This window comes from Theobroma cacao, chromosome 5 (assembly GCF_053813885.1).
Source record: "Theobroma cacao isolate CCN51 chromosome 5, ASM5381388v1, whole genome shotgun sequence".
NCBI lineage: Eukaryota > Viridiplantae > Streptophyta > Magnoliopsida > Malvales > Malvaceae > Theobroma > Theobroma cacao.
This window is the reverse complement of record NC_142643.1, coordinates 33,354,218-33,426,306: the sequence shown is the minus strand read 5'-3', so window position 1 is coordinate 33,426,306 and position 72,089 is coordinate 33,354,218. Positions and strand designations below refer to the sequence as shown.

At 32.7% G+C, this 72,089-nt stretch overlaps 4 protein-coding genes, 1 long non-coding RNA gene and 1 pseudogene across 7 annotated transcripts in view; 2 read left to right on the top strand and 4 right to left on the bottom strand.

Moving 5' to 3' along the window:
• The first annotated feature begins 9,617 nt into the window (after positions 1-9,617).
• On the top strand, positions 9,618-11,152 carry LOC18598848 (glucan endo-1,3-beta-glucosidase-like). The gene is made up of 2 exons (XM_018120844.2): positions 9,618-9,766; positions 9,979-11,152. Exons 1-2 carry the CDS (start codon positions 9,676-9,678, stop codon positions 10,920-10,922), a joined length of 1,035 nt encoding a protein of 344 aa, XP_017976333.1. The 5' UTR covers positions 9,618-9,675; the 3' UTR covers positions 10,923-11,152.
• A 5,516-nt stretch (positions 11,153-16,668) lies between these two features.
• On the bottom strand, positions 16,669-22,683 carry LOC108661877 (uncharacterized). The gene is made up of 4 exons (XM_088806172.1): positions 22,133-22,683; positions 21,402-21,481; positions 20,464-20,533; positions 16,669-19,699 (listed from the first exon to the last, which is right to left on the bottom strand). Exon 4 carries the CDS (start codon positions 19,691-19,693, stop codon positions 18,290-18,292), a length of 1,404 nt encoding a protein of 467 aa, XP_088662298.1. The 5' UTR covers positions 19,694-19,699; positions 20,464-20,533; positions 21,402-21,481; positions 22,133-22,683; the 3' UTR covers positions 16,669-18,289.
• A 19,623-nt stretch (positions 22,684-42,306) lies between these two features.
• On the top strand, positions 42,307-45,698 carry LOC18598847 (putative receptor-like protein kinase At3g47110; annotated as a pseudogene). The gene is made up of 2 exons (XR_016026386.1): positions 42,307-45,058; positions 45,239-45,698. The product of XR_016026386.1 is annotated as a putative receptor-like protein kinase At3g47110 (transcript).
• A 748-nt stretch (positions 45,699-46,446) lies between these two features.
• On the bottom strand, positions 46,447-50,234 carry IQD12 (IQ-domain 12). 2 transcript variants are annotated; one of them, XM_007028554.3, is made up of 6 exons: positions 49,951-50,234; positions 49,398-49,538; positions 48,998-49,285; positions 48,190-48,420; positions 47,664-47,795; positions 46,447-47,432 (listed from the first exon to the last, which is right to left on the bottom strand). In XM_007028554.3, the coding sequence occupies exons 2-6, from the start codon at positions 49,479-49,481 to the stop codon at positions 46,920-46,922; spliced, it is 1,248 nt and encodes a 415-aa protein (XP_007028616.3). In that variant the 5' UTR covers positions 49,482-49,538; positions 49,951-50,234; the 3' UTR covers positions 46,447-46,919. The 2 variants fall into 2 exon arrangements, with proteins under 2 accessions (XP_007028616.3, XP_007028615.3); XM_007028553.3 differs by having other exon boundaries at positions 49,398-49,535.
• A 4,446-nt stretch (positions 50,235-54,680) lies between these two features.
• PAP16 (purple acid phosphatase 16) lies at positions 54,681-60,788 on the bottom strand. The gene is made up of 5 exons (XM_007028550.3): positions 60,435-60,788; positions 57,716-57,940; positions 56,873-57,149; positions 56,361-56,529; positions 54,681-55,067 (listed from the first exon to the last, which is right to left on the bottom strand). Exons 1-5 carry the CDS (start codon positions 60,706-60,708, stop codon positions 54,855-54,857), a joined length of 1,158 nt encoding a protein of 385 aa, XP_007028612.3. The 5' UTR covers positions 60,709-60,788; the 3' UTR covers positions 54,681-54,854.
• Positions 60,789-71,678: 10,890 nt separating this feature from the next.
• Positions 71,679-72,089, bottom strand: part of LOC148762791 (uncharacterized) — a 1,893-nt gene continuing 1,482 nt past the window's right edge. The window contains exon 3 of the long non-coding RNA XR_016026530.1: positions 71,679-71,869. This is a non-coding gene — a long non-coding RNA (uncharacterized LOC148762791). The remainder of the gene's footprint in view (positions 71,870-72,089) is intronic.

Below are 72,089 nucleotides of genomic sequence, written 5' to 3'. Positions count from 1 at the left end.
CTAGGTGAGGAAATATCCCTAGATTCCATAGAAGTGCTGGGAGAGTTTATGTAATATTTTCGATACAAGGATTTTCATCCGCTATATTAATAAAATAAAAAAATTATATTATCCATTCCATGATTACATCATATGCATTAATAACACTAATCCGGGCATGAGTGAGAATCTTTGATTAAGGAACTTTCTTAAGAGAATTGTACAAATAAGTTTTTTGAGAATTCCCCAAGTGAGAAAATATGCCTAGATTCCCCCAAAGCATTAGGAGAGTTTACATAAGCTTTTTGATAAAAGGATTTCATTTATGTATCGACAATTACTAAAATAATAAAAAAATAGGATAATAAAATACTAAAAAATATATGTAGTTTAAACCGAGAGTCATCCTCATAAAACATCAAATAAGCCTGATGATGAAGATTTTTTGAGGAAGTCAACTTGTTTTCACAAATATTCTTTAGGTAAGGAAAATTTCTAAAGCCTCATCAGAATTTTGGGAAGGCTTAGAAAAAGTCTTTAATATTTACTAACAGATAGAAAATTATTAATAAATAGAAATTAAGGCAAATGCAAGTAAGTATAAAGTCATATATTCTTAATTACAGCTAAAATAGGATAACATAAATGATTAATTGGTACAATTCTTTGAATGGGCATCGTGAGGGTGTTAATACCTTATCCGAGCATAACCATACTCTCGAACCCTAAATTAACTATGTATACCAGACTTTGTTCATTTTAATGAGCCTAATATGAGTTTAGGATCTCATTAGAAAAGATAGATTTGATTAAGTGGTCACTTACACCTAAACAAAAAAAAATGGTGGCGACTCCTTAACCCACGTCGAGGCGGTTGGTTCCCAGACTCACACATTGCAACAATTACTGTAAAAAATCAGAAATGTGCTAAAATTAAGATGTGATTCTATTGAAGCAAACTACATGAGGTTTCCAATATCCATCATTAATTCATGTTAGGAGCAATTGACTTTACTAGTTTCATGTGTTTCACAAAATAATTGATGTATGTGGTTTCTATTAAAGGAATTAGTCTACCTACTCAAGAGATCAACATATTCTCTAATAAGATGAACATACGACAAAAAGATATTCCAACATCTCAAAAAATCAATATATATATTCTAATAGGATGAACACACAACAAGATGATATTTTAATCAGTCACTCAAAAGAAACACTCCAAAAAGTAAGAATGAAATGTCAGATAGAGTCAAACACACTTAGATTAGAAAAGTCTTATCCTTGCTTTAATCTTAGATACAATAACTTGATAAGATTTTATCTTTATAACAATCTATCCAATCATATGCTTGTACTATAAATACATTAAAATTTAATGCAAATAAGTAAGCCTTATTTTTATTATCAATATTACTTTTATTTATTTTCTTTATATGGTATCAAAGCCTTAAGCTCCATTGAGCATAACTAAACAACCCATGGCCTCTCCAAACTCCAACAGCATAACCTCATTTCTTATAATTCCTTCGAAGCCTACCTTTTTCTACTTAAATCAACAAATACAATTAATTGCCATTAATGCAGCAACTCATCTCTCTATTAAGCTCATTACCCTTAATTTCCCTTCATGAAAAACCCAATTTAAATCCCTCTTTATTAGCTACAAATTGTTAAGATATATGAATGAAACCTTCCTTTGTCCACTTGCCATGGTACTTTAAGAAGGCACTAATCTTCTTATATTGGTTTGCAATCTTGTCCTTGATCAGTGGACAAGACAAGATCAACTACTTCTTCCTACCATAATTTCTTCTATTATAAAAAGTGTTGCACCTTTTTTGGTTTCAACTGAAACCTTTTTTGATTCTTGGAATAAGATCACTAATCTTTATGTAATAAATCAAGGTCTAAGATGATGAACTTGAGGGAAAAACTCACTAAGCATAAAGGAACGAGGTTATTATCTAAGTATTGTCAAAATCTTAGAAATGTTGTGAATGAATTAGCTTTGCTAAATTTTTCTGTAAGTGAAGAGGAACTGGTTATCCATGAATGACATTGGTATTAACTTCAAGGAGATTGTTACTAGTGTAAGGGCTTAAGAGTCATACATTTCTTTGGAAGAGCTATTAGAAAATTTCTCAGATTATGAAGAACTACTAAAGAAACAAGATACTTCCTTATAATTAATCATACCTTTTACTCACATTGTCACTAAGTCAACTATTGTGTCCTTTCCTATCTAGTTCAAATAATTTTGCAATGTAAATTTAACCAGGTTCAATTCTGTATTTTTGCGTCAAAATACTGCTTCTAAGCATGTCTCACAAACCACTTTTAAAGTTGTATGTCAATTCTGTGTCAAAGCAAGTTATTCTACCAAGAACTATTTCAGACTTAGTCCTCTACAACCTACTCCTAAAGTCAATCATGTTAACATTGCAAACTCAACAAATTGGCTAGTGGATTCTAGTGCATCCCATCATGTCATCAACAAGTTACAAAATTAGGATTTCTCTATGGAATATGGTGGCCATAATGCACTATTCATTGGTGACGATACTAGATTGCCTATCTCCCATAATAGTTCAACCTTTATTACACCCTCATCTCACTCTTTTTCTCTAAATAATGTTCTTTATGTTTCACAAGCACAATCTAATCTCATATTATTATCAAAATTTACTCATTTTAATCTAATTTTTGTTGAATTTTTTCATTCTTTTTTCTTGGTTAAGGATCTTAACACCAACGAGCCACTTGCACAAGTCTTGAATAGGAATGGAGTTTATTCATTTGAAGATAAGGAACCACTCATAAAACCTTCTTCTCTTGCCTTCCTAGGACTCATAACTAACATATCTACTTGGCAGTGAAGGCTTGGACATATTTCTCCACAGGTCTTGAAGTTTCTGCTTAAGTTTTTTTTTAACCTTATACTACAAAATAGACAATTAGCACTTGCAATTCTAGTTGCTATAGTAAAATGCATAAACTACTTTTTTTTTTTTTTTTTGCTTCGAACATAGTAAGAAAATGTTTAGATATTTTATATATTGATGTTGGGGACCTGTATATATTCCTTCTATTGATGGCTATAGGAATTATGTTTCCCTTGTTGATATTTTTCAAGATACATAGGGCTTTATCCTTTAAAATTCAAATATGATGTTTACTCTTTATTCCCTAAATTCAAAGCCTTGCTTGAGAATTATTTCAAAACTTCAATTGTTACCATTTTACTTTGATTATGGAGGTGAATTCTTAAAGTTGGCATCTTTTTTAACTCTTTTGACATTCAACACCTTCAAACACCACCACACACACCCGAAAGCAATGCAATTGTTGTTAAAAGACACTGAAGCATTATTGAAATAGGTTTCACTCTTCTTCATCAAACATCTTTACCATTATCTATTGGTCCTATGCCTTTTCTAATTCTTTCTATTTATTAAACGTATTACCATCTTTTGCAATTCAAGGTAAATGTCCATATCAAGTATTGTTTAATTAGGATTTAAACTATTTTAAACTCAAAGTTTTCATCTATTTATGCTATCCACATCTTAAGCCATACAATGCACATAAATTACAAGCAAGTCTAAACCATGTGTATTTCTTGGCTAATCCAAAAATCAAAGTGCATAACTTTGTCTTGACCTTTCATTTAACAAGGTTTTTATATCAAGACATGTTCTGTTTAATGAATCCCAATTTCCATTTTCTTATATCTTCTCATCTAGTACACATAATTTTGATAGTTCAAAGACAACATGGAATCTTGCAATAGATTGTTCTAACTTTGATCTTGTTCTTATCTTCTCTCCTTCATCTTCTCATTCTAACAATTTGCAAGTAGATACCATGGGTGAAAGATTCTCAACTCAAGATCAGGTACAATCCTCATTTTCATTAATTCCTTTAAATTCCACATCTACTACCTTACCCTTTATAACAGATTCACCTTAACAAAAACATCCCATGGTTACAATGTCAAGACCCGGAACTCCCATCGGGCCCGTGACAATTGTCGCGACGTCCCGATAGGCACTCATTACCTTGAATGCCGATCGGAACCCTGCAAGGCTTAGCATCAACTTCCGCATCTTCTCGGTGAGCGACAGTTATTAAATCTTGCATTTCAAGAAATCATAAGTCGTTTCCAAATCAAAATAATAAAATATTATTTTCTGGCTCACAAGGGCATTTTCGTCATTTTTCTTCGATAATACCGAAACTCGCCAAAAACATGATGTAAAAGCTAAATATGTTCATACATATTTTAAATCAAATAACTAAAGTATAAAATTACTTTTACAATGACACGTGGGCCCCCAACTAACCAATAGGATGCGAGTCTGTGAACCTATAATTTTGACAATGCAAGGCTAACTGAAGTCCTTGATGCAATCGGCTATCTACCGGTTATCCCGAACTTGAAATGTGGGGAATTGAGGGTGGTGAGATTATAAAATCCCAGTGAGTAAACAAACATCATCCAAACTATCTAAAGGCGAGTAAATGAAGACATTTAAAAATAATTAACTTCAGCAAATTTTTCACATCACGAATATTCATTTCAACCAAATAATCAATATGGCTCGTGAATTACTCAAAACTTGGCTCATGCCTAATCCTGTACTCAAGGACACCTGGACCAGGGGTATCCAACCGAGTCCGCCAAGGCTATTAAAAATTCATATTTCGCATAAATCATATTTTTATTTTGAAACATAGCCGTTCCTTGGCGTTGGCTGAGTCTCACTTTCACACGGTGGTCCACGTGAAGTGCACTCAAAAAGCCTACCTCAGGAGATACCCTACGCGCCTTTACGACCGAGGTGAGAATATAAAGGAGTTTACCGTGCCCTTCTAATAGGTTGGCCCACGGAACCCCCCACCACTGCAGTAGCAAATCTTTTATCTACCACCTGATTTATAAAATCTTTTTCTGCATGACATGGCAATTTATCGCAACCTAGCTTCTCAAGGCTGAATACACAGAACAAATAATTCTAACACCAAAATCAGTTTAACCATTCATGCTTAGTTATTGTCATAAGCCATTCAATTTAAAACCATAAATTTAAAACACAAGCAAGCAGTCTCCAATTACTCTATTTTCAAAACCAGTATTCGATTTTCTAGAAAATTTATAAAATCATTTTATAAAATCACAATTTCTCTTAAAGCATAGCAATTTACCATTTAAACCCATTTTCCATAAAATCACACAATTGTATAAAATTACTCTAGATAATTAAGACGATAATAAGTTCACTCACAGTTTTCGAAAACTAAATTCGGGTACTTCAACTATTACTCCTCGAGTGCGATTTCTTTGCCCTTGCCAGAGGATTCGCCACCTTGACAAATTGCACAATTAAGAGGTTTACTACTTTGGTACTAAATCAAAATAAACTAATTTATACTACTAATGCATGATATGAAGTGCAAAATGTCTAAATTTTGCCTAAACGAGATGTTAGCCTATTTCGGTCTTTTATCCGATAAATCGATATACGCGTCCGTTTAAACTCCAAATTAATTTTTTTTCAATTTCTATACCTCAATTGCACCCAAATTAACTTAATGTCCCTCAGTGTGGTGCAAATTATCAGTCTCGACAATAAATTACGAAAATACCCCTAGTGGGTAAAAATTCGTATTTTTGCTTCGAAAATTCTCATTATTTTTTTAGGCTCATAATTCATCATTATTCATCATAATTCCTCAAATAAACATCAAGATCAGTAGCCAATATTCCCCTAGAAAATTCGGCATAATGGGTTTCAATGGGAGAAAATTATTTCTCTAGCTTATTTTTACTATATTTCAATATAACCTAACTAAAATCACTTAATTCAATTAAAATCAACCAAAACTCAAGTTCAAAACTCATCCATGGAGGTTTGGCCAGCATGGGTGTCCATACCCACTTTCTAATTTTGCATGAAAATGAGAAAAAAATGCATGGGTAGTGAAAATCACAAGGGAAATCAATGAAATTTACCTTTTTAATGCTTGATTTCTGATTTCTCTTGATTTTTCCCAAATTTTTCAGCTAGGGTTCTTATTTCTTTTCCCCCTTTTTTCTCCTGGTTTGGACAGCTTGAAGAAGATGAGAATTCTGAAAATTTTGACCTTTTTAAATGCTAAAATAATATAATATTATTTTATTCATTTTTTTGTTTTATTAATTTCTTAAATTCTAGCCATCCATTTGTTTCCAAATTTTCACCATACACTTGTCCCACATATCCATAGCTTAGATAAAAATTCTCAGACTTATCCAAAGTCTTGGTGGAGTAATTTTTAAAATTTACACTTTTGCCCCCGTAAAAGTCAAAAATTACATTTTTGCCTCAAAAACTGAAAAATTGCCCATTGACATATTTTTCATCCCTTATACTCATACCATTCTCTAATTTGTCAAATGTGATCTAAATTCTCTCAAAATCTCAAATTTTGTTCGTAGGTGGAAAAATTACGATTTTGCCCCTACACTCTAGAAATCACCGAAATTAAATTTTTTCACTGCCAAACCCTCAAATTATACTCCAATACTCAAATCATACTCCAATAAGTTAAATGGGGCAAAAAAAATCTTTTCTAAAAATTCTCATTTTATCCTCAGGTGGCAAATGACCATTTTGCCCCTAGATAGTGAAAATTTTGGTTTGACTCCGAATTGATCCTCGAACTCTGAATTACCATTTTGAGTCATCCCTGAACCGTGAAACTCTTAATTTCACCTCAAAATTTCTATTTGAACTAGCTCGAGACTTAATCGATTTAATGGTACCATTAGGGGCAATATCATCTTTTAACGATTCCTCGAACTTCTTAAACATGCAACCATTCTATTGAGCATGTAAATGACGTCGTAATTATTTTATAGAACAGGGTTTGACATACAAGGTCTCAAAATGGCAATTTCAAGCCTAAATGATTATATATTGTCACAACACATCTTTTTCTTACACCCACAAAACTTACTAATGCTACACAAGCCTTTAAGGACCCTATCTGGAAGCAAGCCATGTTTAAAGAATACAATGCCTTGGTTGAAAATAACACATAGGACATAGTATCATCTCTTTTCAATAGAACCATAGTTGGATGCATGCGGGTTTTTAGATTCAAACGTAATCCAGATGGCAGTATATTCATATATAAGGTTAGATTGGCAGCCAAAGGGTTCTCACAATGACCAGGCCTTGACTTCAATGAAGCATTTAGTCTTGTTGTGAAATTTACAAGTATCAAAATTGTTTTCTATCTTGCACTACATGACAGCTAGCCACTTTACCAAATGGATGTGAACAATGCATTTTTGCAAGGGGATTTGATAGAAAAAGTCTATAACAACCACCAGTATTCTATGATAAAACCAAACCTAATTTTATATGCAAACTCAAGAAAGTCATTTATGACCTAAAGCATGCACCTCAAGCATGGTTTCAAGCCCTCAGCAGCTTCCTTACCAGTTATGGCTTCTCCAACTCTATGGCAAATTCATCATTATTTATCAATCACTTTAATGATGTCATTGCGTATATGTTGATGACCTTATTTTGACAAAAAATTACAAACCCTTCCTCACTGCATTCATTCAGGCATTGTCCTCTCAATTCTCTCTCAAAGATCTTATCACTCTAAACTTCTAGTATTTAAAGTGGTTCCTATTGTCTCAACATAAGTATATTTTAAAGAATTTACAAAGGCCAACATGACTGGTGTAAAGGAATACTCCACTATTTTGTCCACTTTAGTTTCACGCAAACTAAATGATGGCTCGATAGCAACTAATGTTAAGGAATTCAGGAAGCTAGTTGGATCAACTTTAGTATCTCTCGTTAACTAGGCCAGATGTGAAATTTGTTTTTAATAAACTTTCCTAATTTATGCACAAGCCAACAACTCTACTATTTCAAGCTCTTAAAATAGTCTTACGATACCTCAAAAGTGCACTTTTCCATGGCTTATTTATTCAAAAGAAGTGTAACACGTGTCTTTGCTTTTTCAAACTCAAATTGGGTAAGAAATCCATATGACAGAACATCTACCTCCGCATTCATCATTTACCTAAGTGGCACACCAATTTCATAGTTTTCAAAGAAGCAAAATTAGTGGCAAAATCCTTTACTGAAGCAAAATACAGAGCAATTGTCACAACTATTTTTGAATTAACTTGGATCTAATCACTTCTTCAAGAATTGCAAGTGCAAATTCTCACATCTCCAACAGTATTTTGTGATAATCTCAATACTACTTACGCTTGCAAGAACCTTGTTTTCCACACAACTGAAACATCGTGCACTTAATTATTTCTTTGTTTGAGAGAAGGTTGGAGATGGTCAATATTGTGCAACAAATTTCCACTAAAAACCAATTTGCAAATGCACTAATTAAACCCTTGTCTAAATCTAGATTTCATCTCCTCCTATCCAAGATTGCTGTTAGTTCAGTCTCCCCTATCTTGTAGGGGTATATTAGAGGAACCACTCCACTTGCTCAAATGATCAACACATCTCAAGGAATCAACATATCCTCTAATAAGATGAACATACAACATGAAGATATTCTAACATCTCAAAAGATTAACATATCTTCTAATAGGATAAACACACAACAAGATTATATTCCAATCAAGTCATACTTAAAGGGAATACTCCAAGAAACAAGAAAGAAGTGTCAGATAGAGCCATACACAGTTAGATTAGAAAAGTCTTATCCTTTCTTCAATTTTTGATAAGATAGCTTGATAACATTTTATCTTTGTTAACAATCTATCCAATCATATAGTTGTACTATAAATACATTGAAATTGAACGCAAATGAGTAGGCCTTATTTTCATCTTCAATATTACTTTTATTCATCTTCTTTATAGTTTCATGTTCAAGTAAAAGTCGATTCCCTTCTTCAAAAAAAAAAAAACTCAAACTGTACTTCCATTTATCAGTTTGCATGTGAAACTAACTCCATTAACAAAATGAGTAACATGTCAAAAATATAATCCATAAGAGCGCAAAACGTGTTTAACACAATGCCACGTCATTATCTTTTTTTTTTCATTTTAAAAATGCTTTTTCAATGTCACAATTCCTTATTGGTTGTTTTTGAATACATCACCCATTAGTTTAACGACGTAATCCCATGTGTAAACAGATAAATATAAACAAAGTTCAAGTTTTTACTCGGCTACTTTTAAACTTTATGTATAAAGTCGAACATTTGATTATGGTTTGAATACCAAATATGTAATTAACCCAATAACAAAAAGAAAGAATATAGAAATCTATATTGGGGTAATGAAATAGATTCACTTAAAACATTTAGTTCTGGCAAGATAAATTACCTCTTTGAATGTTGCGTATAGTGACTTCTATTGTTTCTTCAATGACGTACATAATTAGGTTCAGACAGAAAGGGACACGGACGACTCAAGACTTTTCTGTGAGTATGCAGGTCACAACTCCCAGTAAACAAGTTGCAAAATGTGCCTTAAATGATGGAAGAATTTTTGGTTCTGTACCTACTTTTCCAAGGAGTAATTGACCTGGCAAAGGAAATTCTTTCTATTTCTCTATAAAAGGCTGCTAAGAATTAGTGTCGAAGACAGGTTGCAGTTTCACGTACCTAAATACTATTACAATTTTCCCCTTGTAACTCGCTTCCATTCTTCCTCCATGGGTAAATCTTGTTTGGTTAACAAATGCAGTATCATGCATTCGACTATGCTACTTTTGGGGTTGCTACTGGCTATCTTGAAACCCACAGGTCTTCTCTTTTACATTCATTAGGCTCTATTTTGTCTATGTGCCTTTGTGTTATATATACGTATATATACTTTTGGAGAACAAGTGTATGGCATTTAAAAAAAAGAACAGTGTACTTTTGTTTCTTAAAAGACATCGTTCTCGTAAATTAATTAAGCTCCACATACCTTAAGAGCAAGTTAAAAGTTAAAACTGTTCTTGAATCTAATGCAGGTGCAGAAGTTGGTGTTTGTTACGGAATGATGGCCAAAAACTTACCACCAAGCGCAGAAGTTATAGCCCTCTTTCAACAAAAAAACATCCAAAGAATGCGACTCTATGGTCCGGACGAAGCTGCTCTCCAAGCCCTTGGAGGTACCAACATCAAGCTCCTGTTAGATGTTCCGAATGATCACCTTGAACGTGTTGCTGCTAGTCAAGGCAACGCAGATCAATGGGTCCAAGACAACGTTAAGAAATACAGCAATGTTAATTTTCAATACCTTGCTGTTGGGAATGAAGTAAAGCCTTCGGATTCATTTGCACAATTCCTTTTCCCAGCGATGCAGAACATTCGCAATGCAATTGTTGGAGCAGGTCTAGGGAACCAGATCAAAGTTTCGACCGCTACGTTTTTCGGTGCTCTTAAAGTTTCTTTCCCTCCATCAAATGGCAATTTTCATCCTGAATATCAACAACTTCTTGCTCCCGTCATAAACTTCTTGAGGGACAACCAAGCTCCATTGCTTGTTAACACATATACATACTTTAGCCACATTGAAAACCCAGGACAAGTTTCTCTTGATTATGCTCTCTTTACATCTCCATCTATTGTAGTGACGGATGGCCCATTGCAATACCAGAACCTGTTTGACGCGATGCTGGATGCCTTTTACTCTGCCCTGGAGAAGAATGGTGGAGGATCTCTGGACATTGTTGTTTCAGAAAGCGGTTGGCCATCAGACGGTGGACCAGCAACGAGTGTTGATAATGCAAGGACTTATAACACAAACTTGGTTCGACATGTGAATGAAGGGACTCCAAAGAAACGAGGAAAGCCTATAGATACTTACTTGTTTGCCATGTTTGATGAGAATGGGAAAGAACCGGAATATGAGAAACATTGGGGGCTGTTTTTCCCAAATAAACAGGAGAAATACCCAATTAGTTTCAATTAGGAACTGGACAAGGTATATTAAGCCAGTAAAGCCATTTCTCTTAGGTATTAATTATTTAGTAAACTCAACTATACCATCGTCATATCCTCTTAATAAGGTGTTCCAAAGAAGCCAACACAGAGGCAAAGAAACCTGGTGTGGTTATACCGTTATAGTATCTTTATAAAATTGCAATGTATTCCGCAAAGTATTATTCAAGTGAAATAAAATGGTATCATCTATTCTATTTATGTTATGTTTCCTGGAAGACAGAAGCCTATGCAATTACTATATCCTTTTTTCTTTCTGTCCATTACAGCTGATGCAGAGAAATTATTGTATATTTCAGCATCGATTATTTTAAATTTAAAATTTTTTTTGGCATAATGTTCAAATAATCTCATAAACTATTCATGAAAATTCAAATAAATCATTATTCTTTTATTGCGTCTAATCAAACCCCTATACTTTTATTTTGAATAAAATAAACCCTTATAACTAATGATTGACTAATTGTCATTAATCAAAATATCACTTGTCAATTTATATAAGGCTTTATTTGATTAAAAATAAAAATATGTAGGTTTATTTAGCTCAAAATAAAAGTCCAAGAACTTATATGAACGCAACAAAAATTTCAAGACTGATATAAAATTTCTTTCATACTTTAAGAGCTTTTTTGGATATTAGCCATCTTTTTTTTAAAGAACAACTAGCCATGGGTTGTGTTTTTGCAGCAAAATGATATAAGAAAATCCTAAAAATATTTGAAGAAATAGGTTGATTATGAGTTGTTTTTGTATTTTCAAAATGCCATTTGAGTCAATGTAAAGACAAAAAATTGTATGTACAGATAGACATATCCATGAGACAGTTAACTACCATTTAATTTCAAAAAATTAAATTTAAATTATAATTATAATTTTTTATGCAATTAATAGAAACTACACCTTCATCTCTTATGATTTCAACTTTTTCTACTTAGCACTTTGTGATTTTTTTTCTCAGTAGCACTTTATAGATAATTTCTATTTTCAAAAGGGGTTTATTAATTTGATTCAGTAAAATTATAAAATACACTTATTTAAACAATAAGCTAACTTTGAATGGAGAATATTTTGGTAATTTTACTTGACAAAATTAATAGCCTACGTCCTTACGAGAATGAAAGTTATCTACGGGATGCTAACTGTAAAAAAAAAAAGAGATATCCAAAAGGTTCTTATTGAGAAAAAAAATAAATCACAAGGCATCATGCAGAAAAATTGAAATCAAAAAAGATGTAGGTAGAGTTTGCCCTAAAATTAACTACATTGCATGTGTCAAGTAGGGGCAAGCATACAAGTGAATTAGGTGGTTTGGTCCGCCATACCTAAAGACTAAATAGATCAAATATTTTTAAAAAACCAATCAAAACCAACCAAACATAAAAGACAACTAAACCGACCAAACATAGAATCGGTTTGATTGATTTGGTTTTGGACCATTAGACTAAAATTTTATTAATTTTTTCAACAAATTATAATATTAAAAGTTATAAACTTCATCCATAATTATAATATATACAAATTATATATAAATTAAATATAAGTATATATGATATATTACTTTATTATATATATGAAATTAATGACACAACTTATATGTTATAATATTTTAATTTTTTTTTATCAAAGTTTATTATAAATAATAACTAATTATAAACAATATGTTATAAAAATTAAGGCGATAACTAAAATAATTATTAAGTGTAACCATATAAATAAAGTTTATTATAAGTTACAATAATACTTATATATAAATTAAAAATATGTATATATATATATATATAATATTACTTTATTATGTATATATGAAATTAATGACACAACCTACATGTTGTAATGTTTTATATCAAAGCTTGTATAAATAATAACTAATTATAAACAATATGTTATAAAAACTAAGGTGAAAATTAATAAGGTTATTAAGTGTAATCATATGTAGGATATTTACTATTATATATTATAATATTAACATATAAGTTATATCATCTAAAATATATAACTTATAATTTTATATTAATATAGATTTATTAATAAAAATATATATACAACTAAAATTAAATTGTTATGAATTTTGACTTGCATACTTACATATAATAAATTAATATATTTTAAGTATATTATTAATTAAGTTTACTATCAATTCTTCTTAATATATATAAAAAATATTTTATATATTGATATATAAAAAATTAATTTGGTTTTTTTGGGTGGATTGATCAAAAAATTTTAAAACTGAGAACCCATTAAAAAACCAATTGGATCAAACATTTTAAATCAATTGATCCAATGGACCAATTAGACTGAACTATTTTACCCAAATCACATTTAATTTGAGTGGGTAATTAATCTGATTTGGTTTTACTTAGCTCTAGTGTCAATTGCAATGACATAATTGAATAATAGTAAAATACAATAATTATATGTTATTTATTTAATCAATCAGAAAGCCAACCAAAACTTGAGAAATTATGATCCAACTTTACACTTAGCCACTTTTGTCCAAGCAACAAAGACTCAGACTCGTCTCAATGTCATAATTGAATAATAATAATAATAATAATAATAATAATAATAATAATAATATATTAATTAGATATGATTTATATTTAATGAACGGATCTTAATGAGATAAAATCAAAAATTTTTACGAATTTAAAATTAAATATTAATAACTTTTTTTTAAAAAATACAATTAAAAATAATTATTTTTCCTCTCCAAGTCCCTCTCAACCATTCTTTTCTTGCTCTCCTCTTTTTTATCTCTTCATACTCCATCATTAGGTTTGATAAAAATGTGCAACTTCAAGACCATTAAGATAATCAAAGGTTCAAGATAATTTTTACTTGTTAGCTCTAGAGATAATTTTTTATTTGATATCTACATTGGGCTTAGGGTTACAATGTTAATAAAAAAATTAATCTTTTTCCAAATAAATATTTTATTATCAGAATTTGATTAAACCAACAATTTGGCCTCTACCACCGTCCGCCGTTGTCGACTGTTGCATGCCGACATCGAAAAATCCACAAACTTTCATCAAAAATTTCTTTCAATCTCCTCTACCTTTTGATCAGATTACTTTGTCCAAAAACCTCTCCTTTTCTCCTAGATCTAAGAAAAATGAGGCTAAAAAATTATTTTTTTGATTTGTGTTTGGTGGTGATTGGCTACTAGGTCTAGGTTGTACTATTTTACAAGGATCTTTCTAAGTTTTCTTTTCTCTCCAAGCGGCCCTCTAGGGTTTTCTCTCTTCTAAAACTAGCTTCCCCCCTCTCTCTTTTTTTTTCCTTTTTTTATCTTCTTTTCTTTGTTGCTCTATGTTCTTATTTATAGACGAGGATGAGGGTTTTGAAAACCTTCCTCGCATGCCTACTGCCAATTCGCAACGCCTTGGATGCTACCAATGTAGCATCCTTAAGTTTGGTAACTTGTTTCTTATAAAAATTTCCTTTCCCCTGCAAACCGAAAGAAGGTAAAATGGTAAGGGTAAAACACTTACTTAAAAAATAGGTAAACACTTCTTGGGGAGAGGGTAAGGTTGTCATGGAAGCGAGGTCAAAATCTTTTTTTTTTTTTTTGGATTTAGAGGCCTTTGAGTTTCAAAAGCCCAAAATGGATCCATTTAACAATGACAATGGTATTTGGGCTTTTAAAGCCCCAAAGATGCCCAAAAGAGCCCAAGTCTAAGTTGGGATTAATTATAGCCTACAATGAAGCAAAAGAAAGAAAGAAAAAAATCAAAACAAATTCAAATAAAATAATAAAATAAAAATAAAAATAAAAAAATGCTTTAAATTGACTCGAACAAAATGGAGTGTCTACAATTATGTCACGACCCGGAACTCCCATCGGGCCCGTGACAACCGCCGCGACGTCTCGATAAGCACTCATTACCCCGAATGCCGATCGAAACCCCGCAAGGCTTAGCATCAACTTCCGCATCTCCCCGGTGAGCGACAGTTATTAAATCTCGCATTTCAAGAAATCATAAGTTGTTTCCAACTCAAAACAATAAAAATATTATTTTCTAGCTCACTGGGGCATTTTCGTCATTTTCTTTTTTTTGAAATTTCGAAATCCGAAAAAATATAATATGTAAGTGGAAACACATATTTCATGATTTAAATTAAATTTTGAAGTCTAAAACATTCGTTTAAAGTAAAATTATAGCTATTTGAATATAATAAAAACATTAAATAAAATATTCTATTTTCTTAAAATACAATATTTTCAAAGTCTTCCTAAAATAACTTTTGTAGCATAAGAGTAAAATAAATTTATTCATATAGTAATAAAGATAATTAAAGTATGAAATTTCGTTTACAGTGACACGTGGGCCCCTAATTAACCAAGAAGGTGTAGAGCTACGAACCCTTACTTCCTATGATGCAACTCCGAGATTAATTCTCGTCTTAATCAACTATCAACAAACTGTCCTGAGCCTGAAAAATGGATAGGAAGAGGGGTGAGATTAAATAATCCCAGTGAGTAAACAATTACCATCAAAAGCATCTAAAGCCGAGTAGATGGAGACAATATAAAAACGTTATATCTCATTAATGTTCATAACACAAAATTCGTTTCAATCTATACCAAATAATTTCTTTTCATCAAAATTTCCCCGACTTATGAATTTTTTTAAACTTGGCCCCTGCCAATATCATTCTCGCGGGTACCTTCGTCAAGGTATCCCACTGAGACCGCCAAGGCTGTTCAATGACCCATACCCATAAACATGTTTTCACATCTGACACACAGCCGTTCCTTGGCGTTGGCTGAGTCTCACTCTCACGTGGTGGCCCGAACGTGAGGTGCACTCAAATCATACCTCAGGAGATACTTCACCCAACATCTCCCCCCGGAGGTAAGTATATAATTGAGTTACCGTGCCCCTCTCATAGGCAGTCCACGGAAACCCCCACCACTGCAGTGACCGTTTAATATACCACCAGACCCATAAAAATTCCAGTAGCATAATAGGGCGAATAAAATGTAATCCAGTCTACCGAGACCAATCCAAAATTGTTCATATATTTCATGCCAACCCCAAAAATTTAGCCATCATGCTACCATAGTGTCATAAGCCCCAATTTCAATAACATATAAAATCATAAATTTCAACACAGTCTCCATATACTCAATTTTCCCAAAACAATATTTGATTTCAAAACCAGTATAAATCTCATTTTTTATTAAAAAAACATTTTAATTGGAAAACATAATATTTTATAATTTAAATTCACCATTCAATAAAAGCATCAAACAAGTATAATTACTCTAGATATTTAAGACGATAAATTGTCCACTCACAGTTCTAGGAGTCGATGTACTCCTAATCCCAGTCTTCAAGCACAATTTTGGTACTTTTACCAGTGTAATTTGCTCACCACCTATCCACAATGTACAATACATAATTCACCACATCAATGCTTGACCATTATAAAATCAATTCAGGCTCGATATATATGCATGATATGACATGCAACTTATCCGACTACCGCTTAAATGCGGTGCTAACCTAATTCGGCCTATTACCCGATTAAATTACTAACGTGTCCAATTTAATCTCAAATTAATTTTTTTCAGTTTCTATACCTCAATTGCACCCAAATTGACTTAAAGTCCCTCGGTGTGGTGCAAATTATCAGTCTTGATAGCAAATTACGAAAATACCCCTAATGGGTAAAAATTCATATTTTTGCTCCAAAAATTTCCATTATTTTTCTAGACTCATAATTCATCATTATTCATCATAATTCCTCAAATAAACATCAAGATCATCAGCCAATATTCCCCTAGAAAATTCAGCCAATAATGGTAATGGAGGAAAATAAATTCTTTTCTTGTTGTTTTGTTCCTAAATATGCTAAACTAACACTAAACACTAACATAGCTCAAAATCAAATTTATCTAACAACTTTCTCTCTCTAAACCCATATGACCAGAATTCAAATCATCCTCAAATCACATGATTCAACCATGAAAAATGATGAAAAATGCATGGGAAAGGTAAAGCACAAGACAAATTTAAGAAATGTTACCTTTTTTCACTTGATTTTTGAATTTCCACCTATTTTCCCTTTAAATTTCTTAGCTAGGGTTTTATTTTCTCCTTTCTCTCTCTTGTTTCTTGCTTGGCCGAATGTTGAAGAAGAAGAATGGGTGGGCTGATTTTTTTTATGCCTTTTTTATTGTTTAATGAAATAATATTATTTTATTCATATTTTAAATATTTTATTAATTCATTTTTTTTTCTAGCCATCCATTTGTCCTACTTTTTCCACCATGCATTCCCTTTGACTTATCCAAGTCTTAAGTGAAATTTCCAGATTTTTCCAAAGTGTTGGTGAAGTAATTTTTGATATTTACACTTTTGCCCCCGTAAAAATCAAAAATTACATTTTTGCCCCAAAAACTGAAAAATTGTCCATAGACATATTTTTTATCCCTTATACTCATATCATTCCCCAATTTGTCAAATGTGATCTAAATTCTCTCAAAATCTCAAATTTTATCCGCAGATGGAAAAATTACAATTTTACCCTTATATAGTGAAAATTTCAATTTGACTCCGAATTGATCCTCGAACTCCTAATTACCATTTTGAGTCATCCTTGAACTGTGAAACTCTTAATTTCACCTCAAAATTCCTATTTGAACTAGTTCGAGGCTTAATCGACTTAATGATACCATTAGAGGCAATATCGTCTTTTAACGATTTCTCGAACTTCCTAAATATACAAACATTCTATCGAGCATGTGAATGATATTATAATTATTTTACAAAGTAGGGTTTGACAACACTACCCCCCTTAAAATAAAATTTTGTCCTCAAAATTTCACTTATTAACTCAAAGAAAAGGCGGGGTATTATCTTTTATTCGATGCTCAACTTCTCCTGTTATCTCCTTTATAGGGAATCTTAATTCACTAAAAATCATTCTTTATTTTAGTTAATCACAATATCAACCCCACATATGTGTATATGCTTTATAATCCCATTTATGCATCCAAGATCTTTCTTGATTTAATCATCGCATACGATGCAGTATCATAATTCCTCAGAGTCATCCCTTTGTCCTTAATCATCTTTCGTGCCTCTATATTGCTTTGTATCCTTCTTGTATTTCGACATCAATTTATTGCTTAAGATTTAAGTTCATTTGAACTTTGTATACCTCAAGTATTTTTGAGTTCTAATTTCCACAATATAGTAAGAAATTCTTACAACCATATTCCATATGAACTCATTTACTATATTATTCTTGAAACCTTTATTTACACGTCCATCACTTGGTATTTACATCCCCTATCACTATTTTACACCTTCGTCTAACTTTTCACTCACTTTCTCCAGATCGGACTCGTGCTTCATCTTCCGTTACAGCGAAAACTCTTGTTGAAGAACGAGTCAATGGCTTCAAAGATGGTTGTGCTGGGGTGTTGCTACCCATTTCAGATCGTACAGTTACCCCCTGCCTCGGGTGTACTCTAGAGGAATCTCTCCTCTGCATATCCGTATGAGTTAGTGGGGATGGAGCAGCTACTGTAGCCCGTCCTAACTGTGGGCAATCACTCCTAATGTGGCCCGGCTGGTCACAATGAAAGCATCTTATGCCCCAACACTCCCCAACATGATATCTCCCACATTTTTCGCATTTATTTAAACCTCCAAAACTCTTCTCGGAAGTACTACTCATCCCAGACCTGTTAAATCTCGGAGGTCTCTGCTGTAACTGTGAAAGTGGGGGTCGAGGAGATATCACCGGAACAGAAACAGTATTCTCAGAAGCAAATGTGTCCTTACCTCTTTTGGGCAGTTGACTAGAGGATACATTCGGGTTTCTCCTCTTTGCAAACTCAGCTCGCATTCTCCGATTTTCATTCGTGAGTTTTTCGGCCCTTAAAGCCATCTGTACAACTTCTTTATGAGGCTCCCGGCCTGTCACAGTCATCCTCTCTCTGATCTCGTTACGGAGCCCTTCTTCAAAATAACTAGCTTGATCTTGCTCAGACTTCACCAGGTCTGGCACATATGACATCAGCTCATTGAAACGAGCCTCGTACTCTTCTATGGTTAAATTCCCTTGTTGTAAACTTAGGAATTCTCTCTTCTTCTCTTTTTGATGAAAGTAGGTGTAGTATTGACCGTCGAATTCTTGTAGGAAGTCTATCCAAGTCAACGAAGTAATGGAACGTGATTTTACCGAGCTCCACCATGTACGAGCCCTCTTCTCTAGTAATCTTGTGGCCACCATTAACTTCATATCATCATCCAATTTCATATCCACAAATGTCTCCGTTACCTGAGTAATCCAATCTTTAGCTGCAGTTGCATCCAAATCACCAATAAAAGAAGTGCAACCCAGCTGCCTAGCTTCCTTAAGCTTTTTGGAAATGGAGACATCTGGCACTGGTGGTGGAACAAGAGGTGGTGGTGGTGGCACTGGAGATACTGCTGGGGGAACAGTATGAGGGACTCGACCAGCTTGAGCTTGGCCCATAATGACATTAAGAAAAGCTGCTAATGCTTGGACTGCCTCAAGAGACATGGCATGAACACCAGGAGTAGCAGTAGGTGGTGGAGGAGGTGGAGGAATCTCAGTAGGCTCAACAGCAGGTGCTGCTCGAAAAGTAGGTGCAGCAGACTCCCTTTCCACGGGATCTGGCTGACTAAGTCTAGCACGGCCTCTTCCCCTCCCTACTGACCTATAGAGAGGTGGACGCCCACGTCGAGGAGGCATGGTACTCTACAATAAGAAATGGAATAGACTTAGATGAATTTAAATTCTATATGCAACTAACTCGATATAACCTAACTTAACTTGACTTACTTAACTTAACTTAACTTGGGCCACGCAGTGTCAGTGTGGATTTCTTAAAACAACTTTAAAATCAAAAACTTTGAAATCCAAAGCTTTAAAATCAAAATCTTTGATCTTTAAACCAGGCTCTGATACCAATCTAATTGTCACGACCCGGAACTCCCATCGGGCCCGTGACAACCGCCGCGACGTCTCGATAAGCACTCATTACCCCGAATGCCGATCGAAACCCCGCAAGGCTTAGCATCAACTTCCGCATCTCCCCGGTGAGCGACAGTTATTAAATCTCGCATTTCAAGAAATCATAAGTTGTTTCCAACTCAAAACAATAAAAATATTATTTTCTAGCTCACTGGGGCATTTTCGTCATTTTCTTTTTTTTGAAATTTCGAAATCCGAAAAAATATAATATGTAAGTGGAAACACATATTTCATGATTTAAATTAAATTTTGAAGTCTAAAACATTCGTTTAAAGTAAAATTATAGCTATTTGAATATAATAAAAACATTAAATAAAATATTCTATTTTCTTAAAATACAATATTTTCAAAGTCTTCCTAAAATAACTTTTGTAGCATAAGAGTAAAATAAATTTATTCATATAGTAATAAAGATAATTAAAGTATGAAATTTCGTTTACAGTGACACGTGGGCCCCTAATTAACCAAGAAGGTGTAGAGCTACGAACCCTTACTTCCTATGATGCAACTCCGAGATTAATTCTCGTCTTAATCAACTATCAACAAACTGTCCTGAGCCTGAAAAATGGATAGGAAGAGGGGTGAGATTAAATAATCCCAGTGAGTAAACAATTACCATCAAAAGCATCTAAAGCCGAGTAGATGGAGACAATATAAAAACGTTATATCTCATTAATGTTCATAACACAAAATTCGTTTCAATCTATACCAAATAATTTCTTTTCATCAAAATTTCCCCGACTTATGAATTTTTTTAAACTTGGCCCCTGCCAATATCATTCTCGCGGGTACCTTCGTCAAGGTATCCCACTGAGACCGCCAAGGCTGTTCAATGACCCATACCCATAAACATGTTTTCACATCTGACACACAGCCGTTCCTTGGCGTTGGCTGAGTCTCACTCTCACGTGGTGGCCCGAACGTGAGGTGCACTCAAATCATACCTCAGGAGATACTTCACCCAACATCTCCCCCCGGAGGTAAGTATATAATTGAGTTACCGTGCCCCTCTCATAGGCAGTCCACGGAAACCCCCACCACTGCAGTGACCGTTTAATATACCACCAGACCCATAAAAATTCCAGTAGCATAATAGGGCGAATAAAATGTAATCCAGTCTACCGAGACCAATCCAAAATTGTTCATATATTTCATGCCAACCCCAAAAATTTAGCCATCATGCTACCATAGTGTCATAAGCCCCAATTTCAATAACATATAAAATCATAAATTTCAACACAGTCTCCATATACTCAATTTTCCCAAAACAATATTTGATTTCAAAACCAGTATAAATCTCATTTTTTATTAAAAAAACATTTTAATTGGAAAACATAATATTTTATAATTTAAATTCACCATTCAATAAAAGCATCAAACAAGTATAATTACTCTAGATATTTAAGACGATAAATTGTCCACTCACAGTTCTAGGAGTCGATGTACTCCTAATCCCAGTCTTCAAGCACAATTTTGGTACTTTTACCAGTGTAATTTGCTCACCACCTATCCACAATGTACAATACATAATTCACCACATCAATGCTTGACCATTATAAAATCAATTCAGGCTCGATATATATGCATGATATGACATGCAACTTATCCGACTACCGCTTAAATGCGGTGCTAACCTAATTCGGCCTATTACCCGATTAAATTACTAACGTGTCCAATTTAATCTCAAATTAATTTTTTTCAGTTTCTATACCTCAATTGCACCCAAATTGACTTAAAGTCCCTCGGTGTGGTGCAAATTATCAGTCTTGATAGCAAATTACGAAAATACCCCTAATGGGTAAAAATTCATATTTTTGCTCCAAAAATTTCCATTATTTTTCTAGACTCATAATTCATCATTATTCATCATAATTCCTCAAATAAACATCAAGATCATCAGCCAATATTCCCCTAGAAAATTCAGCCAATAATGGTAATGGAGGAAAATAAATTCTTTTCTTGTTGTTTTGTTCCTAAATATGCTAAACTAACACTAAACACTAACATAGCTCAAAATCAAATTTATCTAACAACTTTCTCTCTCTAAACCCATATGACCAGAATTCAAATCATCCTCAAATCACATGATTCAACCATGAAAAATGATGAAAAATGCATGGGAAAGGTAAAGCACAAGACAAATTTAAGAAATGTTACCTTTTTTCACTTGATTTTTGAATTTCCACCTATTTTCCCTTTAAATTTCTTAGCTAGGGTTTTATTTTCTCCTTTCTCTCTCTTGTTTCTTGCTTGGCCGAATGTTGAAGAAGAAGAATGGGTGGGCTGATTTTTTTTATGCCTTTTTTATTGTTTAATGAAATAATATTATTTTATTCATATTTTAAATATTTTATTAATTCATTTTTTTTTCTAGCCATCCATTTGTCCTACTTTTTCCACCATGCATTCCCTTTGACTTATCCAAGTCTTAAGTGAAATTTCCAGATTTTTCCAAAGTGTTGGTGAAGTAATTTTTGATATTTACACTTTTGCCCCCGTAAAAATCAAAAATTACATTTTTGCCCCAAAAACTGAAAAATTGTCCATAGACATATTTTTTATCCCTTATACTCATATCATTCCCCAATTTGTCAAATGTGATCTAAATTCTCTCAAAATCTCAAATTTTATCCGCAGATGGAAAAATTACAATTTTACCCTTATATAGTGAAAATTTCAATTTGACTCCGAATTGATCCTCGAACTCCTAATTACCATTTTGAGTCATCCTTGAACTGTGAAACTCTTAATTTCACCTCAAAATTCCTATTTGAACTAGTTCGAGGCTTAATCGACTTAATGATACCATTAGAGGCAATATCGTCTTTTAACGATTTCTCGAACTTCCTAAATATACAAACATTCTATCGAGCATGTGAATGATATTATAATTATTTTACAAAGTAGGGTTTGACAAATTATCATTGGTTTTTTGCAAAGACTTAGCAAGAAAACTCTTTCAAAGGGGTCATAGCTCATATAATAATGAATCATATACAACAAAAAAAACACTAAATTATGATATCATTTGAACTATATATACATAGAATACAATTTTAAAATAAAAATTAAATATGTTATCCATTATTTTAGAAAAAAATTATGAAAATAAATAACATTGTTTTATAATTGCCAATCTTTATATTTAGTGCACTCATATGCATAATTGGATAATTGTGATACTTTCCTTTTTGTTTTTCTTACCATGGCTGTTATTCTAAAATTAAAAAAAAAAAAAAAAGCAATCATTTTTTTCTTATAAATTTGACATTTAATCTAACTCCTTTTTTGCGGTTTAAAAAAGCTATTAGATCAGCTATGTACTTGTTGAGAATCTCTTTAATAATTAATGAGAACAATCAACAATAAAATTTTAAAACTTTAAAAATTTATTTATAAGTGTTAATATTGGATTCATGTATTTGTATTTTTAAGTTAAAAAAGGATTAAATTTAACATTTGATCCCTTTTTGGATTTTTTATTAAATTTTAATGGCATCGATATTGGATTCATGTGTTTGTATTTTTAAGATATTTTCTTTACGTTTAAAAATAAAAATAAGAGTAATTTTTTTGGCAAATTTTGTTATTTTTTTCATTAATTTCAAATTTAACTTTTATGTATTCGTAATGATATTTATTAATTCATATTTTTCCTACTTGAGAAAAGAGTGATTCAAAGTCAACTCTTCAAATATTGATCAAGTGTCATTTGTAATTATTCATTCATTACAAATATGTTTACATATGAAAGGAAAAAAGACATAATGGTGGATTTTCTCCTCCTTCCAAGAAATCTTATCTACACTAGTGTTTAGGTTTAATTGTGTTAGTATGTCAATCTTTCTCATATGAAATTAGGCTTTCTTGACTTATAGGTGCTAAATGAATTAAATTTGATATGACTATTGTTGAATTCTCTTGCAAGTGCACGTATCGTTAATAAGTAATATAATAGTAAATAGAATTCGTTCCCATGGAGAATTGAATTAATTTTTAATTGCTAACTACTAAAATTGTAACACCTTAATCTTATCCAAACAATTAAATTTAAATTATTAAATAGAAAAATTAAAATTAATAAAGTGAAATTAAAATTAAATAATAAATTTATTTTATAAAACTCACTTAACTACTAGACCTAAGATTATGATGTCCCTCAATACTTCATATGATTATTGCCTCTCTCTCTTAACTTAGATTAATGGATTAAGTTGTTAACCTAGAGTCCTAAATCATTTACAAGCCTCTGTCGAGTTTCTCATAAAAATACATCTTCTAATTAATTCACTATATGTCTATGCAAATTAAATTAAAGAAAGATTCATTAAGTTCGTACTCTAATTTTGGCTACATATGGCTTATTAGTGTATGTCTATCCTAAATGCAAATCAAACCACCTAATCAACTAAGTGTATTTGATCATACGCTATTTTATTCAAAATCTACCTAAATCTTTTTCATCAAGGTTTAACCTAGGTTTTCAATTCAATCTAATTAGTGATCAGGCAATTAGAAGCATTAGGAACAAAATAAAATAAACAACTTAGATTCATCAAACATAAACAAAAGAGAGATAAATAAATCAGACTACATATTGAGTTCAATCATAATCTTAGATAAACAATTTAATTCCCCATCAAGTCACACATCATCATCAAATAAAGTTTAAACGATAAAAACAAACTAAGAAAATAAAAGAATAACAAGATGATAAACTCAAGAATTGTAATCTTGATCTTCCAAGTCTTCTTGAATCCTTCACATTCTTCTTAGCTTCAATGACTTTGTGGCTTGATTCTTAGTTATCAATTTGGGGTTTTGTTCTTTCCATCAAATCTTTCGAAAGGTTGTTTTTATAAGGCTTTGAAGTTAAGCCAAGTTGGGTGAAGAAAGAAGTCAATTTCAATTGGAAAGACTATGTGGGCATCAGTCTTGCTTAATTAATTAACAGAAATCATAATTTTTCTAGGACTACTGTAGTGCATCAACTTCGACAAGATTTTTGACCACCTTCCAGGCCGAGCTGGGTGAAGTGGTAAAATGAAAATTGTAGCTTGTTCTCTTAACTTTCCAATGGTCTAAGAATAATCTCATTAGGAGTTTTGTGGAGAGAGTTATGGCCAAAATATTGAAACATATGCAGTGCAAATCTACACCTTGAAATTGCTCTCCTTTTTTCATCAAACACCTACAAAAGCACAAATAAATCAATAACAACCTATCTTAACCACATTAACACCAAGTTAAGTATAAAATTAACTAAAATTAGATTGACTCACCTTAATTAACTAATTTAAAATAATTAAATAAAACTTACTAATTTCTATACATTACTGTAAGAGCTAAGCTAAATTAATATCAAAATTAAGTCCAAATAACTCTATAACATAGAGTTATCAATGACCAAGGGAGATAGGTTTGAATTTTGTTATCAAAGGTATGTATCAAAAAATTGCATCATCAAACTAAATTATCTTTGACATAATAAACTCAAAATTTATATTAATTACGAGTAGTAAATAATGTTTAATTTCTATAAACAATTTAAATATTTTTCAAACCTTGTATTGCTTCTTTCCAAAAAGAAACATCTCATGTCAAACCCTGCTTTGTAAAATAATTATAATGTCATTCACATGCTCAATAGAAAGTTTGTATATTTAGGAAGTTCGAGAAATCGTTAAAAAACGATATTGCCCCTAATGGTACCATTAAGTCGATTAAGCCTCGAACTCGTTCAAATAGGAATTTTAAAGTGAAATTAAGAGTTTCACAGTTCAGGGATGACTCAAAATGATAATTAGGAGTTCGAGGATCAATTCGGAGTCAAACCAAAATTTTCACTATCTAGGGGCAAAATTGTAATTTTTCCACTCGCGAATAAAATTTGAGATTTTGAGAGAATTTAGATCACATTTGACAAATTGGAGAATGGTATGAGTATAAGGGATAAAAAATATGTCTGTGGGCAATTTTTCAGTTTTTGGGGTAAAAATGTAATTTTTCACTTTACGGGGGTAAAAGTGTAATTTTTAAAAATTTACTACACCAAAACTTTGGAAAAGTCTAGAAATTTCATGGAAGACATGGATAAGTGAAGAGGATTGAGTGGTAGAAAAAGAAAGTCAAAAAGATGGCTAGAAAAAAATAAAATAATAAAATAATAATATTTTATTAAGCTATTAAAAGGCTTGAAAATTCCAGAATTCTTCATTGGGATGGTCAGCCAAAACCAGCAGGAGAGAGAGAGAAATAAGAACAAACCCTAGAGTGTAAAAATTCAAAGAAAAAGTGTGATTTTTCAAGGAATCAAGTGTTTAAAGGTATGATTTTTCAAGCTTAGTTTAAGATTTATCATTTCCATGCATTTCCCATCATTTTCCATGGTTGAATCATGTGATTTGAGGATGAATTCAATTCTGAAAAAAAATGGGTTAGGAGAGAGAAACTTGTTAGATTAATTTGATTTTAAGTTATGTTAGTGTTTTAAGTTAGTTTAGCATATTTAGGAACAAAACAATAAGAAAAGAATTTATTTTCCTCCATTACCATTATTGGCTGAATTTTCTAGGGGAATATTGGCTACTGATCTTGATGTTTATTTGAGGAATTATGATGAATAATGATGAATTATGAGTCTAGAAAAATAATGGAAATTTTCGGAGCAAAAATACGAATTTTTACCCATTAGGGGTATTTTCGTAATTTGCTACCGGGATTGATAATTTGCACCACACTGAGGAACATTAAGTCAATTTGGGTGCAATTAAGGTATAGAAACTGAAAAAAAATTAATTTGAGATTAAATTGGACGCGTTAGTAATTTAATCGGGTAATAGGCCGAATTAGGTCAACATCGCATTTAAGCGGTAGTCGGATAAGTTGCATGTCATATCATGCATATATACCGAGCCTGAATTGATTTTATAATGGTCAAGCGTTGATGTGGTGAATTATGTATTGTACATTGTGGATAGGTGGTGAGCAAATTACACTAATAAATGTACAGAGATTGTGCTTGAAGACTGGGATTAGGAGTACATCGACTCCTAGAACTATGAGTGGATAATTTATCGTCTTAAATATCTAGAGTTATTATACTTGTTTGATGCTTTTATTGAATGGTGAGTTTAAATTATAAAATATTATGTTTTCTAATTAAAATATTTTTTAATAAAAATGAGATTTATACTGGTTTTGAAATCAAATATTGTTTTAGAAAAATTGAGTATATGGAGACTGTGTTGAAATTTATGATTTTATATGTTATTGAAATTGGGGCTTATGACACTATGGTAGCATGATGGCTAAATTTTTGGGATTGGTCTCGGTAGACTGGATTACATTTTATTCGCCATATTATGCTACTGAAATTTTTATGAGTCTGGTGGTATATTAAACGGTCACTGTAGTGGTGGGGGTTTCCGTGGACTGCTTATGAGATGGGTATGGTAACCTAATTATATACTTACCTCCAGGGGGAGATGTTGGATGAAGTATCTCTTGAGGTAAGATTTGAATGCACCTCACGGTCACTGCAGTGGTGGGGGTTTCCGTGGACTGCCTATGAGAGGAGCACGGTAACTCAATTATATATTTACCTCCGAGGGGAGATGTTGGGTGAAGTATCTCCTGAGGTATGATTTGAGTGAACCTCACGTTCGGGCCACCACGTGAGAGTGAGACTCAGCCAACGCCAAGGAACGGCTGTGTATTAGATGTGAAAACATGTTTATGGGTATGAGTCATTGAACAGCCTTGGCGGTCTCAGTGGGATACCTTGACGAAGGTACCCGCGAGAATGATTCTGGCAAGGGCCAAGTTTAAGAAATTCATAAGCCGGGAAATTTTGATGAAAAGAAATTATTTGGTATAGATTGAAACGAATTTTGTGTTATGAACATTATTGAGATATAATGTTTTTATATTGTCTCTATCTACTCGGCTTTAGATGCTTTTGATGGTAATTGTTTACTCACTGGGATTATTTAATCTCACCCCACTTCCTATCCATTTTTCAGGCTCAGGACAGTTTGTTGATAGTTGATTAAGACGAGAATTAATCTCGGAGTTGCATCATAGGAAGTAAGAATTCGTAGCTCTACACCTTCTTGGTTAGTTGGGGGCCCACGTGTCACTGTAAACAAAATTTCATACTTTAATTATCTTTATTACTATATGAATAAATTTATTTTACTCTTACGCTGCAAAAGTTATTTTAGGAAGACTTTGAAAATATTGTGTTTTAAGAAAATAAAATATTTTATTTAATGTTTTTATTATATTCAAATAGCTATAATTTTACTTTAAACGAATGTTTTAGACTTCAAAATTTAATTTAAATCATGAAATTTGGTTTCCACTTACATATTAAATTTTTTTCGGATTTCGAAATTTCAAAAAAAAATGACAAAAATGCCCCTATGAGCTAGAAAATAATATTTTATTGTTTTGAGTTGGAAACAACTTATGTTTTCTTGAAATGCGAGACTTAATAACTGTCGCTCACCGGGGAGATGCAGAAGTTGATGCTAAGCCTTGCGGGGTTTCGATCGGCATTCGGGGTAATGAGTGCTTATCGGGACGTCGCGGCAGTTGTTACAGGCTCGATAGGAGTTCCGGGTCGTGACATCTCAAGACCTCATTGTCTCCTCATAAGTTTGAAGATCACCTTCACCTTCTACATTAATGCAATAAGGTAAATATTCACATGTTTATTCTCTTTTACCTTTTACTAAGTACATGAAGAAATCAAATCCATATATCTTTATTTTTCTAATTCTTTTGCTTCTTCAAAACTTAATAGTTTCTTCACCATTTTTAAGAAGTTTATCACTTTCTGTTACTAGTTCTTTGGGTCTTGGAATGGAACTGAACTTTGTTTCATTAAATATAACATCCCTTGATTCTTTGACCGTGTCACGACCCGGAACTCCCATCGAGCCCGTGACAACCGCCTCGACGTCCCGATAAGCACTCATTACTCCGAATGCCGATCGAAACCCCGCAAGGCTTAGCATCAACTTCCGCATCTCCCCAGTGAGCGACAGTTATTAAATCTCGCATTTCAAAAAATCATAAGTTGTTTCCAACTCAAAACAATAAAATATTATTTTCTAGCTCACAGAGGCATTTTCGTCATTTTTTTTTTGAAATTTCGAAATCCGTAAAAATGTAATATGTAAGTGGAAACACATATTTCATGATTTAAATTAAATTTTGAAATCTAAAACATTCGTTTAAAGTAAAATTATAGCTATTTGAATATAATAAAAACATTAAATAAAATATTCTTTTTTCTTAAAACATAATATTTTCAAAATCTTCCTAAAATAACTTTTGTAGCGTAAGAGTAAAATAAATTTATTCATATAGTAATAAAGATAATTAAAGTATGAAATTTTGTTTACAGTGACACGTGGGCCCCCAACTAACCAAAAAGGTGTAGAGCTACGAACCCTTACTTCCTATGATGTAACTCCGAGATTAATTCTCGTCTTAATCAACTATCAACAAACTGTCCTGAGCCTGAAAAATGGATAGGAAGAGGGGTGAGATTAAATAATCTCAGTGAGTAAACAATTACCATCAAAAGCATCTAAAGCCGAGTAAATGGAGACAATATAAAAACATTATATCTCAATAATGTTCATAACACAAAATTCGTTTCAATCTATACCAAATAATTTCTTTTCATCAAAATTTCCCGGCTTATGAATTTCTTAAACTTGGCCCCTGCCAGAATCATTCTCGCGGGTACCTTCGTCAAGGTATCCCATTGAGACTGCCAAGGCTGTTCAATGACCCATACCCATAAACATGTTTTCACATCTAACACACAGCCGTTCCTTGGCGTTGGCTGAGTCTCACTCTCACGTGGTGGCCCGAACGTGAGGTGCACTCAAATCGTACCTCAGGAGATACTTCACCCAACATCTCCCATCGGAGGTAAATATATAATTGAGTTACCATGCTCCTCTCATAAGCAGTCCATGGAAACCCCCACCACTGCAGTGACTGTTTAATATATCACCAGACCCATAAAAATTCCAGTAGCATAATATGGCGAATAAAATGTAATCCAGTCTACCGAGACCAATCCAAAACTATTCATATATTTCATGCCAACCCCAAAAATTTAGCCATCATGCTACCATAGTGTCATAAGCCCCAATTTCAATAACATATAAAATCATAAATTTCAACACAGTCTCCATATACTCAATTTTCCCAAAACAATATTTGATTTCAAAACCAGTATAAATCTCATTTTTATTAAAAAACATTTTAATTGGAAAATATAATATTTTATAATTTAAGCTCATCATTCAATAAAAGCATCAAACAAGTATAATAACTCTAGATATTTAAGACGATAAGTTGTCCAGTCACAGTTCTAGGAGTCGATGTACTCCTAATCCCAGTCTTCAAGCACAATTTCTGTACTTTTACCAGTGTAATTTGCTCACCACCTATCCATAATGTACAATACATAATTCACCACATCAACGTTTGACCATTATATAATCAATTCAGGCTCGGTATATTTGCATGATATGACATGCAACTTATCCGACTACCGCTTAAATGCGGTGCTGACCTAATTCGACCTATTACCCGATTAAATTACTAACGCGTCCAATTTAATCTCAAATTAATTTTTTTCAATTTCTATACCTCAATTGCACCCAAATTGACTTAATGTTCCTCAGTGTGGTGCAAATTATCAATCCCGGTAGCAAATTACGAAAATACCCCTAATGGGTAAAAATTCGCATTTTTGCTCTGAAAATTTCCACTATTTTTCTAGACTCATAATTCATCATTATTCATCATAATTCCTCAAAGAAACATCAAGATCAGCAGCCAATATTCCCCTAGAAAATTCAGCCAATAATGGTAATGGAGGAAAATAAATTCTTTTCTTGTTGTTTTGTTCCTAAATATGCTAATCTAACTTAAAACACTAACATAACTTAGAATCAAATTAATCTAACAAGTTTCTCTCTCCTAACCCATTTTTTCAGAATTGAATTCATCCTCAAATCACATGATTCAACCATGAAAAATGATGGAAAATGCATGGAAATGATAAATCTTAAGCTAAGCTTGAAAAATCATACCTTTAAACACTTGATTCCTTGAAAAATCACACTTTTTCTTTGAATTTTCTCACTCTAGGGTTTGTTCTTATTTCTCTCTCTCTCCTGCTGGTTTTGGCTGACCATCCCAATGAAGAATTCTGGAATTTTCAAGCCTTTTAATAGGCTTAATAAAATATTATTATTTTATTTACCTTTTGAATATTTTATTATTTTATTTTTTTCTAGCCATCTTTTTGACTTTCTTTTTCTACCACTCAATCCTCTTCACTTATCCATATCTTCCATGAAATTTCTAGACTTTTTCAAAGTTTTGGTGGAGTAAATTTTTAAAAATTACATTTTTGCCCCTATAAAGTGAAAAATTACATTTTTACCCAAAAAACTGAAAAAATTGCCCATAGACATATTTTTCATCCCTTATTCTCATACCATTCTCTAATTTGTCAAATGTGATCTAAATTCTCTCAAAATCTCAAATTTTGTCCGCGATTGGAAAAATTATGATTTTACCCCTACACTCCAGAAATCACCGGAATTAAACTTTTTCACTTCTAAACCTCAAATCATACTCCAATAAGTCAAATAGACTAAAAAATGTTTTTCTAAAAATTCCCATTTTATCCCCAAGTGGTAAATGACCATTTTACCCTTGGATAGTGAAAATTCTGGTTTGACTCCAAATTGATCCTCGAACTTCGAATTACCATTTTGAGTCATCCCTGAACTGTGAAACTCTTAATTTCACCTTAAAATTCATATTTGAACTAGTTCGAGAATTAATCGACTTAATGATACCATTAGGGGTAATATCGTCTTTTAACGATTTCTCGAACTTCCTAAATATGCAAACATTCTATTGAGCATGTAAATGATGTCGTAATTATTTTATAGAACAGGATTTGACAGACCGTATTAATAGAATATGAATCATTGGGCTCTATCACCATGAAACGATATGCTTTACTATGTTTAGCATATCTTATGAATATATATTCAATTCCTCTTTAACCCAATTTCCTTTTCTTTGATTCTAGAACTTTACTATGGCTTGACATGCCCAAACTCTTAAATAATTAAGATTTGGCTTTCTTCCTTTCTGTAGCTCATAAGGAGTAGTTTTACTCTTTTAGTTTGGGATTCTATTTAGTATATGGTAAGCTGTTAATAAGGCTTCACTCCAAAATCTTTTTCCCAAGCCAAATTAAAAGGTAAAGTATTACTATTTTCATAAGAACTCAATTCTTAAGCTGTGCTACACCATTTTGTTCTGGTGCATATGAAGCTATAATCTCATGAATAATATCAATATACTTAAAATATTTGAGATTATAATATTCATCTCTTCTATCACTTCATAAACATTTGATAAGCAATTCACAATGCAATTCTATTTCATTTTTATAGATTCTAAACTTCTTTATTACCTCATCTTTAGCATGCAATAAGTAAACACAGTAATATTTAAAGAAGTCATCTATAAATGTTATAAAGTATTTCTTTCCACCAATAGTTGGAGTACTATACATGTCACAAACATCAAAATGTATTAATGTAAGCAATTTGGAGTTCCTTTCTACCTTAGAAAATGAGCTTATTGTGATTTTAGTAACATGCATCTCTTGTGCATATCATCATTTCCATCAATGTTAGGTATCAACTCTAATTTAGACATATCATGTGTTCTTTTATAATGGACATGACCTAATCTATTATGTCATAGATTAAACAATGCTACTATACTATCATGAATATTAAATAAGGCATCAATACAAGCAAAACTAGTAGCATTCTTATTTATATTAAGCTTGAACATGTCTTCACATAGGTATCCACTTCCCACTTATTGTCCACCATTTGTAAAAATGAATTTATCTGCCTTAAATACTAATTTGAAGCCATACTTATTCAACAATCCACCCGACACAAAATTTTTTCAAACTTCCAATACATAACTGTCATTGTTTAGTACAAGTACTTTTCCAAAAGTAAGTATGAGTTCCAAAGTGCCTTTTTTCTTTTCAAGTATGTAGTGGAGGAATTTCCCATTTACAACATGGTTCCATTATTAACCTCTTCCAAGGACTTGAAGAAACTCTTATCCTTACATACATGCTTAGTTGCACAAGTGTCAATCCACCATGCTCCATCATCTTGGAGAAGATTAACCTCAGAAATCAAACAACCAACTTGTTATTGTTCACATCTTGTGTCTTGTATTTCTAAAGTCTACATTCTTTAAGTTTCCAAGTTTGTTATAATAGAAACATGGACCCTTTTTATTCCTTTTGATCTTATGACTTTTTTCATTCATATACCAACGGAATGTTATCTTTTGTTGTATGAAACCAACTTGTTTAATGGTTTGTGTTCCATCACATGGACCTTTGAAGTCTTAAGATTCTTTTCATTAGAATCTTATTTTTTTTATCTTGCTTGACTTCTTCCTGTTTCCAATAATCTTCTTCTATTCGAAGAAGATTACCAAGGTCCTCGAGAGACATTTCTTCTTTCTTATATTTTAGAGTTTTCTTAATGTCTTTCCATAAAAGAAGAAGTTTATCAATTATAGAAGACACAATAATAGCTTTATCTATGTTAAGATTATACTGCCTAAAGCTATTAAGCATGCATTCAAGCTCATGAAATTGATTCATACCAAAATGATCATCTATGGATGTGACAAAATACTTCTTTCCAAGCAATATACGTTTACCATGCATATCACACACAACATCATTCATATCAAGTAAAGAAAGAAAACTTATCTTATAATCCGATGTAGAACCATTTTGCCATAAATGAATCTCATCCATAATTCTTCTTCAAAGCGTTCTAGCTTGACAATGTTGGTAGCCATTTCTTTTAGTGAAGTCATTTTGAATGCCAATTCCTCAAAAAATAAGTCTCACAATTGGTGGTGCAAATGGGGTTTAGATGAAATTTAAAGAATCGACAAAGATGCTATTTTTAAAACTTATTTCACTCCCACCACTCAATATGCAAAAAGGGAATTATGCGAATAACCTTAGAGATAAAATGAAGCTAACGTCTAACTTCGTCTTTGCACTTTATGAGAGTAGACCACTAGATACACCTGAGTGTTTACAAAATTGTTTGACCTTAAAGCCTACTTTCTACAACCAGTAGATTATAAAAAATTTAGAATCCTTTGGTAGTTAATGGGAACTTTAGTGTTTATGTTAATTTATAAAACATAGCACTTCTCTTGCTCTTGATTTTTCTGCTCTTGTCTTATTTGTTTTTAGTGTATCAAAATGGTTAGCAGCAAATCTTTTATATAAGTTTGCAAGTGTCTCTTCTCAAAGGCACTACCCATTTATCGAGACACCTCTTTGACTTAAAGATGTAAGACACAATCATTGGATAAAGGTATTGTTTTAATAATCATTTTATGAAAGGACAACGGATCATTCCATAAGACATAATCTTTGAGCTATAATATGGAAGATAACTTGAAATACCTCATACTTTGATATGGTGATAAATAAAGCTTATCGGATGCTAATTGAGGCATAATAAGGTATTTTAGGTACCGAGCAGACAAGATAAAATTTTTAGAATAAAATAATATTTTATTAATAAAATAATATTAAAATATTAATATTTAATCGATGTCGAAATCAGTCATGAAGAAGGATCATATGGTGGATCCAAGTGGGGGAGAAGAAATGCAAGTGAATTTTTGTAGAAATAAGCGACAAAAGTGAAATACGCGTGTTTTGTTAAGTTGAACCAACGCGGATAAGTAAATATTTAAATATTGTGGTAATACCGCGTTGAGGTGCAATTTTTTTTATATTTCGGTGGTACACGCACCGAGAAAGGAAGTTAGATGAAAATTGAAATTTTTTAGACGCATCAAAAAGGATCGAAATTGAAATATAAAGATTAAAGGATATGTAGTGGAATTAATGAGAGAAATAAAATGAATATATAGTAAAGTAATAATAGTATATAAAAAAATATTAGAAGACCAACATGGGAAGCCACCCATGTGCTCAATAAAAGAGTCAAAGACTCTTTACTTGGTTAATTGGAGGGTGCCGGCCATGTGGAGCAAAAAGGTGAAGGAAGAAGAAATTATTGGAGGGGCTGGTCATGTGGCACAATGTGGAAGATTCATGAAGGCATAAACTATATATATATATAATTGAATGAGTTAAAAGAAGAAGACAAAGAAGAAGAGAGAGGTCAGTTGTCATAACCCGGTACTCCCCTCGAGCCCGTGACAACCGCCGCGGTATCCCGATAAACACTCATTTCTCGAAATGCCAACCGAGACCCCGCAAAGCTTAATATCAGTATCTCATTTCCCCCGTAAGTAACCGTTGCCGAAAATCATGTTCTAGAAGATTTTAAGATGTTTCCAACTCAAAACAAATAAAATAATAATTTTTGTCTCACAGGGGTATTTTAGTCATTTTTTCTTAAAAATTTTGAAACCGACTAAAATGTAATATACGAGTACAAAACATATAATTCATAATCAAAAGTGAGTTTTAAAGTCTAAAATCTTCATTTAAAATGAAATTTCGATTATTCGGATATAATAAGAAAATAAAAGAAATGTTAAGTAAAATATTCTATTTTCTTATAAAACAATATTTTTAAAGTTATACGTAAATAATTTTTTTAGCGTAAAAGTTAAATAAATTCATACATACTGTAATACAGTAAGCCAAAGTATTTAATTTAATTTACAATAATAAGTGAGCCCCCGAATAAACAAAAGTAAAGAGAACTATAAACCTACAGTTTGAAAAATGCAAACCCAACGGTAGTCCTCGATGAGATCAACTATCTACAGTCTAATCTGAGCCTGAAATGGAGGGAAAGGAGAGTGGTGAGATTATAAAATCTCAATGAGTAAACAAACATCATTCAAAAGATCTAAAGTCTGAGTAAAAAGAAGACTATTAAAACATTTCATCTAAATAAGTTTTTCATAACATAAGTATTCATTTCATTTAAATAGTCAACATGGCTTATAAGTATTTTAAAAAAAACTTGGCTCCTGCCAAAATCATTCTCAGGGATACCTCGGTCGAGGCATCTTACCGAGTCCACCAAGGCTGTAAAAATTTCGTATACACGAAAACATATTTTTAGTTTGAAAAACACAGCTGTTCCTTGGCGTTAGCGGAGTTCATCGTCACGAAGTGGTTCTGCTTGACGTGGACTCTAACCATACCTCAGAAGATACCCTACGCGCCTCTCCGACCGAGGTACATATTTATATCCAGATTCTGTGCCCTTCTAATAGGCTGGTCCACAGAATCCGCCCACTACAGCAAGCTAAACCCACTATATAATAAAATTTTAACAGCATGACAAGGCTAATATAATACTACTCAGCCTGCAAGGGTAAAATAAAACAATTCATACAATTCATAAAACACAGCCCAACCAATCATGCCAACACAATAACAATATAACATAAGCCATCAATTTTCAATCATAAATTTACAACATACTAGTGATCTCCAATTACTCTATTTTCAAAATCGTTATTTCGTTTCAAGACAATTTATAAAGTTTTTTCATTTAAACACATTTTGTTTACAAAACATAAAAATTTACCATTTGAACTCATTTTCATAAAATTCACCAAAACCAAATACAAACATACTTTAGATAATTAAAATCATGGTAAGGTTACTCACAATGTCTAGAGTGGGGATTTTCGAAATACTCAGACTACTGGTCCTCAGGTACAATTCCTTTGTCTTTATCAGAAGACTCACCACCTTGACACAGTACAAAATCGAGAAATTCACCACATTGGTACTAAATAGAAATTAAACTAATTTAGACTACTAATGCATGATATAGAATGCAAAATGTCCGATTAATCGCTTAAATGTAATATTCGACCTAAGTCACACTATACTCGGTCTAATTGGCTAAAATATCCAATTTAACTCCAAATCAATTCTTTTCACTTTCTACACTCCAATTATACCTAAATTACCTCAGAGACTGTGAATGAGATTCAATTTATCAGTCCCGGATCAATAATCACACATGTCTATACATTGAGCAAAAATTCAGATTTTCACACCAAAATTTCCCATTTAATTTCTAGCCTCACCAAACATCAAATATCACCAAAATATCATAAAATATCATCAATTTCAGCCTCAATATTCTTCCTAGAAAATTCGGCCTCTTATGAGTAATGGGAGAAAATGAATTTTTTTCTTGTTGTTTTGTTTCTAAATATGCTAAACTAACTAAAAACACTAACATAACTTAGAATCAAATCAATCCAACTTCATTCTCTCTCCATACCCATTTGGTCAGCCATGAATTCACCATGAAAACATGAAATTTAATCATGGAAAATAAGGAGAAATGCATGGGAAAGGTAGATCACAAGTCAAAATTAAGAAATTTTACCTTTGATTGCTTGATTCCTTGAAATCTCACACTTTTTCTTCAAATTTCCCACCTAGGTTTTGTGTTTTTCCTTTTCTCTCTTTGTTCTTACTATGGCCGGCCACATGAAGAGAAAATGGGATAAATATGGGCTGATTTTTATGAAAAAAAAAAATCCTTACTTGACACATGTCACATGCTTATTAGTCCATTTTTCTTTTTTTTTATACTTTAATAATTGTGCTTCCATTCTCCACCACATGATTAGTCAGAGGTCAAAATGAGGATAAGGGAAGACCATGTGCTGGACAAGTGTCCTGGTGGTGGAAAATTACGATTTTGCCCCTCGGGTGGCAAAATTACCATTTTACCTATATGCTCCAAAAAATACCGGGATTACAATTTTTCAATTCTCAACCTCAAATTATACTCCAATAAGTCAAATATGATCAAAATCTTTCAAAAAAATTTCTCATTTTGTCCTCGAGTGGCAAAATTACCATTTTACCCCTAGATAGCGAAATTTCCAATTTGACTCCAATTCGATCCTCGAACTTCGAATCACCATTTTAAGTCATTCTGAGACTTTAAAATTCTCAATTTCACCTTAAATTCTCTATTTGATCTAGTTCGAAGCGTAATTCAACTTAGTTATACTATTAAGTACACTACCGACTTTTAACGATTTTTGAGGCTTTCTTAGCATGCAAACATGTTATCCATCACATGCATGTCATGACAAGTATTTTATAAGGTCAGGCTTTACATCGGTTGTGAGGTAGATTAAAAGAGAAACAAAAGAAGAAAAAGAAAGAAAGAACAAAGAAAGAGCCGAGAAAAACAAAAACAAAGAGAAAACCGAGAGAGAAAGAAAAACAAAAGGAAAAGAGAGCTGAGTTGAGGGGCCGGTTTTGACACCATTTAAGAAGGAAAAGAGAGCCATTTAAGGGCTGGTTTTGGAGGCTGAAAAGTGTAATTTTTTTGCTGATTTTGGAGGCCAAAAAGTGCAGCTTTGCTGCTAGTTTTGGAGGCCAAAAAGTGTAGAATTTTGTAGCAGAATTTGAAGGTTGTAAGGTGCGGTTTTGGTGATTAATTGTTGTTATTTTGGCTACTATTTTTGGAGAGAAAAGTGCAGCTTAGCTGTTGAATTTTTGAGGAAAAATAAAGCAGCTTAGCTACTGATTTTGGAGCCAATATAAGCAGCTTTAGCTACTGAAAAATTGAAAGATAAAAGGCAAGAAAGTGTGGCCGGTGGTGAGAGGGAGAGAGAGGAAGAGAGTGGGATGGTTTGTGCACGTGAAGAAAAGAAAAAGAAAGATAACAAGGGCTGTTGGACGGTGGAAGAAAAAAAGAAAAGACAAGAAAATAACAAGAAAGGAAAATGGGCATGGCCCAACAAGCAAGAAAAATGGACATGGTCCAATAAAGGAAGAATGGGCATGGTCCAATCAAAAAGAAATGGGAGAAGTCCATAAATAAGGATCCAAAACACCAAAGGAAGAAAAGTCCAAAAGAAAAGGAAAGTGGAGACTTGGGCCAACCTCGCTTAATTGGGTAAAATTTTTTACTTTTCTCCATGACTTATTGTGAAATTGGACTATATGAAGGTTAGCTCATTTTATTTAATTATGCATTGGTTAGTTGGTGATATGAAATAAATCTAAGTTGTTTAGAAGGCTGAAATAGGCACTTAGTACCATAAATAAGTTACCAGTGTTAATAATCTAAAAAATTACATACACGAAGGATGCAATTAATTATAGTAAAAATATATTAAGATGTGAATTAGGTAAGTGGATTTATAATTAAATGAGAGAGAGAGAAGTGGAATTGATGCACTAAATATATTGGATTCAAATTGTTGCTAGGAAAGTTGTTGTGGGAGCGCGTTGAACGAAGTATAGGATTGGCAATTAGGAATAATTGTACGCGTATACGAATCAATAGCGACGTAGAAACCCTGCTATTGTAAGATGAGTAACCTTACCATCATTTTAATTATCTAAAGTATGTTTTTAATCGGTTTTGGTGAAATTTTATGAAAATGAGTTTAAATGGTAAATCTTTGTGTTTTACAAACAAAATGTGTTTACATGAAAAGATTTTATAAATTGTCTTGAAATTGAATAATGATTTTGAAAAATAGAGTAATTGGAGACCACTTGTTATGTTGTAAAATTTATAATTTGAATCGAATGGCTTATGACAATATTTGCATGAATGGCTGAATTGATATTTGTGTTGAAATATATGAAATGTGTATTTAGCCTTGAAAGGTTGTGAATTACAATAATTTTCATATTATGTTATTGAATTTTATTGATTGGTGGGATAATTATTAACTTACTGCAGTAAGCAGGTTTTCGTGGACTAGCTTATTAGAGGGGCACAGTAAACCCTGTTATATTTTACCTTGGTTGGAGAGGCGAGTAGGGTAACTCCCGAGGTATAACTTTTAGAGTTCACTTCACGCCAAACCACCATGTGAGAGGAAACTCAGCCAACGCCAAGGAATGGCTATATTTTTAAAATAAAAACATGTTTATGCGTACGTAACTTTTTAATAGCCTTGGCAGACTCGGTTTGGGATAACCATCGGCCAAGGTATCCCTGATAACTGAGTATGAGAATAATTTTGGCACGAGCCATGCTTTTAAGAAATTCATAACCATACTGATTACTTGATTTAAATAAATTGATTTCATTTGGTTGAAATAAGTTGAAAGGTGATAAATTACAGTTTGATGAAATGTTTTAATAGTCTCTTTTTACTCGACTTTAGATATTTTAAATGATGTTTGTTTACTCACTAGGATTTCATAATCTCACCACCCTCCTTTCCACCCATTTCAGACTCAGAATAGATTGTAGATAACTGATATCGGTGAGGATTATAGTTGGACTTGCCACATCCAAAAACTATAGGTTCATTTCTTTTGATACTTTTAGTAATTCGTGGGCCCACGTGTCATTGTAAATTAAATTTTATACTTTGGTTATCTGTATTACAATATGTATGAATTTATTTTACTTTTACGCTGTAAAAATTATTTACGTAGTGTTCTAAAAATATTGTTTTATAAGAAAATAGAATATTTTGCTTAATATTTCTTTTATTTTCTTATTATATCCAAATAATCATAATTTTGTTTTAAATGAAGATTTTATACTTTTAAACTCATTTTGATTATGAACTATGTGTTTTGTACTTATAAATTACATTTTTAGCCAATTTCAAAATTTTTGAAAAAAATGACCAAAATATCCCTGTGAGACGAAAATTATTATTTTATTTGTTTTAAATTGGAAATAGCTTAAAATCTCTTAGAACGTGATATTTGGCAACGGTTACTCACAAGGGAACTGAGAAGCTAATATTAAAGTTTTGCGGGGTTCCGATTGACATTTCAAGTAATGAATGTCGATTGGGACGTCACGACGGTTGTCACGGGCTCGATGGGAGTTCCGAGTCGTGACATAACTTTTCATATCAACTTTTGAGCTATGGTTCTTTTCTTATTATCTCGTAACCTTAGGTTTAAAGGTGTTTTTCCAATATGTCACTTTATCAAAAGACACACTATTCACACAAAAAACTCACCTATAATCTAATAATCACACGGTGTCATACTATGTGACATAACCTTTGAATTAAGATAGTTTTCATTTGAAAATATAACTTTTTATTTTGAAAATGCACCAACACAAAATATGTAACTAACTTGATAAAAAACAAAAAAAAATCTTGTTGGGTTAATGATATAGATTCAGCTATAGAATTTAGCTGTGGGAATATTAATTACCTCTTTAAATGTTGCGTATATATTAGGTTGAGACAGAAAGGGACATGGACGACTCAAGACTTTTCCCTGAGTATGCAGGCCACAACTACCGGTAAACAAGTTGCAAAATGGAAGAATTTTTGGTTCTGTATCTACTTTTCCAAGGAGTAATTGACCTGGCAGAGGAAATTCTGAGTTCTATATATTTCTCCATAAAAGGCTGCTAAGAATTAGTGTCGAAGACATGGTTGCAGTTCCACTTACCTAAATACTATTACAATTTTCCCCTTGTAGCTAGCTTCCATTCTTACTCTATGGGTAAATCTTGTTCGGTTAACAAATGCAGTATCAGGCATTCGACTATGCTACTTTTGCTGTTGCTAATGGCTATCTTAAAACCCACAGGTCTTCTCTTTTGCATTCATTAGGCTCTATTTGTGTCTATGTGCCTTTGTGTTATATATACGTATATTCTTTCAGCACTAATGTCCCATTAATTTTTTTCTCTTGCATATAGATGGAGTTTTTGAATTCCACAAATCATTAATAATTAAGGTTGTCGAGTGTGTGTGTGTGTGTGTGTTTTTTACTTATTTTACATGTTCATTCAGTAATTAATTAAGCTCCACTTACCCTTAGTAATACTAATGACGCTTTTAAGTTTCACCTCATCTCCATGACTTCTTAAATCAGAGCTACGTGGTCAATGAACTCCACATCACAAGCATATAATCAACTCCAATTACATTTACATTTGCTGTTACCTTGAAAGCAAACGAATTTAAGATATAGTAAATTTTAATGATGATGTGGGATTTCGAACGGTCACAGTTGTTGAGCATGACCAGCTACTGCAATAAATCATTCTATATTTCACATTACAGAGGGCAAGGCTAGAAAAGAAGTATCTAAAGTTCTGCTTCCTATCTCTTTTGTTATAAATTTTCTTATCTTCGATGCTGAAAGAACTTAAATAGCCCTGATATAATACCCTATTTGCTCTTGTTGCTGAAGCAAACACAGCCAAATGTAAAGTAATAGTATGAATTGAAGTGGTCTTTCTTTCTTGATGAGGCTATAAGAAATGCATTTGAAGGTGTCTTGGTCACTTAATTTTTCCGTTCATGTTGCAGTCATTCTAATCTTCTGCTTTAACCTAAAAAGTCCTTACTTGCTTGGTTCAGCAACGTTCGTAGTTAATGGAAATGAAACAGATCGACAGGCTTTGCTTCAGTTTAAGGCGAAGATGTCAGGTGATCAGCTTGGCATCATGCGTTTGTGGAACAGTAGCGTCCATTTTTGCCAATGGCGTGGTGTTAAATGCAGTCAACGACATCAGAGAGTCACCAAGTTGGACTTGAGAGCACTGAGACTAATGGGATCAATATCACCATTTATTGGAAATTTGAGCTTTCTACGGATGTTGAATCTTCAGAACAACAGCTTCAGTCTAGGAGTTCCTCAAGAAATTGGCCGTTTAAGTAGACTGCAACAATTAACTCTGGATAGAAACTTCATAAGTGGTGAAATTCCTTCCAATCTATCTGGTTGTTCTAAGCTCAGACGTCTTTACATCGGACACAACCTGCTAGCTGGAGAAATACCAGCTACACTTAGCCGCTTGTCAAGCCTAAAGGAGTTAGGTTTTAGTAACAACACATTAAGTGGAAGTATACCTCCTTCCTTAGGGAATTTGACGTCTCTGGGGACAATTTATCTGTCTCTAAATAGATTCACAGGGGTTATCCCTGAATCTCTTGGCCAACTGAACAATCTCACCATTTTTTCAGTGGCAGTGAACGAAATTTCTGGTACGGTGCCTTCTTCACTTTTTAATCTCTCTCATATTAGATGTCTTGATATTGGGGAAAACAACTTTCAAGGTAGTCTTCCCTCACAATTGGGATTCAATATGCCATATCTTCGAATCTTTTCTGTTAGCCTCAACCAACTCAGTGGGCCATTCCCTCTTTCAATAACCAATGCCTCGAACCTCATCACACTTCAAGTTGTGGGAAACAAATTTGCTGGAAACATGTCTTCCTTCCGGAAGCTAGAAAAGTTGCAATCATTAAACATTGCTGACAATCTTCTTGGTAGTCTGGGAGCAAATGACTTAAAATTTCTCTGCTCTCTAACCAACAACACCAGCTTAGAATTTGTGGATATAAGTGACAACAGCTTTGGAGGGGTATTGCCTGAGTGCATAAGCAATTTGTCAACTGCTATCACAGTTTTGGCTATGCAAGGCAATTACATATTGGGGAGAATTCCAGCAGGGATTGGAAATCTCTTCAACTTGGAGGTGCTAGTGGCAGGAGAAAATCAGTTATCAGGTTCCATTCCCTGTGTCATTGGCAGGCTTCAAAAGCTACAATTATTTGCTGTGAATGTTAATTCTATCTCTGGAGGCGTCCCCTCTTCATTGGGAAATTTAAAGATGTTAATCAAGTTGTATCTAAATGACAACAATCTTCAAGGAAACATTCCTCCAAGTCTAGGCAAATGTGTAAATCTGGTTTTATTAGATCTTTCTAATAACAACCTTAGCGGTTCTATACCTTCGCAAATAGCTGGACTATCATCCTTGTCCATCGGTCTAGCTTTATCTTCAAACCGTTTGACTGGCGTGCTTCCCTCTGAAGTAGGAAATTTAAGAAATCTCGGTATATTAGATGTTTCTCAAAACATGTTATCAGGTGTCATTCCAAACGATCTTGGTAATTGTATAAGGCTGGAGCTACTACTGATGAGAGGCAATTTCTTCCAAGGATCCATTCCTTCATCTTTGAGTTCATTGAGAGGTCTTACGAATTTAGACATTTCTAACAACAATCTCACTGGTGAAATTCCAAAATTTCTTGTGACCTTTGACTCTTTACTCTACTTGAATCTTTCTCACAATGATTTTGAAGGTGTAGTACCAGTTGATGGAGTATTTAAAAATGTGAGTGCTGCATTCCTTGAAGGGAACGCTAAGCTTTGTGGAGGCACTCCTCAGTTCCACTTGCCAGCTTGTGACAGCTTGAAACAACATAGGCGGAGATCAACTATTTCACGTAAATTAATAATTGCTATTGTTTCTGCGCTTTTTGGAGTAATTTTGGTTTTCTCCTTTATCTTTGGCTTTTGGTTTAGAAAGAAAGGAAAGCGCCCTACCTCACCTAATGCAGAAAATCCATGTTTAAGGTTATCTTATCAAATGATCCTAAAAGCTACAAATGGTTTCTCATCAGCAAATTTAGTAGGTACAGGTAGCTTTGGTTTCGTATATAAAGGAGTCCTTGAAGAGAACAGAACAATTATCGCCGTTAAGGTATTTAAACTTTTGAGTCACGGAGCTTCCAGGAGTTTCATGGCTGAATGTGAGGCCTTGAGGAATGTTAGACATCGAAACCTTGTCAAGATATTGACAGTATGATCTGGTTTGGACTATCAAGGCAATGATTTTAAGGCTCTTGTTTATGAGTTCATGGCTAATGGAAGCCTAGAGGATTGGCTGCATCCACCTGTTGGCGTGAATGAGGCAGAGGCAGCAAAAAGCTTAAATATTTTCCAGAGACTGAATGTGGCAGTTGATGTTGGTTGTGCATTGGAGTATCTTCATTATTATTGCGAAACACCAATCGTTCATTGTGACCTCAAACCAAGCAATATTCTACTTGATGATAAAATGGTTGGCCATGTGGGTGACTTTGGGCTAGCAAAATTCATCACATCAGACATGCAAAATAACACTTCAAGCCTGTCAAGCTCCCTAGGGTTAAGGGGAACAATCGGTTATGCTCCGCCAGGTAAGTAGATAGATTAAAATTTTCAATTGTATCCATAGTTTTCATTCAAATCATAAAAGGAGAATGCATTCTGTTAAATCAATATATTATTTATTTTAAAATAATGAAGAACTTTGATATGAGAAAGCTATCCGAATCTGCTCCAAATTGATGCTCTTATTTGTGACAAATGAATTACAGAATATGGCTTGGGAAGTGATGTGACAACATATGGTGATGTGTACAGCTATGGCATTCTTCTGCTGGAGATGTTTACAGGGAGAAGGCCCACTCATGATATGTTTAAAGACAATTTGGACCTTCATAAATTTGTAAAAATAGCGTTGCCAAGTCGAGTGGCTGAGATTATAGATCCCATTCTTCTTCAAGAAGGTTCTGGAGAAGACACTATGATCAACCATACTAGCAAGGAGAGCAATCCAAAAGATAACAAGCATCTTTTCTACTTGAATTCTATAGTTGAAATTGGAGTTGCCTGTTCTGTTGAGTTGCCAAATCAACGAATGTGCATGACTGATGTTGTTGCTGAGCTTTGTTCAATAAGAGACAAGCTGCTTCCAACTCGATCATCAGGACCAACAGGTATATGAATACTGTTTTGAATTCAAGTAACAATAACATATAATTCATTATAAATTTTTTGAAAAATTTTACATCTTTTGCAAAATACTAAACCCATGATATGTCCTTGTCTAAGTGCTAATTTAATATGAATCCTGACAGTTATTAAGGTTAAATATTTCCTTCAGCTGCAGGTACTAGGTGGTACTTTATTGGCTGATGATGTTGCTGCACTTTTTGATTGGTATTGCATTTACAACAAAACTCCCTGGTGCATTCTGTCCTCCAAACAGGGACAAAGAAAAGATTTTCATTATCTCAACCGTGATACTTCATTAGATTTTGGGATTGTGGAGTTTAGTAGTATCAACAACTTTCATTCCAGTCTCATCCGGTGTTCCTGCTGTTGGAACATTTTCACAAAAATGTCTGTCGAAAAAGTTGTACTTGAAAATTATATCTATTAAACATAAAAAAAATAAAAGGGACTCACGTCTATTTAAAAAAACCAAGAGTTATGTCTATTTGAAATAGATAGGTGTGACTGTTTGAAAGAGACAAATTTTGTCTGTTGGGACTAAGCATCTAAGCCTATAAAAAGAACCATTCTTTAAACAACAGAACGTATATAAGAAAACAGTAACATCTTTCCTTCCTTCCTCAAATATTTTTCAAGTTTTTTTCAATATTATTTTGTTACAGAAAAATATTATAAAAGTGTGATAATCTTGTCATATTCTGATGAGTGCTCAATGGATTGATTTTGTTAGTGTAAAACGTCGTCAATTATTAAGTTTCATGTATTTTCGAAGTTTATACATCGATAATTCTTTTGCACACTTCAAGTGAAGATGAATAAAATTTTAACGATAGTGACATTGATACACGCCTTCAAGCCAATTTCTACATTTTCCAATTCAATGTTCTAACACCTACTGCATTCAAGCGGAATTTTACAAATAACTCCAAAAGAAACTTTTTTCAAATGCAAGCCAAATCTTTCATTGCACATCATTTGACACAAAACTCCTCCCATAACAACCCTTTTTCCCATAAAAAGAGAAAACGAAAAAAAAGAAAAGAAAATAAGTAACAAACAAACAAACGATTATCTATATACCTCATTAAATACTGAAATGAACTTTGCCAGAAATGAGATTTTGTGGATTCACCAAACCACCACATGCCAATCTGACAAGAATAGCTTCACAACGGTGAAAGGTCTTGCCTGTAACATGAAGCTGTTCTAGCTCTTGCATGTCTCAGAGTTAAAAAGGTAGTCTCAGAAAGCTTTGACAACTCAGTAAAGTCGATACCTAGGAAGACTGTTCTTCTCATTGATGCTGAATGGTTCACCATTATAAGTAGACCAAAAAGAAAGTCCGCCCTTGTATGGCGTGCTATAATCAAAGCAAGTATCCAAAAATCCTACCCGTTGCCTTGGCGTGCTCATTGACCTCGCCTTCGCTTTTGCAGATTCTGTTGCAACCATATAAGTAGGAAAAGCTGGAGAATTTGGGATGGAACCTTCATCTCCAGATGCACTCTGCAGCACCCGACAAAATGATCTTCTTGGAAACAAAAAGGGTGAATTTAATTCTTCCAGCGTATCTTGCTTTCTCATATTTTCAAATCTAACATGAGGTGGACCATGTGCTTCCCAGGTACTCAGATTTGAAGGTACATTTGGTTTTAAAAGCATCACTCTTTCCCTTTTATTTGCCTCAGCATTTGCTCCTGGTTCCATGAAGCTGCAGCTTCCAAGTTCTTTCTGGAGCACTGATTCTTCTAGCATATGAGTATTTGCCCTCTCCTAAAGAAAAAGATAAGGAAAATAAGCGTCAGTTGATCATGGAAAAAAAATAAGGATATATATACTTCAGTTGATCATGACAAACAAAACAAAGAAAGGAAAAGATATTCAAAAGCTTGCACTATTTGGAAAAAGAATAGTCATTAAAATGGAACAATAGGCCGTTGTTCTTTTCGTTCGACCAACAGCAGAATAAGGCCTATCAGAAAATATAATATGCGATGAAATTACCCGATGGGAGTATGAGTATTTCTTCATGCGCTCTCTTTTGGCTATTGCCTCCTGCCTTCTTAACCATATGGCTTCAAAGTCTTCTTTAGAAAGCACACTGTCATTCCAACTCTTTTGACTATTGCATTCATGCTGACCATGACAAAATGTTGAGTGATTGAACAAAAGTGCAGAATTCAGAAACCAAATCCATACAAGGTAAGCATGCAGTCATTTTGTAAATGACTCTGTACAGAAAATGAGCAACAAGAAACGAAGCTTCACATTATATTTTATATTACAATGGAAACTAATCATATATTTAAGAAATAGTTCATTGGAAGATGAAAAAAATATATATGAAATCATACTCACCATGTCCAAACCACACATTGTGAAGATAAAAGCTCTTGTATAAAAAAAATCACAAGAAAATACAGTTAACTTGAAACTGTTGATTATTGTGACTTATTTGATCCCCAAATGCATTTACAAGATAGTAAAAGAATAGTGAAGAAGATAGCTTAACTTGAATTGTCTAACATACTTTAACGTCCTTCTCCCCCACCTCATCTTTGTGCATGAGGCTCTGTTTTCTCCTGATGTCTTGACAAATTACTTTTGTGGTAGGAGGAATCTTCTCCTTGACCTCTGGGTACATTTTTTCACCAGATTGCAAGCTCTTCATATTTTTCATTACTTGACGTCTCACAGCTTGGCCACGAACAAGGGCTTGGAGTTTCACCAGTCCCTTTAGTGCCTGCAGTGCTTTCCTTGCCTGTTTTGACAGCCACTTAAAAATTAAATCAGTCCAAATTGAACAGCATGTAGAGGAATGACCATTGATTATTTTTAGAGTTCCAAATAACCTTACATAAATATTGCTAAAGTTGAGCATCAAGGAAGCTGGCTGGTTAAATTTTTATTAAATCAAATCGATTACTTACTGTATGCAGAGTCCAAATCAGCATTACAGCTATGCAGCTATGCCTACTGAGGTTTTGTTACTCTTGGAAGGGTTACTTGGCAAATGAAAAACCTTTGATTATTTCTAGAGTTTATCATAGATAATTTCTCTTCATTATTATAGGAGTTTATCAAGTTGGTTACTCTATAATTTCAGTTGTAGGCAATATAGAGCAGCAATTGATTTCAGAAGAGGTAACAAAAATGATGAATTTAACTTTTGGAAAATTAAAGAATCATTCTTTTGTTAGAAATCATTGAGTTGTATATTCATCTTCTCAATTATTACTGCAGTCACAAATGAATGCAACAATTACCATATTTAAGTTACAACATGAGCAGAAATGATTTTAGAAAACAAAGAACAAAGATTTCAAAGGTAAGCTCACCAGATATGCCCGGAAAGCACTCTGAATCTTAATAGCAGCCAAGTTTCTATCCCTTGTTGTGAAATGAGGAAAAGGCTTGGAGGCACCCGCTAGACGGACAACCTCAGCTGCCGCTTGGGCAGCAGCAACTGCAGCCTCTGCTGCAGCAGCTGTCGCAATGGCAACATTCAGAGCATGCTTTCTTTGCTCCTCTGTTGCTTGACAAAATGATGTCTGTGGTGCTGGAAGTGCAGGGTGGTATTGCTTAAGCTTCAGCCTTCCAAGAATCCATCTCCACCTCCTTGATTTCTGGAAGGTACAACCCATGATTACACAAACACACAAAAAGTACCAAAAAGATCAATCAAAACTATTATGTGGAAAGGGGGGAAAATAAACAGAAACAGTCATGCTTATGAACCTTTTCTGTTTTTGTTTTTGCATCAGAAGTGAATATCTTCTTCACCCAACTAAACCAGCTCCTTTTCTTTCCCATTGAATTCATGGAAGGATTTTAATCAAATTCATTGCAGAGCATCTTTTATACAGGAAGTCACACCTACTGATTGAGAAGAAAAAGAAAGGTTACTTGAGTATAGAGGACAGCTAAAGAAAGTGAATAAAGGAGGGCAGTTGAAGAGAATTAACTATCAGAGAAGCCAAAACACAAGTTCAAAACGATTTCAGTTGACAGCTATGAATGAAATCTAAAAAATCTTGGCAATGATATATAAGCACCTACATCTCCAAATCTAACCCAGAATCCAAAAAGGGAAAGAAATCGAGTAGTTATTCTATCAAATAGAGAAAGTTCATCAAAAATAGGAAACCTCTCAAGTTTAAAATAAAAAACAAAGAAAAAAATGCATCAGAATATTTCAAAAGTCCTACTTCTCCATAATATCAAAGAACACTACTGAACTGAAAAACCCAGAACAAGCTGAACAAAAAAATATATAATGAACAAGACAGACCTGAATTCCTTGTTTCATAATATTGAAACACCTCAAACAAACCCACAGACAACCTTCACCATATATATTGATGATGATAATCAAAGTGGGTCATTCCTCTTACTTTCGCTATTGAATTTGCAGCTCTGAATATATATGAACATTGCCTTGTTTTTCAACTAGGATAATCAAATGCTGATGGAAAAGCAAAAAAGAGTGGACTTGAAACAGAAAAGAAAGTATGAAGTTTTTGCATTACCGCATCAACTCATTTCCAATGATGTGGCAAATGCAGGCACTATGACCTCCTCAAATGAATCATGACTTAAAGAGCAAAGTGTATTTTCCCTTTTTTTTTTTTTTTCTCTTTTCTCTTTCTGTCCCAACTGTCGCCATCACAACTGCCCATCACCTCCTCAAATGTCTGTTGTATGGAATTTACAGTCATCTCCTCAGTTCATATGCTTCATTTCGTCACGTAAATTCAGCACATAGGCCCCTCACCTTTTGCTAGATAATGGTAACTCGACCCCATTGAGTTCACGGCTGCCTGGTGGCCTATTCCATCCATTCAAACTCCCATTTTACATGTTAGTTAATTAGTCAATTAGCCAATTAGGTTGCAGATTTCCAACATGACCCAAAGATTCTGTTGGAAATCATCTTGAGAATTTATTCTAGTCATCTATATTAGTAAATGAAGTGATGATTAATTGAATTGGGTATCATGTAAATATTTTTAATTTAAAATTCAATTTTTTTTATTTTCTTCCTAACTCTTTTTTATAATAAAATATTTTTATTTAAAAAAAAATCAAAACTTGATTTTTTAAACAAAGAGACACATACATTCATCATGAAGTCAAATATTAAAACGTCATGATATTATAATAAAGATAATAATTCTTTCGTAAATATGTTTGAGGTGTTTCCATATGCCTATGTCAAACTGCAAAGAACATAATATAGTGTATATGGCATTAGAAAGGCAACAGCAATAGAATTAAGTGAATGAATGGAGTGAGATTGTACGATTATTCAAAATCCATTTCCATGTAATGCAATGTTACATTCAGTCTTTTAGGATGTAGACTTAAGACTTTGGACCCAACTGTCACAGCAACTCCTGAATTTTGAAGGGGAAAGAGGAGCCAATGTTGTTCTGAAAATTAATTATGTTGGTTTAAGTCAAACAAGGAGGCCCTAAAACTCATATTGAATTCAAAGATGTTTGAATATTAAATGTATATATCCCCACTTAAGTTGACAAAACAATCAAAGATATATCACATAATTACTTTACATATTGAAAAGAATAAATATATAATTGTAATTGAGAATGACATGCTTTGCCAATAATATGGTATAATATGTAAACATAAATAAAATAATATCTAATAATTTATTTATTTACTTATTGATGTATGACCTCCAAAAGATTTGAAAAACTTTATCAAAGCCATGCCAAAAAGCCAATGGGTTGAGACCGTTTTGTTCTTTCAAAACTCGAGAATATTCAAGTGATCAGTTATTTTAAAAAAAAAAAATTGTATTTTGATAGTTTGTGATTATGATAGAGTATTTATTTGTTGTTTGAAAATGTTTATGCTAACAAAAATAATTTGGTGCAACGTGGTGAAATAACCAAAGAATATATATTTTAGGAATGAAGGGAGATTCTTGAACAAATCATTGTTTTTATGAATAATTATAAAGAAATAAGATTAAAAACTAATTATTTTTATGAATATTGAGTTATCATCCTATCACTAATTTGAGCTTTTGTCTCCAATGGGGCATACCAGTAGTTAAAACTTAGGGTTTCTTTTTTGAGGTCTCGAATCCGAATCCATAAATGGGTAAGTGTGGGATTTCATGGAATGAAAAAGCTACCTCTAACTGTGTAACTCAGTATCACATGTATGCAAAAAAATAATAATAATTTGAGGTTTTGTGTTTTTTTATGTTTGGTAAGTGTTCGAGTTGAGAATAAAAAATCAATACCTTTCCTCATATATGTAAAATCCCATATTATGTTCTTCTTTTATCTATTTTGCTTAGTTTCATTCATAACTTTAAATCAACAAAGTAGTAGAGCAGATTGATTAGGTAACCTTTCATCTCATAATGTGTGTGTCTTGGATTATACAATGAGAGATAAGTTTCTTTATATCACATAAATTTCATCATCTCCATTAAACTAAAATTTGAAGTTCCAATCAAGGAGATGCCATTAATTACTGAAAAACTATTCTAATTTCAAAGCATAGTATGTTTGAAGAGCAGATTGTTGCACTTGGAAGCATTCTTTTGCAATCCCATTGTTATTATGTCTAGATACATTGGAGTATCCACTTCTATTGCATTGCTTTTGTTGGTTTTTAGGGAAAAAAAAAATATGTCCAGAGGGAGGTACCTCTCTTAGTTTCTCCCATCTCATAAACAATATATGCTCTCCTTTCTAAAGTTTGAAAAAAAATTCTCAAATACTAATTATCATACATTTTATAAGTTGACTTATAAAAAATAGAATAAGTTATCTATTTTTGAAAAATTTTATTTTGATCATTCAATTTTTATAATAACAAGTTGATTTCTATTGTTGTATAAATGATACATTCTCAATGATCTAACTGTTAAATATTAATGGGTTATATTTGGACATTCTACAAAAGGATAACATATCAAAAGGGTGACAATAAGTGCATCATTACATATATATATATATAGCTGATGATCAAAATATTATTTTTTGAAAATTAAGATGACTAAATAGATAAATTTATTTATTCTTACTTAAATTATAGCATTGCAAAGAAAAAGTAAAAGGAAGAAGTGAAAAGTAGTGTTCTTTTAGGAGGATAAAAAAGAAAAAGAGAAAATCCTTAATGTTGCACAAAAAATGCAGCATCTTTTTGAGGGTAATGTGGCTTTGAAGCTGTGTGGAATGGCCCTCAGCAAAGCAAGGCCATGGCCTAATTGACCTGCTATGAGTTGTCCTAACTACAAACAAGGAAAAAAGTAGCTTTTGAGCTGTTCACAGTCACAACCACAACAATAATCTATAAAATAAATAAACAATTGAAGAGTTTGCATTACACTTTGGGTTTGAAAGATTACTATAATTTGTAGACATGGTTAGCTTTTCCAATACTCCCACTGCATTTCCCTGCCCAAACATAATAATCTATCCAACAATTAAATATCATTTTATCATTAATCACTTGCATTGTTGAGATGAGCAGTCAAAATGGGTTGTTAAACAAGAAGAGAAAGCAATGATTAAGCTTTCTTTTCAAAGTATGGAAATGATGAGAATGGATGTGTGCCTCTATATCCTCCTGCCAAGAACATGGATCAATCAATCCTCTCTTGCCCTCAAAAACAAGCTCTAATAGTTTTTTTTTTCCTCCTCCAAAAAAAGATGATGAACCGGATTCCGTGTTTCTCTTTTCCCCCTTTGAAAGCTACTAAAGGAGCATACAATACAAGTTAAACAAAAGGGGGAATACAGGAGCAACGTATAGTTTACTATATCACCATCGCCATAATTGTACACACCCCATTAGCTAACATCAACGCATGCATGCCCTTTGCTTGATTATTACAATAATTTATAGAATACAAAAATAATTGATGGAGTGTTATTATTAGCTCTTTTTCTAGATTTGTCTTGAAATATTCCAACCCTTAATCATATCAAGGAAAAAAGAAGCAGCCATGTTCTAAAATTTTGATTTCCATGCTCATAATGCATTTATGAAGAATTAAGATAACCTAAACAAACACAAGACACCAATTGCAGAAAGAGCATGCACATTAAAAAAAAAAAGAAAGTTTGTTATCATTTATTATAACGTACAATAGGCTATTTCAGTGTATATATATGGATAAAGCATGATGTATAAAAATTAATAATTTAATTATTCGAGTATTTAATTCAATAGTAATAACAATTCAGATTTGATTCTTACTGTAGTTATCTCTCTTAAAAAAAGAAAAGTCTAATAATTAAATTGAACTCATTTTAAGACACAGAAAGATTATTAAGATTATTAGCTATATGAATTTGGAACAAAAGACAGTAAGCCTTTTTGATTTAAGTGGTGATAATTAAGACAGAAATGAAGAAATCAAACAGATGGTAAAATATATGAAGTTTGAAACGGAATGAGGACTAAGCAGCATTATCATCACAAACAAATGAAATACTAGCCAAGGATAACAAGACTACTAGCCAAGCTAACGGCAAAAAATCAGCTCAAAGTAGTTCAGTCCATTCTATGGTCCTAGTTTATATCTCACCATGGAATTAGGTGGGAATCTTAGCTTCTTTTAATCGAAAAAAGGCCAATTATAGAATAAACAGATAGGTCTACCATGGTGTGCCGACTTTTATATTAGGTTTGGTAGAAAGGAAGGGAAAATGTGAGAAAAGAAAAAGAAAGAAAGAACGTTTAGGAGGCGAAAGAAAGGTACCAATCCATCATTTTCCTCCTCCCTCTTTTTTCTCTTATACCAAACAAAGCAAGGGAAAGAAAGAAACACTTTATTCATTCCACTCTCTTTCCTTCTACTTTCTCTTCACTTTCTCTTCTACCAAACTTTGTGTGTTAAGTGTCCTACTTCCAGTTTTACAGAGAGAACGGTAGTGATTATATTACAACTTCAAAGGACTTTATTTTCTTTCTCTCTAAATCAGAAAATAGTTGAGAATAAAAAAAAAAAAACAGAAGTGGCAACATATAGCATTTTCCAAACTAAAAATACATTGGAATCAGTGAAGAATAATCAGACAAAGATACAAACATTACAAGACATATATCTCAATGGTACATCTCTTCTTCCTATATATATTCCTTTATTGTTAGCTTGATCAATTTCTTTTGTCCTTTTATACTACAGAAAATATTGGACGTAACATGTTAAGAACTCAGGATCACTTCACTATGCACATTACCTTCTTCCATCCTTATCCATGACTTTATAGAGAAGGGCTCCTCACTGATTTCCAGGATTCTAGATCCTCTAGGCCAATTTCCGTAACCACCATAACCAGTATGTCTAGCAAAGCATAGCCACAGCTTCCTGTATGGGCAACACCAGTCTAATCCATGGTTATGCCCAACAAACACTGCCTGCCACCATTCACAATAAATCAAGTTAGCAGGACCCTTTGCATCCATCAAAGCTAATTAAACCATATCCTAATTTGAGTTTTTACTTTGCGGAATACAAACTATATGACCTATTGCCAACTATCTTTCTCACATTATTCAGTTTTCATTCATTCAGCTCTCTTCCCCTTGAAAAATAGATATGTAAAGTTAAAACCTAAAATCATCCTGCTTTCATAAATTTCCAGTAACTAATTGTGCTTCAGGAATTGGATCATGTCATACTCTTTTAGCAATGGTTTCAATAAGCCTAATTAATAGAGAGGTTACTTATAACAAAAACTAGATGAAAGGGAATGAAAAAATATTTCATATAGAGGTAAATTATTTGGAGATTACAGGTGAAAAATCAAAGAGCAAAGGCTCCATTGATATCAAAGTGAGCAATTGAGCTTTACTTCCAGAAAAAGTAAGGTACAACCACAATCTTCTTTAGACACTAACAAGCCAGATCCCTACCTAAAGACAGTAGAACATTCATTTCTTTTCCAATTATTATCAGCAACTCATTAGTTAATGTGTCAAAATGGAAAAGACACATTGAAAAAATATATGTAAATTGAAACCTCAACAATAAGAGTTTTCTCAGCAGCTTTATAAGCAATGGAAAACCCCATAAGTCTCCCAACGTCTGTAGGTACAGAATTTAATGCATATGCTAGAACCTATATGGTCTTCTAATGGTCTTCTGAAGAAGGTTTCTTGCTGATTCCACTAGGAATACATGATGCAGATCATAGACATGCAAGTTTTTGGAGAGGCAAATGAAAAACCAAAATAAAAAAGGGTGTATTGAGGTTGGTTGTGAAATTAACACTTATTTCCACCACCCTCATGAGACATAAACATCACCAATTGGGTGCCAAACAAGGCACAGATTGCTCAGTAAATGATTATATAAAACTTGTCTGTAAATTATCCTAACCTAACTAAATTCATGTCATCAGCAGAAAAGTTATTATTGAATACATGTGTGCATAAATAATAACACATATATTGGTTTCTGTCTGAAAACAGGTAAAGAGCCTATTTGCGTGCAAATAAGTGATGTAGGTTTTATGCAACCATTGTAAGATATAAGGATATACATATGTGTGTGGTGTGTAGAAAGACAACCAAACAGTTGGAATTTAGAACTTCAGGAGTTTGTTTGAGGATTATTGCTAAACCCTCCAGTGTATAGCTCAAGACTCAATATGCCGGACTCTATATGTACAGTGAAAAACTGAAGAGCTTATTTATCCATGAAATCACCTTGACAGAAGGCCTTCTAACAAGAACCTTCATGATACCCATTTCAGCTTCTTGAGCAGCAGCCTTTTCCTTGTTAATGGAACCCACACAAGGCTTGTGTATTCGGAACTTAGGAGCCACCTTCTTATAAGCTTTACTGGGTATGTGCCAGAAGATTATTTCTGGGATCCTGTCCAATAACATTTCTTTCATTGATACAAACATAGAGCCAGAGGAAATAAAAATTTTAAGACAGACGTTTTCTATTTGCTTGAATTGACCAGCCTTTAGTTGTAAAGACATATCAAAAATCAAAGTAAACTCATTCAGAATTTTATCAAATTGGCAAAGCCAAACATCATGACACCAAAATTTTCGAATTATTCATCCGTTATCCTTCATTTTCCCTCCTTGTTATCTAACCTAATATATAAATAAAAAATAAGTTAATGTTTCACATTTGTTTCAAGAAACCTATATAATAAGGCACAAAGAAATTTGTTCAAAGAGAAACCATGCATCCATTTTTCTACCTTGACTCAGCATTGATCTCTTCAGATTTACGCTTAAACCATTCTGCTTGGGCACTTGATATAACTTCTGGATAGGTACCTCCACCAGAATCTAGAAAGTAGAGATACACTATAGGTGTTTCTGGTTTCTCTTGTGATGAGACCTGGAGTACATAGTTGGATATACCTGGCCAAAGATCTTTAGGCCCGCTTCTAGAAAATGATAGCAAATTATTATCCATCTCATTTTTCATCAACTCCAATCGTGAAGTGCCCCTAAAACTACACTCTTGTTCACCTGACAAGTAACTTTGACCTCTGTTAATAAAAGCTGACAGTTATATGTAAAAGCAGAAAAAAAAAGGCATATTTTAACAGCAATGTGAATTTGCAGATTTGCCACTTGTGCTAGATCAGGCTAGTAAAAGAATCACATTAGCATTAGATAATGTGTTTTTTAAAAGAATTTTGACCACAATGATGCAAATGATTAAACTGAAGTAAACACTAGGTTCAAATTTTATCATCAAACAGACAACCACTCTAGTTAAAGATCTTGGCAATAACCAGTATTTAAGATCCAAAGCGAAACCCTTTGCTCTTGATGTTTCAATTAAGTATTTCTATAATGTAATTTGCTCTAATATTTTATTATTTATTTAACATGAAAAATTGGTATTTGGGTTGTTAACTAACATTCAAGCACCTCAGAGCATGAAGAAGTGTATACAGTTAAAAGAAGCAAATATCTTAACAATGAGAGAATATAATCATAGTCCAGGATAACACATAGACTTTGTTTACTGAAAGCACAGAAGATTTATCATCACTTATTATCATCCATATTTTGATCATACTGCTTACCTGAACATGATGAATTGACCATAGGGCAAACAAGCTGAGGAATTGCAGAGGCTGAAAACCACTCCATTGGCCATTCAAACGGTGCATCATCATGGTTTCCAAAAACACTAGCCCATGGGATGCCCCTGGATCTTGTTGGAGAAAGTGCTTGATCCCAGTATAAGCTTGCATTTGCAATTGGGATATTGTTCGCCGTAATAACATCTCCAAGATAGACTACAAAATCTGCTATGGCATTTGATTCTCAAGGATGAATAAATACATAAATAAAGCAAAGCACACTTAAAAAGAATAAGTATTGGTTTCATTTAAGAACAAAATGTTTCGAAATTTTTTCCAGGCTTGATTAAAGGCTACTAGACCAGGTAGTATAGCAGACATGTGATCAGATATGAATTGACAAGCATAGATTTTTTGCCATTAGCTTTGGAAACTAGAAAACAGAAAGCTGTTGATGAGAATTGCCTTCTTGTTTCTTGTAGTAGATTTAATTGCACCAAGCTCTTCAAATTCTGGTGATAAGTATTGTCTGGGGTCAAAAACGAATATCCCTTAACACCCTTACATGCCTGTCAATCCATTACATGAGTTTGGTGAAGGCACATTATGCACCCCAATAACCTTAGCGGCAGCATTTCTGTTTTATTACAAAATAAATTTGCTGCCACCAATTCTAAAATTCAATCAAAGAGTACACTGTCAACTCATTTAGATCATATCCCAATCTCATTGGCTCAGTTACATACACTATTCCTCCATGGCTTTCGCTTTAGTCTTTTAAGTTAAAAAGATTAGGCAGATGCATGTCTATTTCTAATTCACTTCATGTTAGGTTGAAATTGACCATGAAAGCGTTTCTTGGGACATAAATGTTGGGAAGATTTCATATAAGGCAGCTTTAAAACATGAGCTCTCCTATACTGTCTGAATTAACAGAGACAACGACAAAAGGTTGTAAACACATGCAACTTGAAAAAACATTTAATCCATGTCTGAATCCAACCTCTCCAATTGATGTACTAAGTCCAACAATTTCAGATTTCTCGTTAAGATATAGCTGGTCTCTCTGCCAAAAGAAAAAGGAACTTGGCTGTCATGGTTAAATATAACATCCATCAGACCAACATGTAAAATATCATGGAACCTTATCATAGCATTAAAAAGGACACCTTCTGGTCCTTTTGTTGGAGAAAGACAGACAAAGATGAGCTGTGGACCTGCTCTGAGTGAGGTCTTCAAGTGTTCTGCTCTTTAGGTAACTAACCGAAGTACCTATGCTCTATTATTTGAGGAAATTATACGATTGGTGTCTGAAAGTCTCAAGCTCCATAATGATTAAACAAGCCAGGCCAGGCCCAGCCTGCACCATTGCCTTGGGACATTTTCCTCTCCTGGCAAGCAACATCTTGGTTCTAAGTTCCAACACTTCTGGCAGAGACCCACTTGAATAACTTGTGACATCTCAATCTTTTTGAATTATGTAGATTTTTTTTATTTTCTCAAAATTTTTTTAATTTTTATTTTGTTTTCTTGCTCTTTCTTCTCTCCTCGCATCGCCCGTCAGCCACGAGCCAGTTGGCGATGGCAAATAGATGGGTTTTTTGTGAAGCCTGATCTCTTCCCCTTGACAAAAACGACGACAACAGGGGCAGATCTAGCTCCACGCATCGTTGTTATGTCGCTCGTGCCCGACCTGATCGTCCGCCATCGCCGACTGGTCCCTGTCCTGTAGGGTAGAGAGAGGGAGAAGAAAGCGAGAAAAAAGACAAAACACTTTTTGAAGAACTAAATGTTTTGGTTATATTTTGTGATATATGTAGCTTAAAATAAAATATTTCATTCTTATAATATAATTTTTAAAAAAATTATACGCATCAACTTTCTTGTATTTCACGTGATACACACGTGTCACAAACCGCTACTTATTGTTAGATTTAACGGTTATTTAAATAATGTGTAAATAATAGGTTGAAAGCTTTTATTTTTATTTGATTTATCTAGTATCTTAATTCTTCAGGTTTTGTCATTCTATTTCTCTTTCTTTTTTTTTTATAAAGTCATTCTATTTTAATTTCAATAAATTTAATTTCTGTATTTTTATTAAAACTTAATTTAAAAATAATTCAAGATTTTGACTTTAAATTAGATGATGTGGTAGTTTGGTGATATCCTGTAGCGCTAAGGTCGATTAATTTGTTCAAAAAATATTATTATTTTAATTTAATTGAATAATAATTAATATTTCTTAAAAGTCTAAAAATATTAATATTTTTTATTAAAAAATTCAAATTAACACATCAAGTTTTCCATAAAAAAAAATCACAAAACCAAATTTATCTGCAAAAATCTAATACGGTAATCAATATCCTTAAATTGCATTTAATAAAAGGTAAAAACCAAAAAGGTATTGTATAATTTGAGGGAAAATAAATTTGCTCCTTCAGATTTAAAATCTTACAATTAATTACTTTATATTTTTTTGGTTTGAACTTTCTTAACACCGCTACAATAAAATGACTAAAATATCTCTTGTTTCATTAAATCGATATTTATTAACAAAATAAAAACTATAAAACTTGTTAAGTAGGAAAAAAAATAATAGCAATAAACTCAGTATATTCATTTCTATAATTTAACCTTTAATAAAAGTATTAAAAAAAAGCATAGATTATGAGCTATCTACTAAGGTTAAGGTTGTTGAGGACATTGATAACATCACCTGGAGTTTCACTGTCCAGCACACTGGACATAACCTTGATAGAATTCACATCCTGTTGCGGGCCCCACTCCGTCCACGCGTTCTCCCCGAAGTGCAAGTCGGCAAATAGTGCCAATTTAAACGGTGCACCCACCCGCGTCCGGAAATGGTTCTCCGGCGTCGTTCGTAGTGTGACCGTCTGATGGGATGATCCGACGGTGGAGATGATGGCTTGGAAGAGGATAGAGAGACAAGGGAGGGAGAAAATGGTGAAATTAGATAAGGACCGAGCCATAAATAACCGGCAACGGTGAGAGTGTTAAGATTAATAATGCGTTGAGCTTTAGAAATACAATGGCAGCTAAAAGCAATTAGCAGTGAATAAAAATTTGCGATATTCAATTGTGTCAAATGACATAAATGACCTTCACATTGTGGATATCAAAGCATCAACTTCGACAACAAGACGTCTGACAGGTACGATTTTTATTATAAATAAATCTACAGTTTATACATTTAATAAGGGGATGCCTTCTCTAAAGCTGTTACAAGAGGCAGAAAGGGTCCCTACTCCCTGTCCAATTGGAATGCACTAAAGGGACGGAGCGTCCCTTTGCAAGGTCTATATCAATAAGTTTTTAAAATAATTTTTTATTAAATTATTAATACAAATAATAAATAATAAATAATTTTATAAATTAATTTAACTTTACCTTAATTCTCAACTTTTTTTTTTCTTTTAAGTTCCTTCGCATCCCTTTTCATCTCTTTCTTTTTTTTTTCTTTTCTCTTTTATCCTTTCAATATAAAATTACAAAAAGGTAAAAAAAATTTATTTTTTTTATTTATATTATTAGTATTTATATTTTTTTTAATTCTATTCTATTTGATTATATATTTTAAATTTCAATCAATTTTCTTCTTCAAATTTGTACGAATCATCTACTATATTCTTTTTTTTCTTTTTTATTAAGTAGTTCTATCTTCTATTTGTCATATTTTTATTTTTATTTTTTATTATCTATTCTCAATGATTTTAAATTAAAAAATTATTATGCAATTCTCAAATATGTATTATAACGTTACATTATTAATTGTTGCCTTAAATTAATGTTGCATTATTGATTGTCGCTTAAAATTTCACCAAGATATCATTTTTTTTATTAATCCTGATCATATAAGATATTTTTTATGTGTTTTATGTTTTATATTCAGTTAAAAATAAATTATCTTTAGTATTTAATCTTTCAACAATATTGATTATATAAGAGAAAATTATTAATCTTGTATATATCGTATTTAATTATTTATATTTTATACACTATTCCTCTTCATCTTTGGCTCTCCCAATAAAAATTGACTAGCTCCATCTCTAAATGCACTAAATAGACCAAAATGTAAGGCAGTGCGGTGATGTTGGCAAAACCAACCACAATGTTCTCCATGAAATACCCCATACTTTGATATGGTGATAAATAAAATTGATCGAATGTAAATTGAGGTCAATTAAAATGTTTAAAAGTGATAAAAGATGAAAGGAGTAGTTTAAGATAAAATATTTCGCAAGTGAGAAAATAATAATAAAATAATAATAATTTTATCAGAGAAGAATTTGTGAGATAAAAGGCGATTTGGAAGTCAAGTGAGGCATAATAAGGTATTTTGGGTACCAGGGAGACAAGATAAAATTTTTAAAATAAAATAATATTTTTTAATAAAATAATATTAAAATATTAATATTTAGCCGGATGTCAAAGTCAATCAAGAAGAAGGATCATATGGTTGATCCAAGTGGGGGAGAAGATGACAAGCTCGACTCTATAAAAATATTTATCATGACATACATGTGATGGATAGCATGTTTGCATGCTAAGAGAGTCTCGAAAAATTTACAAAAATCGGTATTGTACCTAAAGGTACAATAAAGTTGATTTAAGCCTCGAACTAGATCAAATGAAAAATTTATGATGAAATTAAGAATTTTAAAGTCCCATAATGGTTTAATATGGTGATTCGGAGTTCGAGGATCAATTTGGAGTCAAACCGAAATTTTTACTATCTAGGGGCAAAATGGTCATTTGCCACCTGAGGACAAAATGAAAATTTTTAGAAAAGATTTTTTTTGGTCCATTTGACTTATTGGAGTATAATTTGACTTATTGGAGTAAGATTTGAGGTTAAGAAGTGAAAAATTTTAATTTCGGTATAATTTGGAGTAAAATGGTAAAATGGTAATTTTACCACCCTAGGGGTAAAATGGTAATTTTGCCACCCCAGGGGCAAAATTGTAATTTTCCACCACCAAGATATTTTTTCAGCACATGGTCTTCCTTCATCCTTATTTTGACCATTGACTAATTGTGTGGTGGAGATAAAAAGGATTAAAATTTTAAAGTTTTAAAAACGGACCAATGACATGATGCCACATGTCATGCCTTTATTAATTTATTATTTTCCTTTTTAAAAGGCACAAAAATCAGCTCATTTTTCACCCTATGGCCGGCCAAACCAGCAAGAAGAGAGAGAAAATAAAAACAAAACCCTAGAGAGAGAAAATCAAAGAAAAAGTGTGAATTTTCAAGAAAATTAAGTGAAAAATGTATGATTTTTCAAACTTAGCTGAAGATTTATCATTTTCATGTATTTTCTATCATTTTCCATGGTTGAATCATGTGATTTGAGGATGAATTTAATTCTGAAAAAATGGGTTAGGAGAGAGAAACTTGTTAGATTAATTTGATTTTAAGTTATGTTAGTGTTTTAAGTTAGTTTAGCATATTTAGGAACCAAACAAGAAGAAAAGAATTTATTTTCCTCTATTACCATTATTGGTCGAATTTTCTAGGGGAATATTGGCTGATGATCTTGATGTTTATTTGAGGAATTATGATGAATAATGATGAATTATGAGTCTAGAAAAATAATGGGAATTTTCGGAGCAAAAATACGAATTTTTACCCATTAGGGGTATTTTTGTAATTTGCTATCGAGACTAATAATTTGCACCACACTGAGGGACATTAAGTCAATTTGGGTGCAATTGAGGTATAGAAACTGAAAAAAATTAATTTAGAGTTTAAACGGATGCGTATAACGATTTAATCGGGTAATAGGCTGAATTAGGTCAGCACTGCATTTAAGCGGTAGTCGGATGAGTTGCATGTCATATCATGCATATATACCGAACCTGAATTGATTTTATAATGGTTAAGCATTGATGTGGTGAATTATGTATTGTATATTGTGGATAGGTGGTGAGCAAATTACATTGGTAAAAGTACAGAAATTGTGCTTGAAGACTGGGATTAGGAGTACATCGACTCCTAGAACTGTGAGTGGACAACTTATTATCTTAAATATCTAGAGTTATTATACTCGTTTGATACTTTTATTGAATGGTGAGCTTAAATTATTAAATATTATGTTTTCTAATTAAAATATTTTTTTAATAAAAATGAGATTTATACTGGTTTTGAAAACTAATATTGTTTTGGGAAAATTGAGTATATGGAGACTGTGTTGAAATTTATGATTTTATATGTTATTGAAATTGGGGCTTATGACACTATGGTAGCATGATGGCTAAATTTTTGGGTTGGCATGAAATATATGAACAGTTTTGGATTGGTCTCGGTAGACTGGATTACATTTTATTCGTCATATTATGCTACTGAAATTTTTATGGGTCTGGTGGTATATTAAACGGTCACTGCAGTGGTGGGGGTTTCCGTGGACTGCCTATAAGAGGAGCACGGTAACTCAATTATATATTTACCTCCAAGGGGAGATGTTGGATGAAGTATCTCCTGAGGTATGATTTGAGTGCACCTCACGTTCGGGCCACCACGTGAGAGTGAGACTCAGCCAACGCTAAGGAACGGCTATGTGTCAAATGTGAAAACATGTTTATGGGTATGGATCATTGAACAGCCTTGGCGGTCTCAGTGGGATACCTTGACAAAGGTACCTGCGAGAATGATTCTGGCAGGGGCCAAGTTTAAGAAATTCATAAGCCGAAAAATTTTGATGAAAAGAAATTATTTGGTATAGATTGAAACGAATTTTATGTTATGAACATTATTGAGATATAACGTTTTTATATTGTCTCCATCTACTCGATTTTAGATGCTTTTGATGGTAATTGTTTACTCACTGGGATTATTTAATCTCACCCCTCTTCCTATCCATTTTTCAGGCTCAGGACAGTTTGTTGATAGTTGATTAAGATGATAATTAATCTCGGAGTTGCATCATAGGAAGTAAGGGTTCATAGCTCTACACCTTCTTGGTTAATTGGGGGCCCACGTGTCACTGTAAATGAAATTTTATACTTTAATTATCTTTATTACTATATGAATAAATTTATTTTACTCTTACGCTACAAAAGTTATTTTAGGAAGACTTTGAAAATATTGTGTTTTAAGAAAATAGAATGTTTTATTTAATATTTTTATTATTTTCAAATAGTTATAATTTTACTTTAAACGAATGTTTTAGACTTCAAAATTTAATTTAAATCATGAAATATGTGTTCCCACTTACATATTACATGTTTACGGATTTCGAAATTTTTAAAAAAATGACGAAAATGCCCTTGTGAGCTAAAAAATAATATTTTATTGTTTTGAGTTGGAAATGACTTATGATTTTTTTGAAATGTGAGATTTAATAACTGTCGCTCACTGGGGAGATGCGGAAGCTGATGCTAAGTCTTGCGGGGTTTCGATCAGCATTCGGGGTAATGAGTGCCTATCGAGACGTCGCGGAGGTTGTTACGGGCTCGATGGGAGTTTCGGGTCTTGACACTACGCATAGCCAATAGGAGGCTTTAGCTCTCTCTCTACACCTCCTTTGTATGTTAGTATGAGGGGAAGCACTAGCTTGGTTGAACTCACGGCTAAGGATGTCACAGATAAGGTATCGGTTAATTGATGTACTTGAATTCGATTAATAAATAAGGTACCCAAATTCTATAATTACTCAAATATTTTTTAGATTTACTACCCTAACCAGGACTCTAATGCATACCCACTATCTCATAATTATCCAAATACATTTAAAAACCCCATTATGTAAAAAAATTATTAAAATACTCTTCATGGGTGCCCAATTACTTAATCCCGAATCTATGCTCGTATCTATATACAATAATATTTTTATTCATATTCTATATAATTCAATAATAATTAAATTTATAAAAACACACAAATAATAAAATTTAAATTTAAATAATCAGACACAAATATCTCAAATATCAACTTAAATAATTAAAAATAAATATCCAAACAACATCTTAAACACATTACAAGTTTAATTCACTATATGGGTTTGTCCTTAATTACATGAAATTTAAAAAATAAATAAGTTCTAAAACTTTCTAATCTCACAACTTATCTTTAGATATATATTTTATAAGTTTGTATAAACAAAGGTATATATATTATAATTAATAATTTTATAAGTTAAAATTTTTGTAACGTTAATACAAAATAGAAAGTAAATATGTTTATATTTAAAGTATATATACTAAAAGTATATATGTAATAGTTGTCACGACCCGGAACCTCCCTCAGGCCCATGACAATCGCCGCGACGTCCCGATTGACACTCATTATCCGGAATGCCAACCGGAACCCCGTAAGGCTTATATATCAGTTTCTTTCCTTTCCTGTGAGCAATCATTGTTAAATATCGAGTTTTTAGAGAATATATACTATTTTAGATCAAAAACAATCAAAATAAAATTTTTGCCACACAGGGGTATTTTGGTCATTTTTTTCTCAAAAATTTCGAAACTGACTAAAACGTTATATACAAGTACAAAACACATAATTCATATTCAAAATGAGTTTAAAAGTCTAACATCTTCATTTAAAATGAAATTACGGTTATTTGAATATAATAAGAAAATAAAAAAATATTAAGGAAAATATTCTATTTTCTTATAAAACAATATTTATAGAGTTATACGTGAATAATTTTTATAGCGTAAAAGCTAAATAAATTTATACATACTGAAATACAGTAAGTTAAAATATTTTAATTTACAATAACAAGAGGGTCCCCGAATGAGCAAAAGTAAAGAGGACTGTGAACCTACGGTTTGAAAAATGCAGATCCAATGGTAGTCCTCGATGAGATCAGCTATCTACAGTCTATACTGAACCTGAAATGGGTGGAAAGGAGGGTAGTGAGATTATAAAATCCCAATGAGTAAACAGACATTATCATAAATATCTAAAGGCGAGTAAAATGGAGGCAAGTTTAAACAACAAATTTCAACCCATTTCATAATGTTTTCAATTTATTTCTTAAACCATAAAATATTTGTAATTTACCAAAACAGTTGTTAAGGCTTATGTCTTTTATTAAAACAAGACTCAAGCCAAAACTAATCCTCGGGGATACCTTGGCCGAGGCATCTAACCGAATCCGCCAAGGGTGTTAAAATATTCACACGTGAAACACATTTTTATTTTTAAAACAAGCCGTCCCTTGGCGTTGGCCGAGTTATACATTCACGTGGGGGTTCGACGTGAAGTGAGCTCTAATACTACACCGGGAGTTACCCTCCTTGCCTCTACAACCGGAGTAACTATATAACTGGGTTTACCGTGCCCTTATAATAGGCAGTCCACGAAAACCCGTCACTGCAGTGACTAACCCACCAATTTTAATAAAATTTCGACAGTATAACTGACTTTTATTTATTTATTCAGCTTGCATAGTAAAAACAACTTACATAAATTTCCCAATGCACTCACAAAATATAGCTACATATACTCATATCTCATAAGCCATTCCTAGGAAAATATATATTTTTCAAGTCAATTTGCAGCCTCCAATTACTCAATTTCATAATCAATATAATATATTTTTATTTATCACATTTATTCCTAAAACATCAAAAATCCCGTTTTAATCTCGTTCTCATTTCATAAAATACATAAAGGGCATTTAAAATAAACTCTAGATAATTTACAATAATAATAAGTTTACTCACCGTTTGTACAAACTAAAAGCTTTCTAAGCGCCTCGATCACTACTCGTCGGGTACGACTTCTTTGCCTTTTCCGGAAGGCTCTCCTCCTAGACACATTACAAAAATTTACACAATTCATCACATTGATGCTAAATCACTATATAATTAACTTAAATCCTATACTAATGCATGGTATGAAATGCAATAGCCTAAAACGGCTTAAACGCGGTATTAACTTATTTTTGGCACTTTGCCGATAAATTGCTAATGCGCTCCATTTTAGCTCTAAATCATCCCATTCTCTCTCCAACATTTCTAACCATTAAATATCAGCCAATAACCTTCTAAAAACAACAAAATCAGCTCACTCCCTTCCTTGAAAAATTCGGCCAAAAATGGGACATTAACTCGGTTAATTTTCTACTTTGTTTTTTATCACGTTTAATCGTTTTTCATCATTTTCTCTTCATTTTCCTTAGAATAAAATCAATTCATCATCATTGTACAGCATTGAGCATCCAGCCAAGAGTGGGTATTGTGAAAATTTAATGATTTCTTGCCCAATTTAATTTCTAAACACATTTAACTAACTAAAACTATCAATATAACTAAAAATCAAAACCTAAAAATTTCAATTTCTCTCCCCTAGAATTTCATCCAGCCCTTGATATCACTTTTTGATCTCTCTCCTCAAGCATGCTAAATGGAAATAAAGGCATAGGAAAGGTAGAAATCAAGCTAAAATCGAAAAATTTTACCGTTAGACGCGTAAACGGTCGAAAATCGCGAATTTCCCTTTGAATTTTCTTGTTTCTCTTTGGTTTTTCTTTTTTTCTTCCTTTCCTCTCTATTTCCTCTCTTGTTCTTCCTTATGGCCGGCCAGCACTTAAAAAGGGGTTTAAATGGGCTGACTTTTCATTAAAATAATATTATTTCATTAAAAAATACCACGTGTCACTTTCCCATTGGCTCATTTTTAAAATTTCATCCATTTGTTTTCAAATTTTCACCATACACTTGTCTTACATATCCATAGCTTAGATAAAATTCTTAGATTTATCCAAAGTCTCGGTGGAGTAATTTTTAAAATTTACACTTTTACCCCCGTAAAAGTGAAAAATTACATTTTTGCCCAAAAAACAGAAAAATTGCCCATAGACATATTTTTCATCCCTTATACTCATACCATTCTCCAATTTTTCAAATTTGATCTAAATTCTCTCAAAATCTCAAATTTTGTCCGCGGGTGGTAAAATTACGATTTTGCCCCTACACTCCAGAAATCACCAGAATTAAACTTTTTCACTTCCTATCAATAAATTATACTCCAAATAGTTAATCTTGGTCAAAAATTTCACTCCATGATCAAATTATTATCTTAGGTGGCAAAATGACGATTTTGCCCCTAAACATCCAAATTTCCAATTTTACCTCAAATGAACCCTCGAACTCCGAACAATCATTTTTAGTCATTCCTTGACTATAAAATATTAAATTTCATCCTACAATTCCTATTTGAACTAGTTCGAGGTTAAATCAACTCAAGAGTACCATTAGGTACAATACCGAGTTTCGTCTATTCTTAGGTGCTTTTCCTAGCATAATAACATGCTACTCAGTGCATGTATGTCATGACATGTGTTTATAGGGTCAGGTTGTACAATAGTAATTATATTCTTTATAAATTAACACAATATATAGAATATATGTATTAAAAGATATTACAAGTTAATTAATAATCATAATTTCATGAATTAATTTAATTAACAATATAGATTTATTTTTAATTACATGAAATTAAAAGAAAAAGCATAATCAGATTCGAGTTTCAAGTACTGAAAGGGTGGTACTCAAACCTGATATGAGTAGTAAAATTACTGCCCGAACTCTACTTGAACTCGATTATAAAGTACCCTAACCCTATATAATCGAGTGTCAACTAAGTTTCATCTCCAGTCATTGAAAGACTCACGCAAGCCTAAAGCTTATCCAATTTCTATGCGCCACATAGAATTTCTCCCAAAGGAGCAACATTACTCCCATACTAATTCTCAAAACCTCAACACTGTGACAGCCTTGGAGGGGGGTCGCGGTCCTGGTTGGAAGTCTAAAGAAAAAAAATAAAGGAAGTGTAGACCACCGCCACACTCAAGGAGGAAGGTCGCAGCGCACTAACATGTTTCACTAGAACACAACTATTCAGGATTTCATTTTTTAGGGCTTTTTGGTGGGTATAAATATGTGATTTTCAGCAGCTGAGAAGAGAGGTTTAAGAAAGGAAAAGAAAACGATAGTAAAGAGAAAAGAAGAAGGTTTAACAAAAGGAGGAAATAAGAAGAAAATGAAAACGATTGAAGATTGAGAATCAACTATAGCTTGTTCTTCATTCTAGTTTTTCATTTCTCTCTTATTCTTTTGCTATAGAAATGATCTATTCTCTTGAAATTGTGATGTTTGCTAAAGAAATAATGATAAACTAAATTCTTTTTCTAGGATTATAGTTTATTTCAATATTTAGTTTATATATATGATATTTCTTTGCTTAGCATTAACGGATATTGTATGGTTCATTCAAATCTATATTTAAGGCTTTTCACTGCTTGATTACTAATTGAAATGATTAGGTTGTCCAAATGCAACTCAACGGAGAGAGTTTAGATTAGACCATTGATTTGAATAGCTTCTGTTCAATTCACTTAGAAGTTAAATGATAGATTTGTATTTAAGATAGACATATACCTAAATACCATTAGGCAACCATATCACATAAATTTAATGAGCTTTTTTTAACTAATTTACATAGACATATAGAATTAATTATAAAGAGTATGTGTGTAAGAATCTCGACAGGGACTTGTACATAAAATTGGATTCTAGGTTAGCTAGTCATCCCTTTAATCTAAGTTTAGAGTAAGAGATTAAATGCAAATGAAATATTGACAGACACCATGATCCTAGGTTTTTAAAGTAATAGTTTTTAGTAAAATCAAATTCATATCCTTAGTTTAGTTTCAGTAGCAAGTTTTCATTAATTAAGTATTCAAATTCGAGTTGCTTGGATAAGATAAATCTTGTTACAAATTTAATACTTTGTAAAATTTTAAGGGCAAATCTCTGTAGGATACAATACTTGACTTACCTCCATATTAGTTGAACAATATGTATGCTTATGTATAAAAAGTCAACAACAGCGGTTATCATGGCTCGAGATATATTGAGCATTTCTGTATCCACTATGGTTTTCGAATCTGCTTTCAATATTGGTGGTAAAGTTCTAGACCCATATCAGAGTTCACTCAAACCAAATCTTGTAAAGGCTATTGTTTGTTGCAAAGATTGACTCTCCAGAAATATTGGCAAAAACATATATTTTTTTATTTTTTGGGTTTAATGTTATTTTAGTGTACTTCATCTTTAGCATAATTATGATTATAATTCAATTTTACTTGAGGTTTTTGCATGTGGTAGTGGATCTATTGTGCTAGCAAACTCTATTAATTTTATTGCATATGGATTAAAACTAGTTAGTATTCTTATAGTTACAATCACTTTTATGGTTTCAACTTACAAGTAGGAATAATATTCATGGATTAATACATTTTTTTTTTAATTTTGTAGAATCTACAAACATGGAGTTAAGTGAGATTACTGAGGATATCATGAACACAGATATCATTGAAATGATCTTCATTAAAAGGTTATTAGTGTTTAAATTATATCTTAAAGTTTATATAAATTTTTTATTTGACACAATTTTTATTGATTTATTATTTGTATGTCATAAATAGGTTATGGTGGTACGAATGTGGCCATGGCGAGGAAAGATGTTCTTGATTTTGTTGGTGTTATGGTTGATATTGTCACGACCCGGAACTCCCCATCGGGCCAGTGACAACCGCCGCGAGGCCTCGACAGACATTCTTCACCCCGAATGCCGATTGAAACCCCGCAAGGCTTAGCATCAACTTCCGCATCTCCCCGGTGAGCAACAATTATTAAATCTCGCATTTCAAAAAAATCATAAGTCATTTTTAAATAAGAACAATAAAATATTATTTTCTAGCTCACAGGGGTATTTCGTAATTTTTCGTCACAAATCTTAAAACTTGCTAAAAATGTAGTAGGTAAGCAGAAAATATATATTTAATGATTTAAAAACAAATTAAGTATCTAAAACGTTCATTTGAAAGCAAATTGTTGACAACTAGCACTATTCAAAAATAATAAATAAAATATTCTATTTTCTCATAAAATAAATTTTTATAGAAATATTCGTAAATAATTTTTCGCACATGAAAGTAAAGTAAAAATTGTATGAATAGAAATACAGATAACCAAAATATAAGTTTTGATCTACAATGACACGTGGGCTCCAATTGACCAAGAAGATGTAAGACTGTGAACTCTTACTTTCTATAATGCAGTTCCGAGCTTAGTTCTCGTCCTACTCGACTATCTACAAACTGTCCTGAGCCTGAAAAATGTATAGGAATAAGGGGTGAGATTTTATAATCCCAGTGAGTAAACAGATACCATCAAAAGTATCTAAAGCCGAGTAAATGGAGACAATTAAAATGAGTCATCATACTGTAATTTCATTACCTTTCAGTTCATTTCAACCAAATAAAATCAATCCATATAAATCGAGTAATCAACTTGGCTTATGAATTTCTTAAAACTTTGGCTCGTGCCAA

Bases quoted from the DNA above. Each gene is read 5' to 3' on its own strand.
- IQD12 (XM_007028554.3), bottom strand. From the start codon at position 49,481: ATGAATTCAATGGGAAAGAAAAGGAGCTGGTTTAGTTGGGTGAAGAAG. The intron at 49,286-49,397 runs GTTCATAAGCAT...TGTACCTTCCAG, and splicing joins CAAAAACAAAAACAGAAAAG to AAATCAAGGAGGTGGAGATG. The intron at 47,433-47,663 runs GTAATTTCATCG...CTTTTTCTTTAG, and splicing joins AATACTCATACTCCCATCGG to GAGAGGGCAAATACTCATAT.
- LOC18598848 (XM_018120844.2), top strand. From the start codon at position 9,676: ATGGGTAAATCTTGTTTGGTTAACAAATGCAGTATCATGCATTCGACT. The intron at 9,767-9,978 runs GTCTTCTCTTTT...AATCTAATGCAG, and splicing joins GGCTATCTTGAAACCCACAG to GTGCAGAAGTTGGTGTTTGT.
- LOC108661877 (XM_088806172.1), bottom strand. From the start codon at position 19,693: ATGCCTCCTCGACGTGGGCGTCCACCTCTCTATAGGTCAGTAGGGAGG.
- PAP16 (XM_007028550.3), bottom strand. From the start codon at position 60,708: ATGGCTCGGTCCTTATCTAATTTCACCATTTTCTCCCTCCCTTGTCTC. The intron at 57,941-60,434 runs GTGATGTTATCA...ATGCCATAGCAG, and splicing joins GCTGGACAGTGAAACTCCAG to ATTTTGTAGTCTATCTTGGA. The intron at 57,150-57,715 runs GTAAGCAGTATG...GTTACTTGTCAG, and splicing joins GGTCAATTCATCATGTTCAG to GTGAACAAGAGTGTAGTTTT.